This window comes from Primulina eburnea, unplaced genomic scaffold, assembly GCF_022965805.1.
Source record: "Primulina eburnea isolate SZY01 unplaced genomic scaffold, ASM2296580v1 ctg973_ERROPOS1174311, whole genome shotgun sequence".
Classification (NCBI taxonomy): Eukaryota; Viridiplantae; Streptophyta; class Magnoliopsida; order Lamiales; family Gesneriaceae; genus Primulina; species Primulina eburnea.
Genome location: NW_027331729.1, coordinates 345,143 through 417,231, shown reverse-complemented (window position 1 = coordinate 417,231; position 72,089 = coordinate 345,143). Strand labels below are relative to the sequence as shown.

The 72,089-nt window shown below is 33.7% G+C and overlaps 8 protein-coding genes across 11 annotated transcripts; 6 read left to right on the top strand and 2 right to left on the bottom strand.

Annotated features, from left to right (window-relative positions):
• Positions 1-10,334: 10,334 nt before the first annotated feature.
• Positions 10,335-12,337, top strand: LOC140822601 (karrikin insensitive 2 receptor CA-like). The gene is made up of 2 exons (XM_073183384.1): positions 10,335-10,736; positions 11,792-12,337. The coding sequence occupies exons 1-2, from the start codon at positions 10,369-10,371 to the stop codon at positions 12,234-12,236; spliced, it is 813 nt and encodes a 270-aa protein (XP_073039485.1). The 5' UTR covers positions 10,335-10,368; the 3' UTR covers positions 12,237-12,337.
• Positions 12,338-15,193: 2,856 nt separating this feature from the next.
• LOC140822603 (uncharacterized) lies at positions 15,194-24,432 on the top strand. The gene is made up of 2 exons (XM_073183387.1): positions 15,194-16,159; positions 24,081-24,432. Exons 1-2 carry the CDS (start codon positions 15,224-15,226, stop codon positions 24,180-24,182), a joined length of 1,038 nt encoding a protein of 345 aa, XP_073039488.1. The 5' UTR covers positions 15,194-15,223; the 3' UTR covers positions 24,183-24,432.
• Positions 24,433-32,374: 7,942 nt separating this feature from the next.
• LOC140822621 (protein DWD HYPERSENSITIVE TO UV-B 1-like) lies at positions 32,375-36,626 on the top strand. Of its 4 annotated transcripts, none has more exons than XM_073183416.1 (7): positions 32,375-32,461; positions 33,565-34,160; positions 34,458-34,895; positions 35,437-35,631; positions 35,800-35,856; positions 36,154-36,216; positions 36,305-36,626. In XM_073183416.1, exons 2-7 carry the CDS (start codon positions 33,609-33,611, stop codon positions 36,389-36,391), a joined length of 1,392 nt encoding a protein of 463 aa, XP_073039517.1. In that variant the 5' UTR covers positions 32,375-32,461; positions 33,565-33,608; the 3' UTR covers positions 36,392-36,626. The 4 variants fall into 4 exon arrangements, with proteins under 4 accessions (XP_073039517.1, XP_073039519.1, XP_073039520.1 ...); XM_073183418.1 differs by having other exon boundaries at positions 32,396-32,457; XM_073183419.1 differs by having other exon boundaries at positions 32,413-32,461; positions 33,570-34,160.
• A 693-nt stretch (positions 36,627-37,319) lies between these two features.
• On the bottom strand, positions 37,320-40,401 carry LOC140822615 (metal transporter Nramp3.2-like). Its single transcript, XM_073183410.1, has 4 exons — positions 39,516-40,401; positions 38,890-39,026; positions 38,160-38,812; positions 37,320-37,882 (listed from the first exon to the last, which is right to left on the bottom strand). The coding sequence occupies exons 1-4, from the start codon at positions 40,067-40,069 to the stop codon at positions 37,664-37,666; spliced, it is 1,563 nt and encodes a 520-aa protein (XP_073039511.1). The 5' UTR covers positions 40,070-40,401; the 3' UTR covers positions 37,320-37,663.
• A 4,229-nt stretch (positions 40,402-44,630) lies between these two features.
• Positions 44,631-47,191, bottom strand: LOC140822598 (probable indole-3-acetic acid-amido synthetase GH3.1). The gene is made up of 3 exons (XM_073183378.1): positions 46,804-47,191; positions 46,344-46,445; positions 44,631-46,224 (listed from the first exon to the last, which is right to left on the bottom strand). The coding sequence occupies exons 1-3, from the start codon at positions 47,124-47,126 to the stop codon at positions 44,847-44,849; spliced, it is 1,803 nt and encodes a 600-aa protein (XP_073039479.1). The 5' UTR covers positions 47,127-47,191; the 3' UTR covers positions 44,631-44,846.
• Positions 47,192-53,177: 5,986 nt separating this feature from the next.
• Positions 53,178-54,969, top strand: LOC140822602 (xyloglucan galactosyltransferase XLT2-like). Its single transcript, XM_073183385.1, has one exon. It carries the CDS (start codon positions 53,282-53,284, stop codon positions 54,731-54,733), a length of 1,452 nt encoding a protein of 483 aa, XP_073039486.1. The 5' UTR covers positions 53,178-53,281; the 3' UTR covers positions 54,734-54,969.
• A 541-nt stretch (positions 54,970-55,510) lies between these two features.
• On the top strand, positions 55,511-57,426 carry LOC140822599 (cytochrome P450 81Q32-like). The gene is made up of 2 exons (XM_073183379.1): positions 55,511-56,478; positions 56,614-57,426. The coding sequence occupies exons 1-2, from the start codon at positions 55,603-55,605 to the stop codon at positions 57,229-57,231; spliced, it is 1,494 nt and encodes a 497-aa protein (XP_073039480.1). The 5' UTR covers positions 55,511-55,602; the 3' UTR covers positions 57,232-57,426.
• Positions 57,427-62,031: 4,605 nt separating this feature from the next.
• On the top strand, positions 62,032-63,795 carry LOC140822591 (cytochrome P450 81Q32-like). Its single transcript, XM_073183372.1, has 2 exons — positions 62,032-62,932; positions 63,042-63,795. Exons 1-2 carry the CDS (start codon positions 62,060-62,062, stop codon positions 63,657-63,659), a joined length of 1,491 nt encoding a protein of 496 aa, XP_073039473.1. The 5' UTR covers positions 62,032-62,059; the 3' UTR covers positions 63,660-63,795.
• Positions 63,796-72,089: the final 8,294 nt, after the last annotated feature.

Sequence of the window (72,089 nt, the reverse complement as noted above, 5' to 3'; positions counted from 1 at the left end):
AGTGTCTTTTAGGTGTTTAAATTTTTTATAAAAACAAAAAGTAGACTTAAATTTTATCTAAAAACTCACGCACGCTTAATCGGGTTTAAAGTGATCAGTCTTAGGTTGACATTTTTTTTCCAAACCGAAGTTTTTCTTTCACGTTTTGTACTTAATCCGTGCTTTTCGGAACACGGTTAAAATGGGCGACTTGCTTAGGAACCCGACATGTCTCCGAAAGCATATTTATGTGGGTCAAATTTTGATTTAGTATGTTATTGAATATTAAATGTTATTGAATATTAAATTTCGAATAGAAATTTATGTGTATTTTTTATAATATAAATAATTTATATCTGTATATAAAGAATCTCTCTAAATATTGAAAAAATACACCTTTTTTTTTCCCAAAATTGTCTTTATATGAACATGTTGCACTTGTTTTTTCTTTTCATTTCAACATTTCAATTTGCACTTTTTCGATAATTTTAAAATTATAATATAAATTCCATATATAAATAATCAATTCAAATAACAGTATCATCTTTCGTACACACCGAATGAGAGAATACATTAGTTATTATAAAAAAAATTAATATATTAAAAACTAATATATCCAGAAAACTACCCATGGTGCAGTCGTAATCTACACTTCTATTTTAATCTTATCTCCCACACCAGTAGCTGCAGTTTGCTTTTTCTTTTTCCCAAACTCAATATTCGATTGTCCTCTATACTCTTCTCAATTCCCACGTATTATATAGTTTCTCAAATGTAAAGTAAACCCAAATTCTTTTCCTTCTCGACACCAGTTCTTGAGTGAGAAATGGAGAACAAATTTGTAAAATTAGAAAGATTAATGGCAGTTGCGAATTCAACAGAAAATGCTGTAAATTTACATCAAGAACAAGATTATGGTGAAGGTGAAGATGAAGATGATGATGAAGAAGCACTTTCGTTTTGCGATCTTCCACTTGATCATTTGTCAAGAAAACGTATAGAAGAAGAAGAAGAAAGAATTCATCTGCAAGCAGCTGAAGCTCAAGAAGACTTCCATTTCTGCTATCTATCGAAGGATTCAGAAATGTGCGATGCAAATGAAGTGTTTTTCCAGGGACAAATTCTCCCATTCCGCCGTTCCGTAAGCTCTGATAAAGGATTATTTCAGTTTCATCGGTCCATCTCAAAGTCCGAATCAATCGATGGATCTTCTTCGATCACGCTGTTTTCTAGCAGAAGCAGCAGTATCAGCAGCAGCCACCGTTCGTACAGCAGCCGAAGCTCCGCAGCGACTACCCCGCAGTGGCGGAAGCTGACGCATCCTCCGCAAAACCACTTACATTCCTACCGGAGCTCGCCACCCAGAACAAATTTCCCCATACCGGGAATTATGCGCACCAACACTGGAATCTGCTCCAAGAAAACATCATCATCGTCATCCGTGTGGAACATTATTCGACTAGGAATCTTAGTCACGTCCCCTCCAGAAATCGCGTTTCATGATCTCAAAACACGATGTCCCATTCCCAACACCAATTGCAAGAACTTCAGGAGCCGTAACTGCACCAGTAGAAATAGCAGCAATAACAAGATCATCTCCGACCCCCAGAAAAGGAAACCGAGAGGTATTCTAATTGGTGGATGCAACTGTTCGAACGATACGGTGGATACAGTTCGTTCAAGACTCGCGAGCATGAAGAAAAGCGCGAGTGAGATGGAGAAGCAAGCTAGTGTCGTGCAACCGACGGAATCGCCGAAACAGCGGGCGGCGAAAAAGCACGGGACCCATTATCGAACATTTGAATGGCTAAAGCAGCTTTCCCTTGAAGACACAGCGGAGGAAACATGATTCCAATAATATTTTTCTCACACACTTCACTTTTTTGTGGGGTTTTAAATTGTAATAATTCTGTTTTAACTGTCAAGTAATTATGTATGTATTTTTAAGGTTATTTGAATTTTGTAATATTTTTATCCCACTTTACTATCATATCAGACCAACTAGTGTTTACAACGAGTTCAAATCTTCCGTCTTTTTACAAGATTTCTACTGGTTTAAAACATCTATAATTACTACACCTTTTGAGTTTATGTTTTTTTAAAGTTTATCGACAATATCGTCGATATCAATTGAGAATGAGACTGAGCAGTACTTTGCTTAACTTTTATACCGATTGTGGTGAATATTGCGAGGCCGAATCGACCTATCGAGTTGTAATAATTTCTCGATGATTTTGCTTGTGTGTGTGGATTATTTATTTATTTTGTATGTGGTAATCTCGCAAAGAGGATTCGTATAGAAACGGAAATGACTGTGGCGATCTGATAGTATTTAGACGTATCGATAAAAAAAATACAAGGTGCCATGTTAAACAAACATTTTTGTGAGAAGATTTCACGGGTTAGTTTTATGTGACGAATATTTTATTTGAGTCATATATTACAAAATATTATTCTTTATGTCAATATTATTACTTTTTATTATAAATATAATAAATATAAGCATGATCGACACATCTCACGAATAAAAATCAGTGAGAGTGCTCACAAGAGACATACTCATCATATTATACTACTAAAAATATATAATAGATAATTTAATTTTACTAGAAAAAAAATTGCATGTCGTATATATCTCTATATATAAAAGTAAATTACTCATTAAATCAATTGTAGATAATATTTTTTAGTTTACATAATTTTATTCCCGTAGTTGATTCTAGTGTTGGTGGTGTTTCATCCTCTAACACGGTTTTTTTGTTCTTAGACCGCCGCAGAGAACAACAAGCTATGTGAAGGGAGAATTTCATGGCTTCAATCTAGATAGTTTTTTAGAACTTGGGAAGGTTTCGCGTAAGAATGTCTCACAGATTTGATTTGTGTGAGGTGACAATTCCACTCATATTTACGATAAAAAAATAATATTTTTGACATAAAATTTAATACTTTTTCATGAATGATTAAACAAAATATCTGTCTCATCAAATTGACTATGAAATCGTCTCACAAGAGTTTTTTTTTTTGTTAGAAATTTGGTTTGAGTGAAAAAATATATGACACATTTAAATTGGATTGCATACCACAAAATAAAATACCTCGAATTGCGATGAAAAATTAAAAATAATAAAATATTTTTCAAGTCATTATTGTGATGCATAATACATAAAACTATAAAAGTTAGCAACACAAAAAAATGAAAATTGAAATGAGGTGAAAACTAAAGATCACACCCACCCTATGAAATTTTCGTAGACAAGATCGTTACTAGTAGTACATATAATACTGATGACATTGACAGCCTATGATTTTTTAGAATTATAAGTCAAAATAAGAATACTATAGTGGGTTAGATAATCGATTACGATTTACGAAAGACAATAAAATGTATAATATTCGTGATTTGGGATTCACAAATTGGAAATTTTCACTTATAATCTAGAATATTCGATTTTAACTATGCAAAGAATCAAGAAATAAAATTTAATTTTTTTCTATTTCATTTTATTTATTTATACATAAAAATTTCTTTGTATATGATTCGAGAGCGGAGGGAAGTAGGCGTGAAAAGTAATATAATCTAATATAGAATGTGGTTTTTGGTTTAATAAGTCAAAAAGAGATTATAGTTAATTTCTAAAATTTAATTTTCACATGGTAAGGTCATATGCATGAAAATTTATTTGATTTAAAGGTTGAAAGCGCAGGTGAATGATTGGTAAAATGGCATGAGCAATGATAAAAGACGTACGGTGGGAGCTTATAGCGTGCGTCGAAGGGAAGTGGTGCTAGTGTCTCCATGATGATTTAAATATGAAAGCTATCAGCTATGGCATTACTATCTCCTTTTTGCTCCTATTCATCATTCACCAATCAATCATACTTTTTTTGCAAAAACTATTTGCAATATTCAAGCATAAATTTTTAGTAGGAAATATTACATTTTGTTTATTTTATCCTTAATAATATTAAATATCAACTTTAATAGTATATATTTCAATTTTTGAAAATTTTAATCATTTTTCATGGAGACTGTTGATGTAAGATAACACATTTTTCATCGAGACTGTTGTATGTATGAATTTAAACAATTCTTCTATCTTGAACTAGTTCTTGGAGTGAAGTTATGTTTAAATTCATATGCTTAACATGATATCAAATATCAAACTCACCGTTATATGTTGAACTGTCCACTGAGCCACTCGCTAATATCTTGTAAACATCACGCTACATATGTTTATTTTGGACATGAGAGAGATGCGTATACATCGATTAGATTGAAGTTATTGAGTATATATGTAATTGGATAATCTCATCTCCAATAAAACTAGTTTTTGGGGGTAAAACTAGACCCAAATTTATATTCTAAACAACTTTATATGTGGGAACAAGAAAAAAAAATATGTTTGTGATTTTAACATTATAAATTGGGACGTGAGTGGAACATATTGGACGGAACGAGGGAAAAGAATTGGGAATAATTAAAAGTGATGCATGACGATGGAATATTGGATGGGATGTGAATATGATAAAACTATTGAATACGGAAAAGAATGAAGTGAGAATATGGACAATTTATTTTTAAGGCCAGCATTATTGCTTTTGGGAAAATGTCCCAATTTGTTGTCATTTCTTCTATTAAAATCGGGGTCCAAAATCCAACCGTTGCATGCATGCCCCCAATATCTATCCGTATGCCGACATTGTGGAACTTTTATGACCTGAACTATGAAACACTTTCTTTTTTAAAAAAAGGGCTATAGAATACAGATTTAAAATTATATATTAAATATATCTCGTATATATAATATATAAAATTAAATCTTTCCATACATAATGACCATGAGCGAAAGGAGGGTTTTATAAGTCAAATTGATGTATTAGAGATAAGTTAATATATTTAGAATTCTAATTTCAAGTATAGGCTTGAAATAAAAGAAGGTTTTCCACAAATTTTAATTAGTTTAATGTATAAGTAGGGGTTCAAGTGAGACAAGTCGTTCATGAATAACTTATGAGTAGTTTGAGCAAAAGAGTCGAGTTCGAGTTTTAGTTGTTTCTATTTGAGTAGTTTTTGAGCTACTCAAGTGGCTACCGGTATATATTTTTTATTCGGATGGTATACAATTTACTTGTAGTTTAAATCCTAAATTTTTTGGCAATATGTAGGAAGACTTTCAAACTTTAATTAGAACTCGAGCTCGAGGTAGAAGAAAAAAACTAACTAATATTGTGGTAACGAATAACAATATTAATTAACAATCTTGGAGGCTATAGCCGAACATGTAAGAATATATTAATTTAAAGTGTGTAAACTGACAAAGTTAAGAGTAATTAGGATTAACAAGAATTAATTAATTAAATGAAAATTTGGGTAGGCCCATAAGGTAATAAAGAAAATGGCTAGACTTGGCTGAGGTCCAATCTAGCCGCCCTTGTTTTCGCCATGAAAATTAAGCGTATCGTTTGCTAAGTGAGCCATCAGTCAATAGGGAAAGAGAGTGAAAAAGAACTGAGAGTGATGAAACTTTCAAAGTGAACCATTAGAAATTTCAAAGGTGTGTATGAGTTGTTGGACAAATAAACATTTGTCTAATTAATATAAGTTCGATTCCTCGTACCAAAATCTTGAGGGGTGAGTGTCGAATATAGGACTTGCCTAATGTAATTTCTTGGTTGGCGTTGTTTACAGACCATTGTGTTAGTTCTGGGGTTTATCCAGTGCACACCAAAAAGCAACGAACATAGGTTCCTACGTGCAAAAAAAGTGACCACTAAAACTAAGTGTATATTCTTTATGTATACTTTTTAGCCAATTTTGATAGCCTATGGTAACTAGGATTAAATATTTAATCCTAACATTATTAATTTTGGATCTAAAAAATGTCATATAGTAAGTGAGTGAGTGAGTGCAATTTTTTTTTTATAGAGTCATTAAATTTATACATTATGAAAAACTGGTAAAAAATATTAAAAGTTAGCATTTGAAAATAAAATAAAAACTGGATTTTTTAAGGTAGACTGTTTAATAAATAAATGATAAGTCATGCTAGATATACATTTAAATTGACACACACGATGAAATTTTCTTTTTTCAAGAGTATTAGAGAATAGAAAATTAAAAGTGGTCTAATTGGATTCAAATATATTTTTGTAATATTTTATCATACAAAATGTAAGCATAAGCATATATTAGCATTTTTCATAAATGATTCTCATACTAGCTTTTCAATAAAATATCAAAAAACCCTTATTAGAGAACATATATGTCACATCCCGAGCTTGATGCATATAGACACTGACGTTGTTTAACAATCACACAATCTTAAAACAACAATTTTCATAGTACATTATAAATCAAATCATTCTATTTCATAAATAATGCAAAATAACCTTATCTTTATGAATGAAACTTCAAAATGAAAACAAATATGGATGTTAATGCAAAAGTCTTTTACTACTTATATCAATAACGAAAATAAAACGACTGATCTTGATTGAGAAGGGATTCATCGTCATCCCCAAATTTATTATTGTTCTTCTTTTTCTTCTTCTTCAACTTGTTCTTCATCCTTATCTGGGGTAAATATAAAGGGTGAGTATTATGAAATACTCAGCAAGTGAGGGCCGTTTGAAATACATAACATGTATATTTTCAAAATCTTGACATAACATATCATAAAACATATTCATTCTTTGTAATCTTGACGTCATAACAAATCATAGTAAACGCTGAAAATCATCAACTTTCCATGGTTTATTGATATAAATCTCTAATTTTTAATCTACTAAGGAAGCGAGACCATGAAAACTGTTGTATTCCACCGTATCAAAGCAATAAACTTATCGTATTTTGGAATTTCTACCTATATCTAGTTGAATCTTAACCGTGTTCGAATATAAAGTACTTTAAACACAACACAAAATGAATAATTCATACTCGAATGAAGCTTTCGAAAACAAAATTTGTTCATATACAAATTATACTTTTTAAAATAATAAGCCCATTTGACGAAAAATTCTCCAAAAACGTGGAAAAAAAACTAGCTGAAATTTATCACGCGAATTTCAGTCAATTTTTAGAAGCTTTTCCAACAAATTGAACTGTCAGATTGAGCTTCAATTTGGACACATGAAGCGAACAATAAAGATCTGGTTTCTAGATTTTTAACCAGTTTCTATATAAAGAATAATATTTATTATATTCTCTTCTAGAATCTGATAAGCTTTCTCGCAAAAACTATATATGTAATTTAATCGTTGGATTGGACTGAAATTTAGATATTTTATTTCGAACAACAATTCTGAATGGTGAAAATCGGATTTAGACAAAAATTCTCTTACCTCTTTAGAACAGAAGTTTGCTAAAAATATTTTTCCAAAGCTTTAACAATTATGGCTCTAGTGGCTCGAAAATATGATAAGGTTTCTAATGATTTTTTGTGTAGTTTCATTGTTAAGCCAAAGTGTATATTTATAAGTGGAGTGGTGTAAAACTTACCATAAACCGGTTGATCTCCTTCCATAATTTCGAGATCACAAGACTGATTTGATTACAAGGATATTTCCTCCATAATTTCCATCTAGCCATAAGACTTGGTGCTTAGTTTGTAATTATCGAAAATCAGGGCTTTGTTGGCAAAATTCTCGGCTCTGACAATATATCTACTCATTTATCAGACAAAAATATTGGAGTGTAAGAGTGTCAAAATAATTTTTATGTATTTACCAAAATATTATAATCATTTTTGAAGAATCAAAATGAACACGAGACTAAAAGTTGATATTTTAATTTAATTAAGCAGAAGTAGAAGTAAAATATGAAGTTAAAAACACCAAAAAAAGATTTTTGGAAGTGGAAGTTGAAGAATCACTTATTTTTAGTGATTGTGAACACTCCTTAAGATATACCCAACTAGAACAAAAACCTTAAGTTATCAACATGTTCTCAATATAAATTCTACCATACAACAATTGAGAAAACTAAAATGACCAGTTCATGACACACTGTCTGAAATCACTCTGAATCATCTATAAGATTGTTGGACTGAAAGAATATATGTGGAGACTAATTGGGATGGTTCGTCGAAAACATGACTATGCTATTCCGGACCATGGTCAACGCTGTCCGAACCTAGTTGGGCGAGTTGTGAGCCCACGAGTGCGAGATCATATTTACTCGCATATTTTTGGTCTATTCCATCCATTAATTCTTAATATCAATGCCTACTTAATTAATTTGTTATCCAAGAGTTGAATCTCGAGCATGTGATTTGGAGATTCGGATACATGGTCCCCTACCCGATTCGGCATCCTTTGGGCAGAATCTCATCTCAAACAATGCAACTACGCAACCTCGTAATTCATGCAAGATGATTTTAGTAAACAAAATGCGAAGCTGTCGTATCAAAAGTTATGTGTCCGATATTTGATTCACTTCCATTTAATACCAAAAACAAACCTTCTATCTGATCAGAGGATCCTGCAGATCCACCAAAACTATCAAATTCGTCGTGATTTAATTTTCTCATTTCATACTTTACAGTTGGCAAAATTAAATATTTTCATATGTGCATCAGTCATAGTTTTTTTTTCTTCCAAATTAGATAGAAATTTGTTAATTGGATCTTGAATCCAACACTTTCTCCTAAATATAGCTTAGTGAATAGAGCCTTTGTCTAAGCAACAAATTATAGGTTCAGTTCCTACTTGAGTTTTTTTCTATTTATGTTTTTAATTCATATATCAAAATTACAATGTAGTCTCTCACTATTTTTTATAATTATATTTTGATCTTAATGTAAATATAGTCCAAATTAATTACACTAGTATCAATTGAAACATGGTGTTTGAACTATTGTATGATTTAAAATATTTGAGTTGCATCGTTACTACAATCTATAACTTTGGTAAAACGGAAAACACTCGGTCTTACAAGTGGTATTAGAGCGAAGATCACATGTTCGATTTTTATTTATTCAAAGGAGAATCGATTATTGAGAGAGAGATTGTTGGGTGCAATAATTCTCTCAGCTGAGTAAATAAATCGAAAAGTGGTGTTTGAGCTACTATACGATTTAAAATATTTGGGTTGTACATTTACTACCAGATAAAACTTTTGGTAAAGTGGTAAGCATTCGTTACTACAAATTTAATATTAGTAAAACGGTAAGAACTCGATTCTCATTTATTACAACGAGAATCGATAATTTATCCGGAAAAAAATGTTTGTAAGAAAATAAAAAAACGATGCAAGAATTGTTGCACTTCGTAGAAATTTACCCTAAATTTCATAAACCTAACACTACTAATTATTATTCAAGTATTGAGTTAGATAATCGATCGAATTTGAGGCTAAAGAAAATTTACATAAGAGAGGACATTATTAGAATAATAATGAATAGTCAGGGGGACCGTTAATTAGTCAATCATATTATCGCGATTAATATATATATATATATATATATATATATATATATATATATATATATATATATATATATATATATATATATATATATATATATGTTTATCTATTTATTATAGTGAAACTTGCTATCATTATTTTTTATGTGTATTGAGTAAACCTCCAAATAAATATAGTAATCGGAAAATCACGTTATTCGATAATATTTGTTATCTTGATTAATATTAATATAAGGAAACGGCCAAGAAGGATAAGCGTCGGGATGCAGCCTTGGAATCAATTATATCTATATCACAAGAAAGATTACATAAAAATAAATTAAGTAGCTGAGAAGTATATGTCAACCTAATTAATAATGTCACATTATTAAATTGTTAGAATCTTTCCGACAAAATTAATATTATCATCAACAATATCGATCCAACCTCAAGCGGTTCTGCATCGTCAACTTTATTCGATTGAAAATATTTTCTACATTTAAAATTGATCCGTGAAACCGTCTCATATTAATTTTTGTGCTAAAAAATTACCCTGATTAAATAAATTATATATTTAATTTCACAAATAGTATTCACAAAAACCACTTGCGTTAAAAAAATTATGACTATAAATAAATATATATTATATTATAAGGACCGGGGCAATATTTAAAAGTTCCTGTTGTTTTTTTTCCCCTTCCAAAAAATAGTAATATCCTTTGTATATCAATATGGGAAGACTATATTTCTAAAAACATGTACAGAAAATGCAATAGATCAATTGACTATAATTTTCTCTGTGATAATTATAATAATAAGGAAGAATAGGGCTGTTCCAACTCAACCATAATATGCTTAATCTCATTTGATATTATAATTAAGACAAACTTGGTCTATTTAAGAACCTAATAAGTCACACTCATTTCCCATCATCAAACACATTAAACAAACATTACTACTCATCACCATACATCAAGAGACAAAAACATGGGAGTCGCCGAAGATGCTCATAATGCTAGAATATTGGGGTCCGGAGACCGGACCATAGTCCTAGCACACGGATTCGGAACCGACCAATCCGTTTGGAAACACCTCATCCCACATCTCGTCGACGAGTATCGGGTCATCGTGTACGACAACATGGGTGCCGGAACCACGAATCCCGACTACTTCGACTTCGAAAGGTACACGACCCTTGAGGGTTACGCTTACGATGTGATTGCGATCTTGGAAGAACTGGAGGTGCAGTCATGCATATACGTAGGGCATTCTGTTTCGGCCATGATCGGAGTCATCGCCTCCATCACGCGGCCCGATCTTTTCACCAAACTCATCACCATTTCTGCTTCCCCAAGGTTGGTTAGTTCTTTGTTAATGAATTAGGGTTGAACTTAAGTGAAATAATATATTGTTTACAAAAAAATAATACAATTACTACAAGGTCAGAGACAATGATGGCCGATACTCCCTCTACGCTTATTGATTTTTTTAGTAATTTTCTATCAATAATATAACAAAATTTCAAGAAGCAACGTTCTTGCCTGACAAATATATACACACCTATACATATATAGGAAAGTTGAAGTTAATTTAATTATTCATTTGATTTTAATTCAGATCTAACCCTAAATTCTATAGCGGTATTTGTATTATAATAACTAAATTCCGTATTCCTACATATCATTCTCAATATATATTATTTTTGTTTTTCCTATTCTTGATATGTTTTAAGTGCTTATACCTATTTTTCTTACTAATTCTTTTATTGTTTGAGACTTCCTAAATACCGGTTAATGCAGTTTGCACAAAATAGTTTATAATAAAGCGACCACATACCATGTTCCCAAGACTCAGATTAAAGTATGATATATATAGCTATCACGTCGAGTTAATTAAATTGACATTGTTGGACCACCAATTTCTCGACAAAAACTATGGCGTAAACTATTGAATAATTAATTTGGGTTTGAATTCGACAATTTCAAATATTGCTCACCCCGTTGTTGGACCACCAGTTTCCCAAAAAAAAATTATGCCGCAAACTGTTTTCTAACTAGACATCACTTTCAATAGTAATTAGGAAATCATTATTATTTCATTTCGCTCTTTAGCACTAGATATATCATGTAAGCGTGACATGCAAACGACGTAAAATTTTCGATTTTCAATTTTGTGTTTCTTGACACGCATGCACTGAAACTAATTGTTTAAATTGAAAAATCAACTCCACCAGTGGACTAATATAGATATATAGTGTTTACAAGAATTTATTTTAAGTGCTTTCAAGTTTCTCATCAATGAAATATTTAGATTGTATGTAGAAGCTAAGAAACACTTGAAATAATTAAGTTCTGTAAACAATCCCTAATTTGTTGATATATCCTCTCATTCAACCATTTCAATGAATCAGGTACCTTAATGACCCAGACTACTTCGGAGGATTCGAGCTAGAAGAAGTCCAAAAATTATTGGAAGCAATGAAATCAAATTACAAGGCATGGTGCTGCGGGTTCGCGCCGTTGGTAGTCGGGGGCGATATGGAATCGGCGGTGGTCCAAGAATTCAGTAGGACTTTATTCAACATGAGACCAGATATAGCATTAATTGTGGCACAAACTATATTTTACAGCGATGTTAGACCTCTTCTAAAGCTTGTAACGGTCCCCTGTCATATCATTCAGAGCATGAAGGATTTGGCCGTGCCGGTTGTGGTTTCTGAGTTCCTCCACCAGAACATCGGCAGTGAGACAATAGTCGAGGTCATGTGCACCGACGGGCACTTGCCCCAGCTGAGCTCACCGGACGTGGTGGTTCCGGTGATTCTTAGGCATATTCGCAGTAATATTGCTGTTTGATTTGGTTGACTTTGGTACTTAGCTTGTGTTCTCTTTGGAGTTCTTTGGCGTTGTTATAAATTTATTGGTCCATTTGGACATCATTTATTTTTTATTATTTTTGTCGTGTAATCTATTGTTTTAACGATGAATCCTGTTAAAGTGTTCTCAATCACTTTGATAGCATTTATTATCTCCCTAGATATAATGGCAAAGGGAAAAAATACATTAAGTCAAAATTAATAACTTGTAGATTTATAGTTGGTTAACATATATTTTTACCGTATAATGTTAGGGAAAATTATATTTTTAGTTTTATACCTTATAATTTTTTATTTTTTTATAATGTTATCGATCAATTCATGACCATAGTCCGCTAACTTACCCTTTTTCAAAACTTTGAGTCCTTCGCCAGAGTGCTGAAGAGGCATCTAATACATTAGTATCATCGGCACACCATCAATTTCTGGTGGCTTGTCATCGTTTTTGGTGACACGTTGACACTCCGATAAAAATGACTAAAATCGAAAAAAAAATATAAATTCATAGATTAAGAGTGTAAATTGATAATATGACCCAAAAAAAAAAAAATGAGTGGGTCTCTTGTGAGACCTTCTCACGGATCTTAATCTGTGAGACGGGTCAACCCTACTCATATTCATAATAAAAAGTAATCCTCTTAGTATAAAAAAATAATATTTTTTCATTGATAACCCAAATAAAAAATTCGTCTCACAAATACGATCCGTGAGACCGTCTCACACAAGTTTTTGCCAATAAAAAATATGTAAGTTACTCAACCTAAAATGTAACTTTCCATGTTAAAAAAAAACTGACACATATATAAAATTTTGTAACAAGAAAATACGTTAATGTAAGGCAATCTCCAAGGCTTACACCATTTTGGCGCAGGGTTTTTTTTAGTAATTTTTATAAGTTTTTTTATTTATATTTATTATAAATATTTATATTTAAAATTATAAATTTAATAGTATATTATTTATTTTATTATTTTAATAATTAGATATTTAATCATGAAAATTAAAAAATAATAATTGTTGATTTTTAAAATATTTATGTTAATTATTAATATTTAAAAACTAATTGGTTTTTATGATTTTAAATTAATATAATTTAATATAAATACAAAAAATTAATATAACAATACAATTCATAATTAAATTAAAAAAGATAATGAAATACAAGTGCAACCTGAAACACATAATTCAAATACAAATGCAAACACATATTTGAAATTGTATCTGTATTGTGTTTGAATTTGTATTCATATTTTTCAATTTAAATAATGTTTGTATATTAATTCATATTATATATAAATTAATTTATGTTATATGATTAAATTATAAACTTAAATATTATTATTTAAATTTATTAATAATAAAACATTAGTCATAATTAAAAATATATTAAATAAAATATAATATTTAATATATGTAAAATAAAAAAATTATTTCGAGAATATTTTTTTTGTGTGTAAAATTTGAAGTAAATGAGTTAGAGATGAATATTGTATTTGGTGTAGAAATCACACACACACACTATATATATATATATATATATATATATATATATATATATATATATATATATATATATATATATATATATATATATATATATATATATATATATATATATATATATATGCAAAACCAATAAACATCAACCGTAACATGTTTCTGGAGATTCGAGACATCAATGAATATCAATAAACTTCAATCGCAACATGTGCAAATTCTTCATCCGCTATCTTTGCAACAATGTCTGAGGTCCTGTGATTTCTGAAGCCTGTTAGCTTTTTAACAAGTCAAGAGTCAGCATCCAGTCCTTTAGATAGCTGTAAGGTTAGGCGTGCGACAGACATAAGACTTCTCAACAATTTAAATTCTCAACTATGAGTCGAGTTGGTTTACTGAACTTTGATTTGGACTATTTCAATATGATGAGTCGTAAAAGAATTTTTTTTTTTTTTTTTTGATACAGTATCGAGATACATCGTTTTATACCAAAAAAATACTTTATATTTTTAAAAAGTTAACTCAATTATTTAAAAATATTATATATTTTTTAATTTATATATATTATTTCGGTATTTCAGTATAATTTCAAATTTCATACCGTTATCGTAACCAATATTTCGGTATCGATATCATACCGTACCAAAAATTTCGGTATATTAAAAAATTTGGTAAATTCATTATTTTTCGGTATGTAACTTCAGCATATCGAAAATTCGATATTTTTCTCTATCCCTGACCCCTGTGTGTATCTAGTTGAATATTTTTTCCACTCTTCTCTCATAGGAAGGGTTCACCAGTTTGTGCCACTGAATAGAAATCACTTCAATTTATGGTATTAAAAAAACCATTTACAATTCTATTTGATCGCACTGAAAAGCCTTTATAAAAATTCTAATTCTCAAGAATAAAACTCTCTTGGTCTGATCTAATGATAGCCCGAGAGTACTGTTGCTATCATTGAAAATAAAATATGCATGTGCGATGAATAAATTATAAATATATAAGTATGCTAAGTATATCAATTTTCGTCATTTTGATTAAAATAGTGTAATTAAATTACTAATAACATTATAAAATTTTCACATTTACATTGATGTACATACGTACTTTTGACCCCATAATTATAAATATATTAAAAAGATATTAATCATTTAATTTGGAATATTAAGACGATTTAATTGTCACAACGCTAAAGAAGCGTCAGTGACGTGGCGACTCCAAACCGAAACGCATGAATTCAGGCCCAGCCCGGAGTATTTACTCGCCACATTATTTTGTCTGCTCTTGCATGGCCCGACCAAATGTCCAACTTCCATCTATTCTCCCATTGTTTATTGAATCACCATAATTATTTCAATTTAGTACGAAAGAAAATTTTTTTGTTCAGTTTATTTATATCCATTCTTCCATTCACTTTCCTGTCATTTCTTTTTCTGCATTTCTCTTATTTCCATAGAATCCAGGACCATGCAACGAAAAAGGGGATTTCTACTCGCTTTTATCTGCATCGCAGTGGCTACTGTCGGAGCTCGGTCTCCGGCGGCTGCACCTGCCAATGCGCCTAATGGAGCCAATTTTATTTCATGGCCACCTGCTGCGTCACCAATTACAGCGGCTTCTCCAGTATCGACGCCCCCGGCTCCGGTTTCAAGTCTTCCACCTGCCGATGCACCTAGTGGAACCAATTTTATTTCCAGTCCGCCTGCGGCTTCTCCAGTTTCAATGCTTCCTGCTTCTGCTCCAGTTTCAAATCCTCCATCCGCCAGTTTCATTTCCAGTCCACCTGCTATGTCACCTATTTCAGTGGCTTCTTCAGTTTCGATGCCTCCTGCTTCAGCTCCGGTTTCCAGTCTTCCACCCGCCGATGCACCTAGTGGAGCCAATTTTATCTCCAGTCCGCCTGCGGCTTCTCCAGTTTCAATGCTTCCTGCTTCTGCTCCAGTTTCAAATCCTCCATCCGCCAGTTTCATTTCCAGTCCACCTGCTATGTCACCTATTACAGTGGCTTCTCCAGTTTCGATGCCTCCTGCTTCGGCTCCAGTTTCAAGTCCTCTGGTTTCATTCCCTGTGAATCCTTCTCCGAGTCCGGCTCCAGTAAACTCGCCATCTGCTACGGTACCAGTAAGTTCTCCAACAGCTATTTCTCCAGTTCAGTCCCCACAATCTCCAGCGCCTGAAGCAGCCACTCCCTTGGGGTCTCTAGTTCCGGCTCCTGCTCCAGCTACTGCACCATCGACGACCAAACCCCCGGTGAAGGCGCGAGCTCATAGCAAAAGGAAGGGCAAGAAGGCGCCAGCTCCAGCTCCAGCTCCAGCGCCTAAGCCATTCAGCCCACCAGCGCCACCAATTGAATCTCCTGGGCCAAACTCGGACTTCATTTCTCCCGGTCCCGCCGATGATCAGGTACGCATTGGATTTTCGTGTACTCGGTATCTTTTAGTTCCCTGACAAATAAATCTTAGCTTGATTGTTGGGGAAAACCCATAAACCGCAGAATCCATCACGTTAAATCATTAAGAATTTGACTGAAAACTTAAGCGGAAGCGTACCTGAAGCCATAATTCTGAATTGTTTAGAACGTGTCTTGATCTTCCAGATCTACGCGCTCTTTCCTTGAGAGAATCCTTTAGTTTCTCTTCAGAACTATTTTCTTAATGGGGGAGAGAATAGTGAAGTGACAACGCGAGATCTGGGGACCATGACCCTTATTTATAGATAATATCTTCTGATATTTCCGTTTTAGCCCATCATAAAAACAGAAATTACACTTATGTCTCTACACATTAAAGGCCCACAGCCCATTAGATACATTAAAGCCCAATAACCCGAAACTTTATTTGATCACTTTATTTTGGGCTTAACTTAACAGACAACCCACACACATAATTATTCACATATAAGCCCATGAAAATAAAATTGATCCAACAATCTCCCACTTGGGCTATATGTGCAACTTTATAATTATGTTTGTGAAAATAACCTTATGAGCTCAAAAATTGTTGTCATTCCGAAATGTATCTATAACCAATCCGGTCCATCAATCACACCAACATAGGATCAAAGCAGTCTTCGCTACACTCAAGGTAACTAGACCCATCAATGGTCACATATGCCAACACAACTGAATGACATGGATCATGAAGTGGATGTGTAGCATGGAAATTTCATGCAATGTGACCGTAACATGCCTATTTCCAACTGGTCCTCCCTGAACCTTATTGAGATCAAACTTTAAACCATAATCAGAGTGTGACTTCACTTGAAATTTATTTCTGCAGAAAATAAATTTACATAACTGTAACTGAAAATGTCTACAACTGAAAAGCATTTAAAATAACAAACTCCCACTAAAACTGAATTTCCTCAATTGACATAACACCCATACTAGCAATGTGCTCATGAAACTGTTTGGGTGGTAGTCCTTTAGTAAGCGGATCCGCAACCATGGAGTTTGTACCGATATGCTCAATAGACAACTTTCCACTCTGAATTCTTTCTTTAACAACCAGAAACTTGATGTCAATGTGTTTAGACTTCATCGAGCTTCTGTTGTTATTGGAATACATAACTGCTGATTTATTGTCACAATGTAATCTTAGTGGCTTTTCAATGCCATCAACAATGCGCAGTCCCGTGACAAAATTTTGCAGCCATATTCCATGATTGGATGCCTCATAACACGCTACAAACTCAGCTGCCATGGTGGAAGAGGCTATAAGTGACTGTTTAGCACTCTTCCAGGAAATGGCACCTCCAGCAAGGAGATAGATGTAGCCCGACGTAGATTTCATACTATCTTGGCATCCAGCAAAATCGGAGTCAGTATACCCAATGATCTCAAGCTGATCCAACCTCCGATATATGAGCATGTAATCTTTTGTTCTCTGTAGGTATCGTAAGACCCTTTTGACTGCTTTCCAATGTTCCACTCCTGGATTACTTAAATATCGTCCCAACATTCCTGTCACGTACGCAATATCTGGACGTGTACAAACCTGAGCATACATCAGACTTCCCACTGCAGATGCATAGGGAATCTTCTGCATTTCCTTTTCCTCAAAATCATTCTTTGGGCATTGTTTGAGACTGAATTTGTCTCCCTTAGCTACAGGGGTATCCGTTGGTTTACAATCTTGCATCCCATATCGCTTGAGAACTTTCTCTATATAGCCTTTCTGAGATAATCCAAGAATACCTCGAGAACGATCCCGATGTATCTGAATACCCAGTACAAAAGATGCATCACCAAGATCTTTCATCTCAAAATTCTTAGCTAGAAATCTCTTGGTTTCATGCAACAACTCTATATCGTTGCTAGCGAGCAGAATGTCATCAACATATAAAACCAGAAAAATATGCTTACTCCCACTGAACTTATGGTACACACAATCATCGACCAAATTCATCTCAAAACCAAACGAGATGATCACTTGATGAAATTTGAAATACCATTGTCGAGATGCTTGCTTGAGCCCATAGATGGATTTCTTTAATTTGCAAACCATATTATTTGTGTCTTTGGATACAAAATTTTCTGGCTGCACCATATAAATCGTCTCATCAATGTCACCATTTAGAAACGCAGTCTTTACATCCATCTGATGAAGCTCAAGATCGAAATGCGCCACCAAAGCCATTATAATCCTTAAAGAGTCTTTCGAAGAAACCGGAGAGAAAGTCTCTTTATAATCAATGCCTTCTTTCTGTGTAAAGCCTTTAGCGACAAGACGAGCCTTATATCTTTCCACATTGCCTTTCGAATCCCTCTTGGTTTTAAATATCCATTTGCAACCAATGGGCTTCGTACCTTTAGGCAATGAGACAAGATCCCATACGTCATTGTCCTTCATGGACTTTATCTCCTCATTCATGGCATCATTCCACTTTTGAGAGTTAGAACTTTTCATGGCTTGACGGAAGTTAATAGGATCATCCTCCATCAGTCCAATGTCTGCCTCATGTTCTTGAAGAAATACAATGTAATCATCTGGCACTGCATTTCTCCGCTCTCTAGTGGATCTCCTTAATGGCATAGGTTCCGGAGGTGCTTGAGTTTGTTCATCTGGAATGGGAGGATCTCTAATATTGTCTTCCTGTATTGTGTCTTGGTCAAAGTGAGGAATATGATCCTGATCAATGTCCAAGACACCTATGGGAATATTTACATATTTCTCTTCAAAGACAATATCCCTTACTTTATCTCCCCCCGCAAACTCAACATCCTCAAAGAACCTGGCATTTCCTGACTCAAAAATCGACTTACTCGTGGGATCATAAAACTTGTACCCCCTGGATCTTTCAGAGTATCCAATAAAATAACAACTAACCGTCCTTGAGTCCAGTTTCTTTTCATTAGGCTTGTAAGGCCTTGCCTCAGCTGGACATCCCCAAACGTGCAGATGCTTAAGACTGGGCTTTTTACCCGTCCAAAGTTCATAAGGGGTTTTGGTCGCTGCCTTAGTTGGAACCCTATTAAGGATATATGCTGCGGTCTTTAGTGCTTCTCCCCAGAGTGATTCTGGTAAGGTAGAATGACTGATCATACTCCTCACCATGTCCTTAAGCGTTCTGTTTCGTCTTTCAGCAACACCATTCATAGTGGGCGAACCCGGCATAGTGTACTGTGGGACGATACCGCATTCCTCTAGGAATCTTGCAAAAGGTCCTGGACGTTGTTCACCTGAACCGTCATATCTACCATAGTATTCACCACCACGGTCAGATCTAACGCTTTTAATCTTTAAGCCAAGTTGATTTTCAACTTCAGCTTTATAGTTTTTGAACACATCCAATGACTGTGCCTTTTCATGAATGAGATAAATGAAGCCATATCTTGAAAAATCGTCTGTGAACGTTATAAAATACTGTTGACCATTCCAAGAAGCCGAAGGGAATGGTCCACAAATATCAGTATGTATAAGTTCTAAGACGCCTGAACACCTATTGGCTTCAAATCTCCTTTTGTTGGTTTGTTTTCCCTTTATACAATTAACACAATTATTAAAATCTGTGTAATCTAAAGGTTCGAGAATTTCGTCTGACACAAGTCTCCTTATTCTCTTTTCAGAGATATGACCCAATCTTTTGTGCCATAACGCAGCTGAATCCTCACTGGTTAATTTTCTTTTAGTGCCTCTACTTGTTTGCAGGGTTTCATTAAATGAAGCAATAACATCCAAAGAATAAAGATTATCGTAACCTGATAAAGAACCAGAACCAACCAATTTTGAATCGAGAAACAAACTGAATATTCCATTTCCAAACGAACAAGAATAACCAAATTTGTCCAATGCAGAAATGGAAATCAAATTCCGCCTAAAAGACGGCACAACAAATGTTTCATAAAGATCCAAATATATTCCAGTCTTTAACAACAATCTAAATTTTCCTATTGCCTCAACTTCAACTTTGTTGCCGTCACCAACATAGATGAATCTTTCAGCATCACTTGGTTTTCGGCAATCCAGGCAACCCTGCATAGACACACTGATGTGAGTTGTTGCACCAGAATCTATCCACCACGTGTGTCTAGGCACTGAAGTTAAATTAACCTCAGAACAAACCATATTCAGAAGCATACCTTTCTTAGCACGCCAAGCGTGATAATTACTGCATTGCTTCTTCATATGCCCATCACTGCCACAGAAAAAACAACCAGAACTTTGAGAATCACTAGGATTCTTCTGTTGTTTCTTCGAAGGCTGTGTATCCGCAGCAACCTTATCCTTCCTTTTCTTTCCTTTATCCTTCGAGGTAGAGGCATAATGAGCACTTTCTGTCTTGTCTTGCTTCAACCTTTCCTCTTCCTGGACACAGTGCGAGATGAGCTCATTCAGAGACCAAGTCTCTTTCTGACAGTTATAGCTCACCTTGAACTGGTTAAATTGAGTAGGAAGAGATATTAAAACCAGATGCACCAGCAAGTCCTCAGAGAGGTCAAGCTTCAGTGCTTTCAACCTTGAAGCAAGATGAGACATTTCCATAATGTACTCCCTGATGTTGCCCTTACCCCTGTACCTCATTGAAATGAGGCTTGCCAAAAGTGTACCAATTTCAGACTTTTCATTTTTAGCAAGCCTCTTTTCGAGGTCTTGAAGGAAAGCCTTAGCTGTAGCAATGTCGCTAGACATTGTGCCCCTGAATGTTTCCGGAATGGCCTTCTTCATGATCATCATACACATGCGATTTGATCTTTCCCACCTTTCAAACTCCCTCTTTTCATCAGAGGTACTCTTATCCGTAATGGCGGGAGGAGAGTCAATCCTTATCGCAAGGTCTAAATCCATGACTCCGAGAACTATCAACAAATTCTCTTGCCATGATTTAAAATTCGAGCCATTTAACATAGGAATAGAATTTATGTTGGAATGAATATTTGCAGGAGTCAAATCTGAACAGAGAACAAAAACAAAACATACATGCTCAACCAAATATCCAAATAAAATAATCAATAAATTCAAATAATGTAAACCCCCATAAACAGAATATCGAGCACTCTATTAATGTTTCATCTTTGGACAAAATATTAACTTGTAAATGATATCCTGGCGCAGTAGTCAAACACTGATAGTAACTATCATGTCAAATAACAACCTTCCTTTGGGCCGATTTATTATTCACATGAAAAACCGAACAACTATCACATGTTTACCACCACAATTGCATATGTGATTATATTAAATATTAACCTTCCTTTGAGCCGATCAAAATTCATATAAATCACATATACCCAAAAATCTTTTTGTATTTCAAAATAAAATTAATTTCCATAAAAGAGGTCACTTTGGCGACATTTTATTTCAATTAATCAATTTTAAAAATACATATAACCTTATCATTATTTGAATTAATGAAAATTTAACCTTAATGGAAAAAACCTGAACCGAAAAAAAAAAAATTTTTTTTTAAATTTTTTTTTTTTCGGAATTCCGTACGGGCCGGGCCGACTGACCCGAATCCGTACGGTTCGGGCTAGCCCGGTCCATAGGACCCGACCCGAATCCGTATGGGCCGGGTCGCCCCGGTCCGTAAGACCCGGCCCGAACCCGTATGGGTCGGGTCGACCTGTTCCGTACGACCCGACCGAACCGTATTATTTTTTTTTTTTTTTAAATTAAAAAAAATCCGAATTTTCGATTTTCCTCGTAAATATTTTGTTAAACAAGAACCGGAAAGAAAATCGAAATCTTATACCAAATCTTTAAATTTTACAACCAAATCTTTTTACCAAAACTGAAACTTTAAAAGATTTGATTTTCAACCAAAATATTTTCCAGATCTGAAGCCATAGAACAAAAATTTTCAGATCTAAACCAAAATATTTTTCAGATCTGAAACCGTATCAAAATATTTTCAGATCTGAAAACATATTAATATATTTTTCAGATCTGAAGCCATATCAAAAAATTTTAAACAAAATTTTATTTTTCAGATCTGGATCCAAAAAGTACCAAAAAACTTTAAACAAATCTCAATGATTCAAACATGAATGGCTCTGATACCACTTGTTGGGGAAAACCCATAAACCGCAGAATCCATCACGTTAAATCATTAAGAATTTGACTGAAAACTTAAGCGGAAGCGTACCTGAAGCCATAATTCTGAATTGTTTAGAACGTGTCTTGATCTTCCAGATCTACGCGCTCTTTCCTTGAGAGAATCCTTTAGTTTCTCTTCAGAACTATTTTCTTAATGGGGGAGAGAATAGTGAAGTGACAACGCGAGATCTGGGGACCATGACCCTTATTTATAGATAATATCTTCTGATATTTCCGTTTTAGCCCATCATAAAAACAGAAATTACACTTATGTCTCTACACATTAAAGGCCCACAGCCCATTAGATACATTAAAGCCCAATAACCCGAAACTTTATTTGATCACTTTATTTTGGGCTTAACTTAACAGACAACCCACACACATAATTATTCACATATAAGCCCATAAAAATAAAATTGATCCAACAGATCTATTAACTTTAAATCATACAAAACTTGATGCTTTTGAAAACCACTATGAATAATGAGTCTATGACTACTTAACATGTAAATCGTGAAATTCGAAAAAAACTCCAGCCGGATCCGGGTTCTAGTTCGGTGTTCACCAGCGACACCTTCTTATTTCACGCTTCCATTAATGGCGGATGGCGGTGATCTTTGGATGTATTTTCTTCGAGGCTTCCTTCTTACGAGAGCATTTAGGTTGTCGCGAAGTAGAATATGATGAATCTTTGACAAATATGTTAGAAGATTCTTATTTTTTGGCGCTTTTTACGCAACCACGTCAATGATCAATCTGTCCTCGTGCATGAGAAACCTAGGATAGCAGTAGCACAGTAAATCGTCTCAGTTTTTGCTGACATTGGTAGAACCATGAAGACCAATAGTAATTTCAGCTAAATAAATAAATTAAAACTGTAATTTATTCACAAAATAAATAAATTGTTTTTTAAGCCATTCACTCTATTTTTTTTTTTTTTTTTAGTTTTGTAAAGGACAATTAAATCTTAATTTACGACGCAACAAAAATAAATGCTAATTTCAGCCTCCTGAATCTGAGACGTAAGGCTAACTCAAAGGGCCTAAGAGTGGGAATTGTCCTAGGATATGATAAATTAATTCTAGCTAGATTTCTGGCGTAACACACGAGGTTACACAATGATTAGGTCAAATCATTATGTACGTGCGCTATTGATAAATCTACTTATACCGTACGTGTCTCACGTATAAATGTTACTCTTTTTTTTTTTATCTATCTCAAATATATAATTAAAATTTTATATAAATAGAGAAAATTATATTTTATATAAAATATAATTTTCTCTATTATTTTACCAATTTACCCTAATCATTAAATAAATTAACTACTTCTAATAATTTTTCTAACAATTTTTTTTATCATATTAAAGTATTCACTTATATTGTTTGAAAAGGTCAACGGTCAACATTTATTAATATTTATGTATCGCTGCTCACTATGTACCTCATCTGATCATGTATTAACATTTTTGTTTCAAAAGCACGAGAGCCATAAATGTAGAGTAAACTTCTGTCTGAAATTTTGAAAAACATCATGCCACTTTAAATATCGATTTATGCAATCCAAACATCAGGATATTATCCTAAGATTTGATATGATAGCATACAAATTACAATGAGCTACATATGATTTTTTTATATGTCCAACACATGAATATTACATGAAAAATTCGACGTGGTTTTCATCGTATGTCATTGGATGTACCCTTATGAAATTACCCTAAAGGTAGGATCAAGCAAACCTTAACTATCAAACAAATGTTACGAACCATTCATGTTGCTTTGCAGAGTGGGGTGGAGAAGCTGTTGAATCTGCAGAAGGCGCTGGGGAGTTTGGTTACTGGTGGAGGGGCCGTTTTGGTCTGGCTTATCTTCCTCCAGGGGCATTAATTTTAGTTGGTGCGATGTTTTTGTCCCCTACCACCAAAGGATAAAAAAGAGACCCACGAATGTTAACTTATATTTCACAACTTCACATATCTTGGGCTCGTGGGCTTAAATTAAATTTGGATGTGGGTGGGTTGGTATATTTCGCATTTTGTATCTTCTAATTATTATCCTTATTTTGTTAATAATTTTATATAGTTTTCTCGCTTATAGTTTTTTTTTGGGGGGGTTAAACATGAATTCCATTGAATTGGATAAATCAACCTTTGCAGACGATCCCAATACCTGGATTGGTTGAGAGGGATAAATTAATGGAATGCTACGTACCGACCTAAGATTTACAGATAAATGTGCCACTTGATTCGTTCGAAGGGATACAATCTGTTTTTTTTTTTTTTTTTCTCAAATGGCAAAATAAATAGAGTTAGTTCGGGTTTTGACCTCTACTCTATGGCGGAAACACGAAGAAATTATGGGTTTTGGACAAAATTTTATAGGCCATAGGCTTAATTGATGACATCCAAATGTTTTTTTTCCCTTCTTGTTGTGAGGAAGAGTGATTTCGTTCTAAATTTGAGATATTGACATCAGATAAACTGTAATTACTGATATATTCAAAATTTTAATTTGACATAAACGACTATATTCAAGCTGTTGTGAAAAAGTAAAAATTTATGATAAAAAGTAAAAATCTCAAACTCACAAAATTTACCAAACTACACACTTTATAATATTTTTCACTCTACTCAATTGTGATTTTCTTCACAAATGAGAGATCTATTTATAGAGTTTCTTTACACATAATCCAAAAATAAAATTCATCATCACCTACATCATCACACACTAATTTTCAATATTTACAACTCTTATTTTCAACATTCAAATATTCAATACACACATTTTAAATTATTTTTCAACACTCCCCCTTGTGATGATGATCATGATACGATGATGTCTTCATTACGTGTTTTTATACTGCCTCGTTAAAAACCTTACTAGGAAAAACCCATTGGGATAAAAACCATAGTAAGGGAAAAAGAGTGCAGTCACGTAAACTCCCCCTCATGTTGACACGAACAATTCTTCACAATTTTCGTTGATTGCGCATTCCAATATTATATATGTGCTTTCTGAATATTGACGTAGGAAGTGCCTTTGTGAAGAGATTTGATGAGTTTTCACTTGATTGAATGTGACGAACATCAATACATTTATTCTTCTCAAGCTCTTTGGTGAATGCGAAGAACTTAGGAGGAATATGTTTAGTTATGTCGCTTTTTATGTATCCTTCTTTCATTTAAGCAACACATGCAGCATTATCTTCATATAGTATCACAGGCTTCTCATCGAATGATAATCCGCATGAAATTTGGATATGTTGGGTCAATGATTTTAACCACACACATTCACGACTTGCTTCATGTAGTGCAATAATCTCGGCATGATTTGATGAAGTTGTTACGAGCGTTTGTTTCTGTGAACGCCAAGATATTGCAGTGCCTCCACGAGTAAATACATATCCAGTTTGGGAACGTGCCTTGTGTGGATCAGATAAGTATCCAGCATCAGCATAACCAATTATACTTGGATTAGCATCTTTTGAATACAAAAGTCCCAAGTCTGTCGTTCCTCGTAGATAACGGAATATATGTTTAATTCCGTTCCAGTGTCTCTTTGTTGGATATCTGCTAAATCTTGGCAACAGATTCACGGCAAAAGATATATCAGGCCTTGTACAATTTGTAAGGTACATAAGGGCACCGATGACACTTAGATATGGTACTTCTGGACCAAGAATATCTTCATCATCTTCACATGGACGGAATGGATCATTTTCTATGTTTAATGATCTAACAACCATTGGAGTACTTAAAGGATTTGATTTATCCATATTAAAACGTTTAAGGATCTTTTCTGTATAATTTGTCTGATGAACAAACATTCCGCATTCTTTTTATTCAATTTGTAAACCTAGACAATACTTGGTTTTTCCAAGATCCTTCATTTCAAATTCTTCCTTCAAGTATGACACAACTTCTTGAATTTCCTTTTTCGTTCCAATGATGTTTAAATCATCAACATATACAGCAATAATTACACATCCGGATGTTGTTTTCTTAATGAAAACACAAGGGCACATTGAATTATTTACATATCCATTTTTCATCAAGTGATCACTTAGTCGATTATACCACACTCGACCTGATTGCTTTAACCCATATAACGATCTTTGTAATTTCACAGAATAACATTCTCTGGGTTTTGAACTTTGTGCTTCAGGCATCTTAAATCCTTCAGGGATTTTCATATATATATTACTATCAAGTGATCCATATAATTAAGCTGTAACAACATCCATAAGACGCGTTTCTAAATTTTTAGATACTGCCAAGCTAATCAAATACCGAAACGTAATTGCATCCATCACGGGAGAATACGTTTCTTCATAATCAATTCCAGGTCTTTGAGAAAAACCTTGTGCAACAAGTCGAGCTTTATATCTTACTATTTCATTTTTCTCATTTCGCTTTCGAATAAAAACCCATTTGTATCCAACAGGTTTTACACCTTCAGGTGTAAGGACTATAGGTCCAAAAACATTACGTTTATTTAGCGAATCCAATCCAACCTGGATGGCTTCTTTCCATTTTATCCAATCCTGCCGATTTTTACATTCACCAAAAGATTTTGGTTCATGATCTTCATTATCATTTATGATGTCGATTGCCACATTATAAGAAAATATATCGTCGAGTTCTTCTATATCTTTTCGGTTCCATATTTTTCCAGTATTAATATAATTGATAGAGATTTCATGATTCTCGTCAGTTTGTGGTTCTGACAGAACATTTTCATCATCATGTGTTTCTTCAGGAACACCATTCTCTATTTTGTGATCATCATGTGTTTCTTCAGGAACATCATTCTCTATTTTGTGATCATCGTGTTTCTCGATGAATTTTCTTTTTCGAGGATTTTTATCCTTGGAACCGACTGGCCTTCCACGCTTCAGGCGTTTTACGACATCATGGCTTTGTTCAATTTGTTTCTTTGGAATTACAATTCGAGCAGGAGCATTTACAACATGTATATATGATTTAGTTACCCCTTTTGCATCTGTAAATGCATCTGGTATTTGATTTGCTATTCTTTGCAAGTGCACAATTTGATGTACATCTTTTTCACATTGTTGTGTTTTTGGATCCAGATGTAACAATGATGATACATACCATGTAATTTCTTTTTCGGTATGTTTCTGTTCTCAACCTAACATTGGGAAGATTTCCTCATTAAAATGACAATCAGCAAAACGTGCTGTGGACACGTCGCCTATCTGAGGTTCAAGATATCGAATGATTGATGGACTATCATAATCGATATAAATTCCAACCTTTCTTTGAGGTCCCATTTTCTTTCGTTGTGGTGGTGCAATAGGCACATACACCATACATCCAAAAATTCTCAGATGAGAAATGTCTGGTTCTTTACCAAATGCAAGCTGTAATGGGGAGTATTTATGATATGCACTTGGTTTGATGCGAATTAATGAAGCAGGATGTAAAATTGCATGTCTCCATATAGAAATAGGGAGCTTTGTTTTCATAATCATTGGTCTAGCAATAATTTGCAGACGTTTAATCAATGATTCAGCCAATCCATTCTGTGTATGTACATGAGCAACAAGATGCTCAACAATGATTCCCATAGACATACAATAATCATTGAAAGTCTGGGAAGTAAATTCACCAGCATTATCAAGTCTAATTTTCTTGATTGTATAATCGGGAAACTGATTCCTCAATTTTATTATTTGAGCAAGTAATCTTGCAAATGCAACATTTCGAGTTGACAATAAACATACATGTGACCATCTGCTGGAGGCATCAATCAATACCATAAAATATCTGAATGGTCCACATGGTGGATGGATTGGTCCACAAATATCACCCTGAATACGTTCAAGAAACATTGGTGATTCAGTTTGGATTTTGACTGGTGATGTTCTTATAATAAGTTTTCCAAGAGAACATGCTTTACATTGAAACTTATTATTCTGAAAGATCTTCTGGTCTTTCAGTGGATGACCATGTGTATTTTCTATAATTCTTCGCATCATTGTTGAACCAGGATGTCCCAATCGATCATGTCAATTGGTTAAGAATTATCAACTACCATGTTTGATTCAATGGGACTTATATGTGTATAATGCAATCCAGTAGGGAGCATTGGTAGTTTTTCAATCACATATTTCTTTCCTGATTTATATGTGATAAGACACATATATTTCTCATTCCTTTCATTCATTGTTTGAGTATCATACCCATGGGAATATATATCATTAAAACTCAACAAATTTCTTTTCGATTGTGGTGAATATAAAGCATCATTGATCAAAAATTTTGTACCATTAGGCAACAAAAATTGTGCTTTACCACATCCTTTAATCAAGTCTACAGGACCTGATATTGTATTCACCGTTATTTTTGTTGGTTTTAGTTCCAAGAAATATCTTTTATCTCGGAGGATAGTGTGTGTTGTACCACTATCGGGTATGCAAACTTTATCTTTGCTCATAGCATTTTCCATATTTGAACTTCAAAAAAATATGCAATGAAATAAATTACTGGCAATATATATTTAAATATAACACATATCATAATTATACAATAAAACATTATTCTATGAATACATGAAAAATAAATTATTGTACATTTATATTCTACCATTATATTGTTCATTTGCAGAGAAATCGTTGAGAAAATCTGCAGCATCAATATTGTTCATTTCTATCCCACCAACACATTGATCATTTCCAGAGAAATCATTCATAAAATCACCAGCATCAAAATGAGTTGAATCACTCAAACGGTCACTGCGTTCAGTGAAGTTGGTCTCCTTTTCTTTCCGCTTTAATGATTCTTTATAAAGTTTACAAAGGTGCTCAGGGGCTCGACAAACTTTGGACCAATGTCCTGGAATACCACATCTGTAACAAGAACTTTCATATCTTTTGAGTGATTCTCATTAACACTTGTATTCTCATGATGCCTTTTCAGTGGATGGTTTGGGACGCTCTTTTGAGATGAGTTATAAAAATAACTATCTCTATTATTTTCAAAACCACGGCCGCGTCCACGACCACGACCAATTCCACGTCCACGTCCACGTCCACGTCCACGTCCACGACCTCGACCTCGACCTCGACCAAAACTTTGTCTTTGAAATTGATTTTGGTTTCCAGGTTTAAATTCATTTTTACTTACAGCATTTACTTCTGGAAGTGCTGTTGATCCAGTGGGTCGGGACTGATGATTTCTCATTAATAGCTCGTTGTTTTTTTCCGCCACAAGAAGACAGGCGATGAGTTCAGAATATCTCGCGAATCCACGTACTCTATATTGTTGCTGTAGAGTAATATTTGATGCATAAAACGTGGAAAATGTTTTTTCAAGCATCTCAGATTCTGTGACCTCATGTCCACAAAATTTTAATTGCGAGATTATTCTATACATCGCCGAATTGTAATCACTGACTTTTTAAAAGTCTTGGAATCTCAATGTATTCCATTTATCCCGGGCGGTTGGAAGTATAACTTCTCTTATATGTTCGAATCTTTCTTTTAATCCCTTCCACAAAGCCATGGGATTTTTTTCAGTCAGATATTCACATTTCAATCCATCGTCGAGATGTCGACGCAAAAATATCATGGCTCTTGCCTTTTCTTGTGACGTGCATATGCCATTTTCTTTAATGGTCTCGCTTAGACCCAATGACTCAAGATGCATTTCTACATCTAGAGTCCATGGCATATAATTCTTTCCCGTGATGTCGAGCGCAACAAATTCGAGCTTTGTTAAATTTGACATGGTGGTACTAAAAAAATTACGATGCATTTTATTAGTTAATAAATATTGCAATACAAAGTAACGGATAAACAACAAGTACAAGCATTTGTAAAAATAAAGAAAACGCACGAGGAGGATATTCTCCGATAAATACAAGACTCGTGAGTATGATAACCAAAATAATTAAAAATAACTTTGAGAAAGCCATCTTCTTTTTTCTTCGAAAAATTTGATGAAGAATAATTTTTAGAGAAGAAGAGAAAGTTGTAGTGATTGAATGTGTTTGTGAGATCATATTTATAGGGCAAAAACTAGCCTTTTTTTACCATTTATGACCGTTGGTGTACAAAAAAAATAAATGTATGTATTTGTATAATTTTATGGTAATAATATGATGTATATAATATTAGACATGTTTAAATAATTATATATATCATATCATAATATTATAATGAGTGTCATAATTTATTTTGTTTAAAAACCTTATAGGCTTTTATACTTGTCGTATCCCTAACCGGGAGTGTGGGATGTCGTCTTAACATCCTCCCTGGATTTATAACAAGTTTATGAAAAATTTATTTTTATTATTTCTAATAATAACATTATATTGTATATTAAATAAATACACAATAAATAAATAACAGAAAATAAATATAATTATTTTGTTATCTTTTTCTTCTGTTTGGAGATTGGAAAAGTATGAAGGACTTTTAGAGCTTCGTGCTGATAAAGTGTTGTGAAAAAGTAAAAATTTATGGTAAAAAGTAAAAATCTCAAACTCACAAAATTTACCAAACTACACACTTTATAATATTTTTCTCTCTACTCAATTGTGATTTTCTTCACAAATGAGAGATCTATTTATAGAGCTTCTTTACACATAATCCAAAAATAAAATTCATCATCACCTACATCATCACACACTAATTTTCAATATTTACAACTCTTATTTTCAACATTCAAATATTCAATACACACATTTTAAATTATTTTTCAACACAAGCTACCTTTGTTGAGCATAAGAAACAAATAATTACATTTTTTTTTCGTTAAATTTGTATATTTTTATTATTTTTATCATATTATGGGCCAATTCACAACCTAAGTCAAGCAACTTAATTCTTTTTTCTTCACTTTGAGTCATTTTTACTAGAGAATTGACGTGATATCAAATTTCAATATATGTTGTTACATCAACAATTTTTGGTAGCACGACAGTATTTTTTCAATAATATGTCATTTTTTAAGCGCTACTTCGACCATTCGATGAAGAATTATTAAAATCGAAAAAAATGTGAATATATAACTAAAATTGAAATTTGACAAATTCGTCATTTAACTAAAATTTTGCTCCGGCGTTATAACTCTCCAATCACTTTTAAATCGATAAGGTATGTTTTCTCTCTCCATTATTACTTAGTTTATTCAATTTTCAAACATTGTACGGAGCTTATTGTTTACAGAGGAAAAACTATAAGCTACGGGCGGATTTCCTTTCCTCCTTTCTAGAAGATATTTATTAGAAAATATATTTTTTTAATATATATTGCTAGATTTGATTAATATATATTAACTCTGAGATATTTTTTCATACATGAAAAAGACATTTTTTTACAAGAGCAACGATGCTGGATTTTTCTTTCTGAAATTAAATTTGTTTTCTCTATTCCGTTTACTTTTAGAACACAAAAATTTACGAGGAGAATGTATCACGGCTCAATTTTGTGAGACGAATCTCTTATACTCGATACGACTTATAAAAAATATTATTTTAGTTATGGACTAGGTCGACTCATCTAACGGATATAAATATGTGAAAACTTCTCATAAAAACCTACTCATTTTTAAGTAGTTTAAAATTTTGATTTCAAATTTCTATCGAATTTGATTCACTTAATTTTATTAGTGTAATAAATTTGTCGATTATATTTTTATACAATCAAATTAGAATATAAAGTAAAATTGCAAGGGTGTATTTGATTTTACATTGTGTAATATTTTTATTCTAATATATGAAATTGTAAGAAATTTTTTATTCTTATTTATGTAGTTTTTTAATATTAATTTGAACATATGAAATCGTAATGTTTTTCATTGTTCAAATTTGATTATATATGATTTAATCGATCGACATTAATATTACGAAATTAAAATCAAGTGAAATAAAATTTGATATCTCAAAAGTGTAAAATGGAATGTTGTGGAGTTTTTTTGGCTTATAATATATTTTTATTGAATTTTTTAATGGAAGGATAGCACGTAAGATGCTAAAAAAGTTAGAAAGGTGGTGGTTATTTTTAAATTTATTTGTTTTTTTTTATATAATTGTTACAGTTAACGAAACCATATTCATGATTTTGTCATAGAATTTTTCTCTTCCTGTTATTTTCTCTCCTGTCCACTTCTCATTCAGAAAGTTGCAGCAGCTCCGGGCAGGTTTCTCTCTTGTTTTTATGTTCCTTTTTTGCTCTTTTTATAAAAATTTTACGGCTTAGTTGTGAAGATGAATCACGGGTAAGAAACTACTGTTTCTGGGATTCTTCTGTTATTTTTTTCCATGGTTTTAGGATAAAACAGCGCGAGATTTATGATTACTTTGCGAGCTGTGAAAGGTTGAGTAAATTTTCTTGATTTTGAAGCTTTAATGGAATCTTTATGGTCAGCTGATTTATATTTTAAATAACAATGGTAGTGAGGAGAAAACAGGGGAGACTACATATATAATGTAGATGATTTCTTTGGCCTCTTTTGGAGAAATGATTTAGACAGAATGATCTTGGATCTTTGGTATTCTTTTGGGGGAATAAAATTAACTTTTTATATATTTTGTGCAATAAAGTATTTTTGGAAATTAATAAAAACTGAATCAGATAATTTCAATTAGATTCATATTAATCTTTTTTCCTTTGCATGATTTGGTGCTAGGAAGATTTCAAATATTTTGAAAACAAGAAGTTATTCTCAAGTCTGCATGTCCTCTTATTCCACCTAAGTTTTCTAGTTGGTGTGGCGGATTTGTTCAGTCAAACTTAACATTATTCACAATCCCTTGTCAATAATTAGTATACTGGTAATTCATTTAGACCCCAACAAAATTTGGCATTTTTTCTTCTTTTGAAATTGCAAATTACTTTTTTTTTTATCAATCGGGATAAATTTTATCGTGTAGTTTCACAAGGGTGTAAAATGTAATTTATCCATCACATGATGATGTTTCAGTCAACTGTTGATGTCTGGTTGGGACACAATAATTATGGTTTACTTTTTGTTTAATGTTTAGTGGTATTTCTCGATTTGTTCTACCCCATCAAGAAAGCTTATTCGACCTATTGCTTATATGAAAAGTCTAAATGCATTATTCAACCTTGTTTTTTTTTTCTTTTTATTTTAGAAATGGTTTGCATTATTTATTTTTATTTCATGAAGATATCAGCAGTTATTTCTTGTTTTATAAGTGTTTGGTGCTAAAGATCTTGAATTTTGGTTATTAAGTAATGGACTGTCGCTATAGATTGATTGAATTTCATGTTCTCTTTTAGAATAGGATGTTGAATAGGACTCCTCCAAGTATACTTCACAGGACATGAAGATGGAGTCACAAATTACCTCGCATCCTTCTGCTTGGAGGATTGATATAGATATGACAGATAATTTATCGGAAAAGCAACCGAATGTCGAAATAACAAAAACGCTCCTCTCCAAATACTACGAGTACTTGCCATATAACCGCATTCACAAGGAGAGTGTCGTCAATGTCTTGCATTTTCGTGAAATGGGAACAAGTTGTATGACTTACAGTCAAAATCCATCGAGGACGAAACCTTCATCATCTCATAAAAGGAATCAGTGCTTCTATACAAGATCCCTTTGTGCAGCAAAGTTTGTGTCCTCTGTTCAGGCACTTCAATATCCTATTACTAATGTAGGCCAGGCAGCAGAAGAAATCGACGAAAGGCTTCGCCCGAGGCAGTTTGAGTATCACCCGTCTGACCAAAGTCTAATGGCGGTTGGAACCCTCGATGGAGAAGTCGTGATTCTGAACCATGAAACAGGAAATATTATTAAGTATATCTCACCTTACCAGCAAATCAGTGGTATTCTTGGCCTCTGCTGGCTTAAAAAACAACCCTCAAAGGTAAGTTGTCAAAAATATTTACACATTCTTTCATAAAGGTGATTATTAATCACTGTTTCACCTCCATCCTCCAACAATCCAATAAGTTTTGAGTTGTCTGACTAAGTGGTTTATGAGACAATCGTGTGATCATCATTTCAAAAACACTAATTTACAATCTTCTTTATTTTTCATCTTGTTAGCTTGAGTATTTGTTTTTGAATCTCTATTGCTTGATATTTGATCAACTTACATTTATGTATCTTTGATGAACCTGAGCTTTTGCTGATAGAATTGTATTTCATTTTGCCAATCTAGCTCCTGGTGGGCTCAGATAATGATGCTTTAAGATTATATGACATCAACAATGTTACTTCAAAACTAGAAGATGGATATTCGATTGCTGCAGTCACCTTTGATGACTTTGAGCAGTTGACATCAGTTCACGTAAACTCAACAGATGATTGGTGCCTGACAAGTGGTTACTCCAAGAAAGTTGCCATATATGATGTATGCACTGGACAGCGCCTACAATTGTTCACAGACATGCATCGTGAACCAATAAATGTGGCTAAGTTTTCAAATCATTCCCCTAATCTCCTAGCAACTTCTTCATTTGATCGTGATGTGAAGATGTGGGACCTAAGACAGGATCCCATGCGACCTTGCTATACAGCTTCAAGCTCGAGAGGAAATGTGATGGTTTGTTTCTCTCATGACGATCTTTATCTACTCGTCTCGGCTGTAGATAACGAGGTACAGATTTAACCTGAAATTCAATTTTCTTATTGATGTCGTAAATGTTGTTAGGAGCTTACATCATTTTGAGTGATTATATAATGGTTATTATATTTGGTCCATATACTAAACTAGTTGGGTCTTATTAGAAAATTTGCATGCTCAGGTTCCGAGTAAGATCCGGAGTTTTCCAAATATATCTTAGAAAATCATGATGAATTTTGTTTAATGTAGATATCATTGTTTCATTTATATTTATCATTTTGTATAATGTATTTTCTCAACTCAAAGTATTAGATTCAAATAATTTTGCCATTATTAATTTAAAAAAAAAGGCTCAGAACTGGTTGGAACTGGCCCGGAACTGGTGCATCCACTACCAGTTCGAGTAGTGGATCGGATTGGTTAACTGGAACCGGTTTTGGACCGGTTCTAACTGGTTCCGGCACTGGTGGATCCGAAACCCCGGAACCGTTAAGCATAGGGCTCATTTAAATATATATTCACGTATCCTGGCGGACAGGATCTGTTTTATGATGGGTTTACGAAAATATTTCAGGTGAAACAACTTTTAGCTGTGGATGGGAGGCTTCACACGGATTTTGGGATTGTTTCGACTGGAAGTGCTTATAACTATACTCGTTCATATTATATGAACGGAAGAGATTACATTATCAGTGGAAGTTGTGAAGAACCTGCCATTCGTGTATGTTGTGCCCAAACCGGAAGGCGGCTGAAAGATATTTCTTTGGAGGTGGATAGCAAACAAGATTTATATATATATATATATATATATATATATATATATATATATATATATATATATATATATATATATTATATCGCTCTTTTCTCAACTCTCTGTGAAGTTAACTATCGTTTCAATAAAATGCTGAAAATTTTGATGTTGTTCTTGTGACAGGATACAGGAGTGGGGAGCTCAATTTTTGTGCAGTCATTGAGAAGCGATCCTTTTAGAGTAAGTTCTTTATTTTCTATCTACATATACTGTGATCATATTTCGGCTGATTGATTTTCATATATCTACATTCAACATTATGTGTTGTTAGGACTTAACATCGGTTTTTGGAAAAGCTTTTGTCCTTACTATATACTTCTAATATCTTGAATCAATTATATTTAATTTTACAAGAAAAATAGGATTGCATGAAATTGGCCTACTTATTTTAGGCTAATTAATATTTCGAGAACTTATGATCGAGCTTGATTTTTACTTTAACATAAATTGTTTTTACATAAACCTTTTTGAATGCAGCATTTTCACATGGCTGTCCTTGCTGCCTACTCTGGGCGAAAAGCCAAGAATGAAATTATCAAGGTGGTTTCTTATCAGCACTATTTTAGTTATTGTTATTACTATTGTTAGTATTGTTGTTATAGTTTGGGTGTGTTGGTGGTATGCACAGGTCAACTTACTTTCAACAAGCCGTTGTGCCGAGGAACATAGCGCCGGCCCAAACGTGCGCTGCCCTTCCTACGGCAAGGGAGGCTGAGATCTCGTGCATCTGAATTTTTACATCGAGTGAAGAAATTATTCAGCGCTATAGTCAGTCTGTCATTTGAATTGTATATGCTACCCCATTTTTTGACATTGAACAATTTTTTTAAAGAATTTGTATGTGTAAAATATTAATTAAGTTAAGATAAAAATGAGTGGTACACAGTGATTCACCTTGTACTTATTTTGTTGAGCTATAGATCACTGTAGTAAGCTTTTTGTGTGTTCTATTCTTTCATTGCATTTCATGTGCTTGTGCATAAATACTCTAGTACAGACATTTCAAATTTAGGATATTTGTTTAATGATACACTGATGAAGAATGAAACTATCACCTCCATCAATCTAAGGTGGTTTTCGATCTCCGTTGGCCATTTCTGTCTGACATTGGGGTGTGCAAACACTCCATTTCAATGTGTAAATGTATGTTTTGTTAGTCGAGGAACACTATGGCTTGACCGTCACTACCGAACTACAAGACACCCATTCTCTCTACGATATTCATCGAACAATCGTTCAATGCTTAAAAAATTCCGTTTAATGCTTGTGGTTTGTTGCCTCTCAGCCACATTTCTTTCTAACAGCTCTTGATTTGTGCTAGTTCTTTAATTCGAGGTGTGCAAAGGCAGGAATATTTTTACTGTTGCTTGAAGTAGCGTTGCATTTGCTGCATCAAGTGTGCAACTTCGTGCATTAGGGACGTATGGGACGTTACAACAAGTCAACAATATGGTTACAGTGACTGTAATCTTCGTTCCCTGGTTGAATAGTGAGATTTGCAGTTGAAATTGATCGACAATACATCTGCAAAATAAGTGAATCTTTGTATTCTGGTTCTAATAAATATTCTTGGCAACTATCTGTAATGCAGTTCGGAGGCTTAAGAAAAGTGGCGTGGTGAACATTATCCACATGAATAAATAGGCACAATACGAAGCATTTGAATAATTTCACAATGTTCCTAATACAATTCCCCCAAGAAAGGGCAAGTACCCCGCTTGACTACCTATCAGGACATCATAATTAAGCGTTAAACTGATACAGGCGTGGGTTCAGCCCTCAAGGGGGGAGCAAATTCTAACATCCTTGAGAAGCTGATTTTCACAGCCATTTTTCGTTTGTTCTCTGGTGCGTGGTTTAAAATACCGCACAAAAATCAAGAGTCAGTCTTCTTCCTCACCGGCAAGAGACATTTGCAACCTCCATGCAAAATAATCCTTTTTGCCAAGAATGAAGTTTCTTGCATTAATGTGCAAACGATTTTCCATCAGGTTTCTGATTTTTTCATCCTATTGGCTTTTACAAACAAACAGGAAAAGTTGAGTTCCCTTGCAACAAGATATATTATGAAACAAATGTACGCAGCTGCACATGTGGAAACCACAGAAATGAAGAAAGCACCACTCTTCCCTTTGCCGGAGAAAAAATCAACCAAAAGATAGCCATTGATAGCCATCAGCAGGGAAGCCACAAGCCATGAAACTATCTACAAACCAAAAGGACACGAACGTTTTAGTTTGTCTCTTTTCTTGTTTCTGAACAAGAAAAACTGGGCGAATTCAATATCTTCAGATATGTGCATAAACAACTAGTGTATTTCTAACGGAATAAACAAGAGCCTCCAAAACATATGAAGTGCAGAGTTTGTTCATTACGTAGAATGACCAACCAATCCAAACAGAAAATCTCTCCCGTTTTACACATAACAAAGGAACAATTGATGCATATATATGGAATCTGAACATTTATGAACACGAAAATACCTGCAGAGCAGTGCCAATTTTGAAAATGCCCATTACTCTCTCTTTTGATACCAGGCAAAGCAGGGGAATGAGAGCAAATGGTATCTGAACAGACTGAAGCACGTTAAGCCATTCATTTAGGACATCCAACGAGTCCTCCGATGTATCAAAAACAAGAGCAACAATAAGTGTCGGGATAATAGCGAAGCTTCTTGTTATAAGTGCCCTTATCCACTTTCTCAACCGTAAATTTAGAAATCCACCCATAATAAATTGGCCAGCATAAGTGCCAGTTATAGTACTACTCTGGCCAGCTGCTAGCAAACCAATAGCCCAAATATAATTTATTGGAAATATTCCTCCTCCATACTTTTCATGAAGATACTGCCCTGCATTTCCGAGGCCAATATTGTTGGCTTGTTCTGTACCATAAAATGCCTTGGCAAAAACAGCCATGACAAACAGATTTATCATGAAAGAGATTGATAAAGCCAGGCCAGACTCGATCGAGTAGTACTTGAGGGCTTCTCGAACTCGGCCTATCTTGTTTTTGTCGATATCTCTAGATTGTACTAGGGCGGAATGTAAATATACATTGTGAGGCATTATAATACACCCGACAACTCCTACTGCCTGCTGTATAGTTTTGGAGCTGAGTTTTGGAACCAAAATGCCTATATTCACAGATCAAATTAAAGAAATGTTATCCAGAAGTTCACTTCTATCGATTCAGTTGGAGAAAAAATCTCACCGAGTAAAAGTTCACGGCCACTAGGCTTTGTCTCACCAAACATCCATGCAAATGAGGCGGCCATTGTTGCTATAAGGACGGCAAAAAGTGCTTCCAATTTTCTCACACCATAGTTCTCCAAAAACAAGAAGATGAAACTGCATCAAGAAGGTGTCAAAACTGAACAGTTCAGATGTCAAATATAAATGTTGAACCAGTGTCCGAGTCGTTACTGGACATTACGTTATTTGAAAAAGAAACAAATGAAAAACATCCTCAAATTTTAGGAATTTAATATCATGAAATCTCAACCACGGCAGACATCAGAAAACACACCGTATACAAAAGTGAAACTTCATTTACGCTGATTACTTATTTCAAATACTTATGAGGAATAATAAAACAAACCCAAAAGCAATAAATACTTCAAACTCGCTTGTCCAAATCCAAGTAAAGAATTTGATCGAACCTATCACCATTCACCAATTCAACCTCAATCAATGGTATTTGTCACCCACCAATTTACACACATTAAAAACAGAAAATGACTAAATAAATTTAGCAACCATTCAAGGTAGTGTTATTTTCAACAAGTAGCCAAACTCATCAAGTGATAAAACCAAAGATATTCACGTGCAATTATGTACCAGTCAAGAGCAGTGATAATGACTCCAACCCAGAGAGGAATGAAACCAGCGCTCAAAATCCTGATAGCAATAGCACTGCCAATCACTTCCTGAATGTCAGACCCAATCAGGGCCAGCTCTGTCATGATCCAAAGCAACAGTCTAGCCCAGTTAGGATACTCCTCTCTGCAAAATTCCGCCAAGTGACGCCCCGTTGCCACGCCGAGACGAGCCGCCAGCAGCTGAACCAACAGGCCCATGGCGGTGGCCCACAAAAGCAGCCACAGAAGAGAATAACCCGCAATCGCCCCCGCCTGGAGATCCCCTTCAAGGTTACCCGGATCCAGGAAGGCTATACTCATCAAGAATCCCGGACCCGTAAATAGCCATAGCTTCCGCCACGAAAAAGGCGGCGTCTTGGTGGAATACTCGTCGGTGTCAGCCCCTTCGTCCACTCCAATGACGTGGATTTTCTCCGATGCGACATAGGCTCGTTCTTCTTCGTCTTCATCGGATAAATCGGTTGGCCGATTCGTTAGCAACGGTTGCTGCTGGTCTTCTTCGAGTGAAGGCATGTTTCTTGAACAAAAATCACCGAAGAACGACCAAAATTCACGCTAATGCTGGTTAACAGGAAATAGTTCTGGGAAAGTGACTTGGAGAGGACAGTTTGAGGGTGCATTTATGTAATGATCGCAAAGCTAGGGTCATCGGCTTCCTCGCTAATTTTAATATTAATTAATCTCGAACTTTTTTGCAGAGTGCCTGTAGGCATAAAAGATGAAACAAAGCTTGTGGGGGAGTCATAAAGTCATAAAACAGATTCCACGCCAATTGCTATTATTGTAAAGATTCAATTTTTATTCTAAATTTGGAAGAAAAAAAAGGTGTAAGTAGGTTATATGTTTCGTATAGGGTCATTTAGATACGGGTCACAAAATTTTAAACATTTCAAGTTTCATAAAACATGCAAAAATACCAAATTATCGAGATCTTACAGGAAATTTTTTTAAATCAGAATTTGTGGCAATTGGTGGATTATTTCCACCATTTATGTATGATGTTTCCCAAGAAGATGAAGCACGAGTTTTATGGTGGGGTTGATTTCACTTGATCATAAGGAAACAAAAAAAAGTGTGTCAATTTTGGAAAGCACCTCACTTGTTTATATTTTTCTTGATATTGTCTTAATTTAGGTTTTAGAACGAAGGATGACCCACAATTCGGACAAAAAAATCGAAAACACTATTGGACAAGATCACAAGACATAAAAAAAACAGACATTTAAACTCTTTTTATTCGATCTGTGATATAAATATTATTTATTAATGATTAAAAATATCAACAATATTATAAACATAATCATTTGAAACCCATTAACCTTGAGAATGGATCAGGCTTTAAGTTTAAACGTGTAGTGTTTCATTGAATAGATTTTGACGATTATGTTTGAACTATTTAGAGCATAAACCAACTATTTGGGATGAGTTCAGAAACAAAAACTTTTGGATCTAAAGAACGTATTATCAGAGGAAACTTTTTAATTTTATTTTTTTATATTAAGATAAAAATTGAAGAATAAGTTTTTATAAACCTTATATTTAAGATGCTTAACTATGATGAAATGTAAGGTCTTAGACTGAGGATATAAGGGGAGCAACTAAAGGTGCTGCTGGATAATAATATATAGAATATCTCAATTATACATCTGAACCTGATATTTATAAGAAAATACATTGATACGTGTTGAACCTGTCTTTTATTTAGAATAAACATGAGCCAGGAGTAACAGATTCATTGTAAGATATCACGGTTAAATATCGTTTACATCAAAAGATTCTTATTTAGTATGTTACAAATAAAAGTAAAACAAAAAATAAAGTGAAGAATATCTTATTTATTTAAAATCTCACGTGAACCCCAATTGTTATTTATTATTTGAGTAGGTCTCATGTGAGACCGTCTCACGGATATCAATCTGTGAGACGGGTCAACCCTACCCATATGCACCACAAAAAGTAGTACTCTTAGCATAAAAAGCAATACTATTTCATGGATTACCCAAATAAAGATCCGTCTCACAAAATTTGACCCGTGAGACCGTCTCACACAAGTTTTTGCCTTATTATTTTATAAGATTTTACTTTTTACCTCAAACATTCTCGTGGGACCACAAGAATGGCACACGTCTCTCTCAAATGTCAGCCAAAGCAAGCAGCCATGAAGCTTCGTATGTTCGCATATGGCATTTAATATTGGTTCGTGACTCGACGGGCTTTCGTGTGTCACTACCATGTGCTTCCCACCTCTCGTTGGGTTTCACGACAAAGCTCTTTTGGAAGAGAATCTCTTCCACTCCCCGGTTTCAGATAAAGTCAGGAGATGTCAGCAAATTCAATTAACAACCTCGGAATATTATTGCAGCCATGCCTGTGTATTTTAATTTTATATCACCACTCCTAACATACTGCGTGGATTAGGTTTTAACACAGGCAGATTTTAGATATAAATTTGGTTTGCGTTGGTTAATGTATTTAGAATAATCTTCTCCAATCGGTGTTATTGTCTGTTTTCTGTTGCTTATCAAATATGAGTAACGTCACCGGTAGATCCGATGAATCAAAATGAACACATGCTATATGGTATGAGATGATCGTCATCATATGTTCTAGATAATCATTAATTCATGTGAGTCTCTCGAATGATTAATGAATCAATCAAATCGAAATCAATATATATCATAAAAATGTACAAATAATTAATGGACCAATTAAACTAGAATTTTAAATAATTTCAATTTGCTTTATTTGTAGGCTAATCCCCAAATGTGGAGAGGTGAATGGCCGGTTCTTAATTAAAGATAGGGTATATATTTATAATATAATTTCATAACCACCAATCTACATAATGATATAATTATAAATATTCTCTAACCTATTTAAACATTATAAATATGACATTTAAACCCAAAAGAATATATATGTATACAGCATATATGGATCGAGACTTAGACCGAACTAAAGCCCAGTCCAACACACCATATAAGTTGTACGTCACTGGTGCATTACATATCATTTTAAATATAATCCAACACTTTATCTTACTTTTTTTGAGAATCCCAAAAGAAAACAAAAGTAAATTGTGCTAAAACGATAAAGACTCACTGGTCAATTTTATGAAATTGACCTCCAACCTGACCTGATTCTTAAAAAAATAGTACTTTTTATATTAAAGATATTATTTTTTAGTTTCGCTTTAAATATAGATCATATTGACTCATCTCACAGAAATATATAAATAGATACATAGATCGTCTTACAAAAAACATATTCATATATTTACACAAATAAATATTCCCCAAAAGCTTGTCTGGAAAAAAAATACAACTATATCCTCAATTTAAAAAAAGGGATGGTTATGGTATATTGGAAAATATGAAGCATATATAGTTAGATGCATAGCTATATGTAAATTTTATAAAAAAAAAGAAGAAAATTATATAGTTAATGGTCATTTAACTTGCACATTTTTCATTTTTGATAATGTTATTAGTCAATTGAAAGTTATAGCATACTAACTTGTATTTTTGAAATTTATTTTTCGTCATTTTTACCAGAATGTTAACTTCTGAAAAACACCGACATAACACTAAAACTCACATGAAATCAGAAAATATAGATTGAACACGAAATTATAAAAAGAGTAAATCGATGAACATTTTTTTCATCAAATTGGACTTGTTACTTGAAAAATTCTACTTACAAATATTTCCTTCTGAAATAAAATAAGGACAAAATTTTTAATCATGGAGTAACTGAAACAAGTAAAAGAAAAATAAAAAAAAAAATTCTTAAAAATTTGCTAGTAAATTAAATATATAAGAATTTGGTAGCATTTATTTGAAATTTATGAAAATTTTTAAATTTCATTGGATAGACTTGTTCATATTATATTTTAATATAGAAAATTAAAGTTGAGTGAAGTTAACATTATTTAGAAAGAATATTTAATTATGGGGTAATGCCCTCTAGAAGCTAGTTTAAATTTATGAAAAAGAGTATTGTAAGGCATAATTTGGTACACATGATAGGATAAACACGTGATATATAATATAAAGATATGTTAATGATATATAAGATGTAGGATATTATATCTAATGTTTGGTATGATTTTAATAAAAGTGATTAAATTTATATAGTAGATTGTAATGACAAAATTAACCTTATCATAATAAATTTTATAATTTCAAAGTTGTTGCTTAAGTTCATATTTTTTATCTGTTCATGCACCGATAGTGCTTGCACCTAATTTTATATATTATATAATATGATAATTGAGCTTTTGATTTTGTGAGTTAAGTCAAATATCAATTTTTAAGCTTAATCGAGTGATACTAAAAATTTTATAGAGCTTTATAAAAATTATTTATATAATTATCTTGAATTCATTTATATCATTATCATATTATATAATATATAAAAATAAATAAAAATATTTATTTGCTTTTAATTTCTACCTAATAGCATAGATTTATAAAAATCTATAAATTGAGGGTAATTAATTCATTTGTAATGTATTTTGTCATTAAATAAAAATTATCACGCCTAATAGAAGGGACATTTTATCCTTCTAAAAAATTATTTATCAAGGGCCCATGATAATATCACGAGCTTTTTAAAAATGTACCAAACATGAGATAAAGATGATTATTTATCAATCCATCTTTTATTCTATGTACCAAACTATGCCTGACAAGAGTGAGTCTCATGTGAGACCGTCTCACGGGTCATAATCCGTGAGACGGGTCAACCCTATCCATATTCACAATAAAAAGTAATACTCTCAGCATAAAAAGTGATACTTTTTCATGGGTGACCCAAATAAGAGATCCGTCTCACAAAAACAACCCGTGAGACCGTCTCACACAAGTTTTTGCCGCCTGACAATATACAGGCAAAGGAAACAATGGTGCCCTAAAGGCGAATTCGAGGACTTAAATATGTGAGAAGATCATGCACAATTGGATTTCCGAAATAATCGATAATTAACCAACGATGAATAATTAATTACTTGCAATGCGAAACAAAGATATGTTCAACCCTACAACATCACACTTTACAACTATAGACAGCTAGCTTTCCCCCAACTTTCAGACATTACATGACAATCACGAAGTGCACGTTATTTGAATCTTACACACAAAAGCATACAATCAAATTCAAAAACAAAACTTGAAACCCAACAAACTTCTAAAGCTTTAAACATAGTCCACATTCAAAGAAGAATTCTTTTGGTCGACAGTCTCCAGATCATGTTTGTTTTGGGTAGCATTGCTCGAAAATCTTCCTGCGATCAAACGCGCCGCTCTGGCGTCCATTGGGGAGCTGCAGGGCTGAAATGGACGGATAGAACTCGAGCATTCAGTAGTTCAACGATAGGAGTGAAGCTCACGCATCTCGGGGCTTTGTACTGATTAATCGACGCGCCTCTTGATATCGCATAATCCATCAGCTCTTCGAATGTCCCCATTTTCACAACCCGGATTTCTAGAGGCCCGACCGAATTATCTGCGACTCGGCATTGTCTGTAAACTGTGTTCATAGCTTCTTCCATAACTAGGCAGCAGTTGGCTAAGACATCGTCGCTAGGGGGATTTGTTGGATCTTTGATGAGCAGTTCCCAGTAGATCACATAATGTCCTGGAATTGAACTTGTATCAGCATAGCTAGTGTACTCCACCACGGTAGTATCGTGCTGGCGTAGCAAAACCGAAGCGTTCTCGACTGCCTTTTGTAGCTCAGATTCGTCTGTCTTATCAGAATCAATGCTCAACAAAACATTCTTCCTCCTTATGAACTTGAACTGCGGCGCGGAGTTGTGAAAACCAGTTACTCGGAGGATGTCGCCTACTCGGTATCGGCATAGACCTGAATAGGTGGAGACCACAAGTTCGTACTCCTTTCCCACCTCCAAATCCGCCAAATCCACAAGCCGTGGGGGTGAATCCCGGGAGAGAGTTATCGGATTATTCGGGTCGTGAGGAATAAACTCGAAGTATCCCATGTTAGGCATGATGGTGTAGGAAACCTCTGAAGGTTTCGTCATCGGCTTCAAATTAAGCCCGAAATAGCACTCGGAGGAAGCGTACATGGTGCAAGCTTGCGGCAGACCTCCGCTGTAGAAATCAAGAAGCGGTATATATTGTGCCATGGCGCCAGTAACAATAACGTCAAGATATTTTGTATTCGGCCATATTCTTGGGATTATACTATCCCAGTTTTCGCCTTCACATTCATTGACAATAAAATCAGCAAGATCTGTGTTTGGTTTAAGAATCTTAGCCACACATTCTCGAATAGAACTGTCTGTAATTCTAGGGTTTAAGGAACCCGTGGAGATATCATGCACAAGTTGTCTCCAGTTGAGTTGGAGAAACCGGATGGCTCGCAGAAGACCGGAGGCAAAAACGGCCCCAACTCGGAGAACCTCTTCACGCATGAGAAGGCCACAAAGCATCTGAGTGTACATGCTTTGGAATGAATCACAGCAGAGAATCGCTTCGTCCGGGCTCGTGTACACGTTATACGGGTCATAGGGTCGGGTCTTGAATTGATCACTCTTGTAGTAGCTGGTGAGCACCGGGCGTGCAACCAACCCGCCCGGAGTTTTCGCTTCGGCCTTCACAAAAAGAAAGTATAACCCTTTTCCCTTGTCAAGACCTGGAACGTATCTGGTGATCACAATTAACAGAAGAATATTCGTTACAATCTAGCAAATCATGTTTTATGTGGGAATTATTCATAATAATATTGCATTTATGAGTCAATAATAATGTTAGAATATTCTTACAGGCTCATTACAGGGTTAAGAAGAGAATACAACAATTGTCGGCGGTCCATTTCTTCCTTTATTGTCGGCATAAGCTTTCTTTCACCAGCCGATGTTCCAGAACTGCATATTCAGTCAATAAAGTGGTAAGAAAACCCTAAAGAAAACAGTAGTCATTTATTTTATAAAATTGAATTTTCTGAATCTTTTGGCAAATATTTCTTTACTAGTTACCAGGTTTTCATTCTAAAACTAATTATATTTATAACTTAATTGTGTAATAAAACATATATTTTCTTGTTTTCAAACTAATTTAATTTCATTTTGTTCATTAATATGCATAAAATTGGATCTCAGAAAATATTTTTTCCCTTTCTGGGACATGCAAAACACCTTTTCTCGAGACTACGCAGAATCAGAATTAGCTACAACAAGAAAGAAATATATACAAATTTATCGCTTTCCTTTCCAATATATTTACCTGGTAAGAAACTCAGAGATGGGGTGAGAGCAAATAATTGGAGAGAAATCCCCGCCAGCGATACGCTGAATCTCTGGCTGAAGATCCTCGTACGTCACCACCGGGATCCTAGACTTGAACAAATCCCGATCAGTAGCACCACCGAGATCGAACCTCTGGAGGTACTCAGTTTCAGCATTTTGGCTCAGAATCTCAGCCAACACCCTTGCTTGTACAGAATCCGTGTTTTTTGTCATCTCTTCGATAAACTGAAGTGCCTTGGCGAACTTCTCGTTCGGCGGGTGGCTCACAGCCGCCGGAGAGAGCGAAGAATCAACCGCCATGATCGGAGAAAGTAAGTAAGAAAGAAAGCTGAGGAGTAGTAGACTTTGATGAGAATTGAGTTTCAAGATTGTGTTTGTGGTGCAAATTTTGAGGAACAACCGATGGTTTTTATATAGGAAGCAAGATTTGTCCTTTTCACCTATTTTATGGGAAGTTATGTATTACAAATTGAGTGGATCTCATTTGAGACCGTCTCACGGATCTTAATATGTGAGACGGGTCAATCCTACCGATATTAACAAAAAAAGTAAAACTCTTAGCATAAAAAGTAATACTTTTTTATGAATGACCCAAATAAGAGATCCGTCTTACAAATAAAACCCGTGAGACCGTCTCACATAAGTTTTTGCCTTACAAATTATGTCATCTTATATTCTATATTCCTCGTTTGTTTTAAGTATTGTATTTACTATAGCATAAAGTTGAAATTTAATTATAATCCTTTTTTAGTCTTTTGGTCACATAATTTATTTGTAAATCTTATTATATAATATATTCTTTAATAAATTTTCAAATAAATACTTTATGAATCTCTTAAATTGATAAATTGACCATTTCAAGATGACATTAAATTAGAATTGAATGAAACCTTCGTTTCAAATATCTCTATAATCGAAAATAAATAAATATTTTTATATTATAGGACTTTCATATATAGAATAAAACATATGAAAATTAACTATAAATATTGGAGGTTATACACCATATATAATCTTATTAATTAATTAATTTTCTCACTAGTATAATTGGATAATACTAGGATTATTTTAAACATCGGGCAGCCGGACTGGATATCCCTCTTCACTTTCTTTTTTGTAAGAAACATATCTGCCCCAAGGTAATGTACCACGAGGAGGTGACACCCGGGGACCACGTGACGTCACCTTGTCTACCTTGAACCAAACATATTTAGATAATTTAATCAGGGTTAATTATTGTTAATTAAAATATTAATTATGCAGTTATGGCGTGGACATCCTTAGTTTGGTAATTTACGTTGGTGTTAGGATTTTTGTTTTTGTAATGACACTAAACGTCCAATTCATGCTTATATTCCCATGTCGGGTAGATTGCTATCCGGCAATTGCCTCATGATTTCCTGATTTGCTTAGTTTTCATCGCCAATTAAATTAATCCCTTGATTTTATCACTAATAATATAGATATACTAGTTTTTATTATGAAAAAAAATTAGTTTAGTGTTAGAGAGTATGTATATCGTTTTATTAAAAATTATAATTAATAATAATTATAAATTTTAAATCATAAAACAGTTTAAGTATCACAATTCGATTGCACTATCAGCCGGAAAAATTATTGCATCCATTGAAATTTGATGAGATTTAGAGATTCTAAAAAAATGAAAAAATATTAATAAGATCGTAAAAAAGAGGGAGAGTTATGAGCTGAGTATGTGCCCCAAGGTAATGTAAGACATTAGTTTTAGATATGCAACAAATTAGCAAGAATAAGTGTCATTTAAAATATATAGTTATGCGCATCATTATTTTGTTAAAGTTCTAGTGCTGCGATTGATTTTATTTTCGAAAATTACGGATTTTTTTATTTTGAAAAAAAAATTAGTAAAAAATCTCTCATCCTTTCTAGTTTCTAAGCTATGCAAACAAGTTTTCATTGATCCGGTGCATAATAATAAGAGATGAAGTTTCGAGTTCAAGAACCGATCAAGTTTTCATTTAAAATCTGGGGACAATATTTCGATCAAAGACAAATCCCACCTACTCTCATTGTTCGACATTTTAGGCGACAAAACTAGGTCAAATAGCAAATTAGCGTAACGATGGACAAATAAGGTCCAACAAAATTGTAAAATTTAATGTGCACATAGACAAAAGTCGACAAAAATCCCAATTAACGACATAAAATCCAAAAACAAAGAAGCCAAAAAGAAATGATTGCAGTTCTTTTTCCTTTTCGAAAAGTAAAATTTTCGAAATCACCTACGAACACACTCGAGACGAAAAGCTGCCTTCTCCAACTTAAGCCGGCTAGGATGCCGCGTCTTCTATTTCCAAAAAATAAAATAAAATATATTAGTAATAATACAATATCTAAGAAAAATTTAATCGAAATATTTTTCCCCTACCATTTCATTTTTTGTCCAGTATATATACATCTTTACGATTTGGTATTTTATGTTACGATATTTCAGTTTTAATACTGTATCTTTGGCAATTTTAGCCCATTCTCATCGAAAATGACGATGTTGAACTACATCAGTATGACATTAAAATCGAAAAAAATAACAAATGAAATTTAAATTTAATAATATTGAACACCGAAATTACAAAAAAGACAAGGTAATTGTTCATGTCGTTTATTATAAATTTCCTTTAAAAATCGAAAAGCAAATAAAAAATTTACGCCGCCTCGCAATTTGTATAACAGCTAAACGCTAGCTGGTTGGTGGGATGCCTGTTAACGCATCATTTTATTTTATTCTTCATTAACCGACTTATAAAGACTAAATCACATGCTTAATTAATTAATTAATTACCCTGTATATTAAATTAAATCTGATTAATTCTACAGGCTACCTAGTTAATGAGAATCAGCTTAATATTCTTTATTCTTTTTCTTTCTCGTTTCCTTTAGATCGATTCCACACCGTACAATTGCACCGTGGAGAAAATTTCTTTTTGTGTATTTTGAGTTACAAATCACGTCTCAAACTCAATAATGTGTTATTCTTTACGTTTACATCGAAGAAATTATGTACTGCCTGTTGCTCGAGCACATGTGTGTGGGAGACACTTCTTGTCTACAAGACAAAAAGTTCATTTTTGAATATGTATAAACCATCTTTAGATTTCAAAAGCGAGCCACTTCTTGAACCTACTAGAAAAAATATACATCGATTTAAATTACAGAATGTTGACACAATATCACTTTATTATGAAATACCAGATTGGTCTATCTTGGTCGGTGCATTAAGATATAAAGGTTTATGATCTTATTTCATAAAGATCCAGATAAGTACGAAGATTAAATCTTCTATAAATATAGATATACCTAATATATTGAAACTCATTGCCTGTGAATAAAGAAAAAACATTTAAACAAATCTATCTTTGTGTGATTCTAATTGAAGCATGCCGAATATTACTGACATAGAGTCGGTAAATCATTGCTAGAAATATGCCAAGTTTTGTTAGTGTGTTTGCATAAAGTAAATTAAAAGAATAAAATGTTATTATACTGAAACTAAAATTTATTATAGGATAAAAATCAAAATTAGATCAAATTAGGGATCAATTTTACTGTTTTCCCTCCAAGTTTATTGTCAGGATATTCCATAGTTCGTGGGGGGAGTTCAAACGTTAAAAGTCGTCGGCCAACCATTAATTTTTAAATCCCAGTTGTTCAGAAGTAATCAATTCAATGAAACTTCTATGACATTAATAGTGTTATACTATTATACATATAAAATTCAACATCGATCAAATACCCTTTCTTAAAATAGATTTTTTCAAAAAAAAACTTGAAAATCCATCCGTACAGAATTTATACTTGTACAATTACAATGATTTTTTGGTACGAATTCGTAAACAATCTGTTGTACTTGGCTGATCTAATATGGTTGTCTAATAACAGATAAAATTTTATGTTAATAGAGTTGTAATAAGAAAAATATTGTAAACTTCCAGTTTTTTTTTTTTTTTAGAGGAATCAGAATTTCATTGAGAAATATTAAACCCGAGTTACATCACAATATATAATATCTTTGAAGAAGATAGGAATCACGTCATTATACACTATATCGTTCCTAAAACATAAAGCCTTTGTAGCCATGAGATGTGCCATCTGATTTGAATTCCTTCTACCATGGTAAAGTGCAGCTCCTGGAATATCATACATAGACGGCGTTCCTCCGCTAACGGTGCATACATGGAGAAAGGGATAGACTTACGAATGGCCTGGATGGCGGCGAGTGCATCCGATTCTACAATCCAAGTAGTCCAGCTTGAGTTTAAAGATTTCAAAACTCCTTTAATTGCCATAAGTTCTACTAAATGAGGAGAGGAACGCCCATACAAGCAATTTCCTTCTGCAAACAAAATGTGGTCGTTTGTGTCTCCACCCACCAAACCCATTCCAACCTATTTTTTGAATTAATAATGGAAGCATCAACGTTTAACTTGAGAATCCCATCTGCGGGCGGTTGCCAAGTTATAATTTAATTATGTTGTATACCATTGAGAGCAATACCAATGAGCATCACTTGATGGCTATTCCTTACTTTATTGGCACTTGCAAGGATATCATCACATGATAGTTCGTGTCCCTGAAAACCCCGACGGTTCCTCGCTGAAACGAAAATTAATCTTGGTTTCCAAGATATAATTTAATCTTTGAAATAATATTTTCCTTAAATTTAATTTTCTTATTGATAAGATTGTGTGAAATATTGAATTAAAGATTTTGTCTTTCTGGATATAATATTTATGATAAGATTACATGAAAAAGTTTATTTTTAATAAAACTCTTAATTTCCATATTTTGTAAATTTCCTTCTCAAGATAAACCCTAGGAGATGAGGAACCTATAAACTCTCTTACAATATGAATATTAATTAATAGAGTAGATATCTTGTGAGACGGTTTAACGAATCTTTATCTGTGAGACGGGTCAACCCTATCGATATTCACAATAAAAAATAATATTCTTAGCATAAAAAGTAATACTTTTCAAGGATGACCCAAATAAGAGATCCGTCTCACAAAATACGACCCGTGAGACCGTTTCACACAAATTGATGATATATAAACATAATTATAGGCTCATAAAGGTAAATATTAAATCTTCTTGATCAAATTTAGGCAAAAAATATAATGCTTTTATAAATAATGAATTTGAATTTCATTATTTCAAATTACTTAATCTCAATGCACATGTACAAATTCATTGGTCTGTTTCGATAAATCTATTTGACAATAAATTTTAAATTCTCAACTAACTATTTTTTTTTTATGTCTTATAGTGTATTCAAATTCATCTCAATATTAAGTAATTTCAAATTTTCACTCACAAATGTTTCTTCAAATCCAAATCTTCCTATCTAAATACAAAATAAGATCATGGGGAAAATTTAATCTCAAGATGGCAAGACGCCTGATGATTGTAGGCTCATAGGAAAATTTAATCTTCAAAAACCGTGAATTGCACGACGCCTGATGATTATAAATGGATCTCAAAAAGTCCAACCAAAACAACTCATGAGATAATGATTTTTTGTTTTCCTCAAGCCAAACACAAAAGCGAGTACTCAATTACTTGGAGTAAATTGCCACAGTTTCGTGCATTTAAATTGGTTATTATTTTTCTGCAAAAAAAAAAAATTTGTTTATTATTACAACTTATGTATTGCTTATAATATTTAAAATATAAATTTTACAACCGACAATATTTATTTTAAGATTTTTGAACGGTGGAGTAATTCTCACGACAAAGTTTTCAAAAATTTATATTATATTGATTGTAGAGAACATTTGTTGACATATAGCTATCACATATTATATATATTTCTACATTCCCTTAAAATTTAAGTATCATGACAATTAGTTGAGTTGTCGCTTACAAAAAGTAGCTGGTAATAATTTATATTACCTCTTTGTCCATGTCAAACTTTTAAAAAATCAAACTGAAACTGGCTTCAATAAATAAAATCGATGGGAAAGTTTAGGTAGTGTATATTTGTTTTTATATTTTGATCCCTTTTTCCAACTCTATTCATTTTTTGATGTGGTGTTGACGTTGTAACATATATAAATTTGACGTGGTATTTTTGTGTGCAGTGTCACATCAATTCTCCAAATGAAAAATTGCAAAAATCAGAAAATATCAAATTAGTACTGAAATTTGATAATATAGAATATATATAAAAAAAATACAAACCAAAAAAAAAAATTCTCTTAAAATCAATTATTTATGTACGTTGATTTTTCTTTTATTGTTTAAAGCCATGTAATATTCTTTCTCCAGATTTACAAGCAAACTGCTGGAGCTTTCATCTCTAAATTAGCTTGATTATTTATTTATCAGCCGCCTAGTTATACAACAGTCAACACATCCATCTCCTTCGAATTAATCTCATATTCCAAAAAAATTCATTACATGCTTCGATTCATAATCCCATGTCGGATCCATCATCCTCTGAATCCCAATTCCGTAAAAAGGATAAGAAATTATTTTATCCGAGACACATGCAATCCAAGTGTTCATTAGCGGTTCATTTCTTGTTTAAAATTTTCCTGCTATTCGCAATCCTTGTCATCCAGGTTTTAATCCTGAACTTTATTTTTCGTGCTCCATCAATATCCATATCCGTTCAGCAAATTACAGAAGAAAAGATTACGCCATCGCCGCCCCCAGTGAAGGAATGCGACTATGGTTACGTTTATGTATATGAACTCCCCGCCATGTTTAACAAAGAGTTGCTAGAAAACTGTCAAGAGTTAAACAGATGGCAATCCCGCTGCCGTTCGATTTCCAATGCCGGGCTTGGCCCGAGAGCTTTTGGCCTCTCGCGTGTCGTGCCGGAAAATCTTGCTCCGGCTTGGTATTGGACGGACATGTTTGCAGCCGAGGTCATTTACCATGATAGAATACTGAAGCACAAGTGCAGGACAAGGGAGCCGGAATCTGCTACGGCATTCTACATCCCTTTTTACGCTGGACTCGCGGTGGCAAAGTATTTTTTCAAGAATTACTCGGCGAAAGAGCGCGATCGGCAATGCGAGCAGCTACTCGGGTGGGTCAAAAATCAAGCCCATTTCAAGAAATACAATGGTTCGGATCACTTCATCATGCTCGGTAGGCCGACTTGGGATTTTCGACGTTCCACTGATGAAGATTGGGGTTCTGGTTTTGTATACATGTCGTTGATGAAACGCATCCTACGTCTGTCTCTGGAAAGAGATCCGTGGGACAAGCTAGAGATCGGCGTACCCTACCCCACCGGATTTCATCCAAGGTCAAGGTCAGAATTGGATGAATGGCTTAATTTTGTACGAACTCGTAATAGGACAAGTTTGTTCACATTTGCTGGTGCAAAACGAAATTTAAAGGGTGATTTTAGGACAGTGTTGATGGATCATTGTTACAACGAGTCAGGGTCTTGTCGTGTGGTCGACTGCTCGGGGACTCGGTGTTCTGACGGGACATCGGAAATTCTTGAAGGGTTCTTGGACTCGGACTTCTGTTTGCAGCCTAGGGGTGACACATACACAAGAAAGTCGATGTTTGATTGCATGTTGGCCGGTTCAATTCCCGTTTTCTTCTGGAAAAGAAGTATATACGATCAATACGAGGTGTTCTTGGGCAATGAACCGGAGAAATTCACGATTTTTATAGATTGGAGAGATGTAAGAAATGGGACATCGATAAGGGAGGTGTTGGAAGGGTACAGTAGAGATGAGGTAAAAAAGATGAGAGAAATGGTTATTAATCTTGTACCAAATTTCTTGTATAGTTCGATGCGTAATGATCAAGAAATAGGGTATGCTAAAGACGCCTTTGATATTGTTATTGACGAAGTACTGAAGAGGTTTAAGGTGCAAAAAGGGGTGGAGCATGCTCAAAGCTAGATTAATTAATAGGTGTGAACAAGATGATTTATCTCGTTAAGATTGTTCAAAATCGTGTGTCTGGCATATCATAAGTAACGTTCAAATTGTAAAAAAAAAGTGAAAAATCTCTATGTTAAAGTGTATCATGATTCATGTGTGACTGAATGAGCAGCTAGAAATCGAAAGATTTATTGTGCTCGAAATCTTTGAAATTTGCAGACTTGAGAATAATTGCAGCTGGTTGAGATATATTTCATATTTTTAAAATATGTATTTTATAGTTGAAAGATTTCATTTACTTTACAACGATGATTATCTTTACTGTTTTGTGATAGAATGGATATGTCATTTCATATAATTAAATACTCGTTAATGTTCTTTGTTCCATAAAGTTAAGACATCATGTCCGAATTAGATAGTTTTCTGTCATTCGGAGTTGGTAGAATATTGTGCAATCTTTCCAACTGAGACAACTACTGGAACAGATTGACTCTAGTATCTTTTTAGATTTAATTCTTTTCTGACCGATGACAATGTGACTTTATTTCAAACAATTTGAATAATTTAGACTGTTGGCCAATCTTGACATATATTAACTTTACAACTCGAGTTCAGATACTTCTACGCCTATGACTTGAATGGCTTGATCTTCTTAAGCATTGTCTGAATGGTTTGATCTAGTCCTGCGGCCCCAAATCTGTAGTATATTTAAAACGATTAGACATAAAACAGTTTGATATGTTATTTTTCAATAATCAAAACTTATGTGAGTGGATATATATATTATATCAGCAGAGTATGATAGGCCACATAAATTAGAGACTGGATAAACATGAATATTATGGACGTATTCATACGGATACTTTCAAGAGAGAAACGAATCAGCCATGGATACAACCTTGTTCTACACTCTCCTTCCACTCTTCCTTCTTATTTTGGCACTAATCCTCCCATCAAACATAAGGAACCGAAAACTCCCACCGAGTCCCGTGCCTGCACTTCCTGTAATAGGCCATCTCCACCTCCTCAGGCCTCCTATGCATCGAATTTACCATAAATTCCCAGAAAAATTAGGCCCCATCTTCTCCCTTCGCTTTGGAAACCGCCTCGTGGTGGTGGTCTCGTCCCCAACCGCCGCAGAGGAATGCTTCACCAAGAACGACATCGTGTTAGCCAACAGGCCTCGGCTAATCATTGGCAAATACATTGGCTACAACTACACAGGCCTAACAAGTTGCCCATACGGCGAGCACTGGCGCAATCTCCGGCGCCTCACTACAATCGAGATATTCTCCTCGGCCCGCTTGAACGTTTTTCAGTCCATACGACAAGACGAAATAAAGATTCTTCTGCGGAAGCTCTACCTAAAGTCGCATCATGATTTTGGCAGAGTGGAACTCAAGTCCCTGTTGTCTGAGTTGTCCTTCAATATCATCATGAGAATGGTTGCGGGAAAGAGGTATTTCGGAGAAACCGAGGAGAATGAACAGGCGAAGGAGTTCCGAGAGCTGATCAAAGAGGCTTTCACGTATGGTGGTGTATCGAATCCCGCCGATTTTTTTCCGGCGTTGAAATGGATAGACTACAATGGTAAAGAGAAAGGTATGCAAAGACTGAGTAAGGTAATGGATGCTTTCTTGCAAGGATTGATTGATGAGCACCGCCGTGATAAAATCAAGACCACCATGATTGGCCATTTTCTTGGTTTGCAAGAGGCGCAGCCGGAGTACTACACAGATTCAATAATCAAAGGCATTATAATGGTGAGTGAGCATAATTCTTTCTTCCCAGCTTTTACGTACTGGGGAATGGAATTGAGTATAACATGAACAAGACCGATAAAATTCACTAGCTAAAGTCCTTTTGAAAAAGAATTCAGGAGCTATTCCAATTTTCAGGTGATGATACTTGCTGGAACCGACACATCATCGGTGACCATAGAATGGGCAATGTCTGCTCTGCTCAACCATCCAGAAATGCTAGAAAAAGCTAAAACTGAATTGGACAGCATCGTGGGAAGCAATCGCCTCATCGTTGAATCAGAAGTACCCAAGCTAGCATATCTTCAAAACATAATCTCCGAGACATTTCGGTTGTTCCCCGCAGCACCATTATTAGTACCACATGAATCATCCGACTATTGCAAGATCGGGGCATACGACATACCTAAAGGAACAATCCTGCTCGTAAATGTGTGGGCTATCCATAGAGACCCCATGACTTGGGATGATCCCGCAAGCTTCAAGCCCGAGAGATTTGAAGGTAAAGAAATTGGACCGCCGAAACTGCTGCCATTTGGGATGGGCCGGAGATCGTGTCCAGGAAGTGGTCTGGCGCAAAGGGTCGTGGGCTTGGCCTTAGGGTCGCTGATTCAGTGTTTTGAGTGGCGAAGAATAAGCGAGGAAATGGTGGATCTGGGTGAGGGGGCAGGGATATCCATGCCCAAAGCTATACCGCTTGAGGCGGAATGCAAAGCACGCGAAGTGCTGCACAATGTTTTCTCGTCAGCTGCCTGAAATATTGGAATGGTTTTATGTGACGTCCAAAATGGTTCTTACTAGCCTTGAAAAGTTGCTCCATTATCTTTATGGATGCCCTCTTCTTTGTATCGATAATAAACTTTGTGAAACATGTATTATAATAAAAAGGTGCGTGGTTTGTTTTTTTACCAAAAATATTTCAACTTTAATTATATTTTGTTAAATACATAATTTTACTTGTTGAAAAACAGATTCCTACTCAAATTAATTTTATCTTCTAATTATAAATATAAAAAAATATAATAGTATGGTTTATTTGAATAAAATGGTGAAAAGCAAACAAACAGATGATCTCCGTTTTCAATGTCACAACTTTTTTTTATATTGCATTAAAAAAAAAATTGATTATATATAATACACTTTCCTTTTTAATTTTTGTTGTTTAAAACATCGGTGATTTGTGTTTTCTCATGATTCGCTTGGTAGTTTTGAGTATGTGGACACTAGTAACTGAATCGCGTTGTGAATATTAAATATACTTATAATAATTAATAATTGTGTGTTAAGAGTTTTAATGTAAATCTTAGTTTTACAATTTCTCTGGTATATTCACAATAAAAAATAATATTTTTTCATTAATTATCCAAATAAAATATTTGTCTCACAAAATACGACCCGTGAGACCATATCAGACAATTTTTTGTCTTTCTAACGTTATTGAAACATATTTTTATTAAGTTTACATTTAAATCTTTATTTTGAATCTAACATATTCTTGCTATGTTATATATCTCAACTTAAAATGTAATGTTCTTCTCATCAAATTTTAGATTATTTATGTGACATATTAATACACTACACGGGAGAAATATCAAATGTGCAACATAAGTTTAGGCATAACGTTAGACGAAAAAGCATCTTATATTAATATCATGTCAACTGGATGGATAAGCTTGAAAACATGCCACTCATTGGTTATTAAACACTATTTATTATATACAAATATTTAAAAACAAAAAACAAATAAATGGCAGACACGATGAATCTGGCGACAAAAAGATATCAAAAAATTGAAAGCGGGAGAATATATTACGTAAATTTGCACTAAATTTTAAACTTAAATTTAAGTTTGTATTAAGTTATTATTAGAAAAAATATGTGTTTCTAGTTTTTAATCACAAAAAATGTTTATACACTTTTTGGGCTCATTTGTCTTTTATTGAAAATATATAACAGATATGATATTTTAGATACCAACTATTTCAGATTTGATATCAATATATTATTTTTTAGTACTCAAATGTGTACTGCTAAGTGTTGATATTAAATAGATTTGTTTCTTTTTGGATGAAAATGAGTAAAAAAAATTGAAAATATGATATGATAGTAACAATCATATGTAGTAACGTGACAGTAATACGTCATATCTGGTCTACAGGCGAAGTTCGATTTTCGGATTTAGGGCTGCGGAGGACCATCTAGGTTTTGCAAAAGAGGTCATTTCTTCGAAGGTTCCGTGCTTAGCTCACTGCATTCGTCACCAAGTGTGTCTTTACCTTAACGTGTAGGCCTCATTTTCCTTCCTAATGAGGCAACAATAGTCGTGATTATTCCAAATGACCTGAGTTCATCCTCTACCAAATCCAAAGTACTCATAGGACATATATATCAGGCCAGCTGAGCTCTTTTTTTTTTTTTTTTTTACGATGAAAACTTTGATAATTTATTGAAAAAGAGAAATATTTTCGATTACAAGATCGATCAATCAATCAAAAAAAAAATTGTCCATACCTCAAAACAAAAGAGAATGAGACGAACAAGTAAAAGAGGTAATTTGACTCCAACAAATTTCGAAAGAGCTCATTTTACTTGATCATGAAATCTCATAGTACATATTATATAAGGTCTGGGTACTCGAACTCATGTTACTTTGTCAAGAGTAATCATAATTCAACTCAAGTCACCTGAGTTCTTCTCATCATGTCAAAAATCTACACAAAGAAAGTACTGATGTGCTATTGTTAATCCTCCAAATTTAAACTTATATTCTCCAAACAAAATGATTATAATAATGAGTATGGTTGAATCCACAAAGAACAGAAGATTATTTCTTTCGAGAAAAAATAAATAACATGGTTTTTTATTGGATAAGAAAAATAAAATAATAAAATTAAAATTAGAAAGTAATACAAAATAATAATAACTCAAAACAAGAATTAAATAACAGCAAAGAAATGATTAACGAAGTAAAAAATTCAATCTTACTGAGTTCTGATTCAATAGAGTTCAACTATTCAATTGTAACACTGATTATTGGCTAACAAATTATTTATGTAATTCCAAGCAATTAACCTTGGAAATATATGGATACCCATTAAATCCTTGTGTTTTCTTAATTTAATTGATTAAACCTAGAATCGAGTCAAAACTTATCAGTAACTAAATGAACACAATACCATTGAACATTGATTAAAATTTGCATTTTCGCTTTGTGAAAACAATTAATCCTGAAATCAACAATCGAGATAATTGCAATTGATAAATCTAATTTCATCGATTTATTTAGACTAAATATGTTATGAGAGAACAACATGCTTAATCTATCGTTACTTGTGTTTTTATGGAATAAAACTATATCAAATCTTTCTTTATCTCACTAATAAAGCTTTTTCTCCAAAACTCTTAAATAAATTAAATATCACAATTAGGACTCTTAAAATATGATATTTTTATCATAATTTTCGAGCTCTATATGCAGTCATAAAGAGCAGCATAGCAGTCACAAGCCGTGGTCACGCCTTATTTCAGAAACATATGTTGGATGGATGATTAGAATTCAAAAAAAAATTATTTAATTCAACAAAAGAAAATGACAATAGTATTGTAAATTTTGACAATTCAAGTTGATTACTTATACCAACTAATTTAGATAAAAAAAAATAAAAAAAAATTGTTCAATTTTTAAAAAATATCTGGAACACTCAATTTTTTGTAAGATCTATTTTTATCGTATCATTTTCTTTTATTATTTGTATATATTATCTCTACAATGCATACATTTTATTATAGTCCTCAATTATTACATTTTTTGAACCATCAATTCTCTGTAATTTTTTTATTTACAACGGTGTTAGTTGTTATTCTATTTTATGTAAAGTGATAATCATTGCTACTGAATTTTTCTAATATATTCGTCATCTTTAATTTATTAAACACTTATATTTGATAAAATAAAAAGTTCATACTATTATAACAATCTATCAGCATATAAAATTATTGACGTATTGATTCAAAAAATATTGACTGAAACTTTATATTCAATTTAATGAATTAATTAGTAATTAATTCATTGATACATGTCTATATAATATATAACTTATAGGAAGAAATTGTTGTATAACTTCATTCCATTAATCGACTGTAAAAAATTAGCCTTTATTATTTTGTCATATAACTATATTTATAAATTATTAATCATTTTTTTACTTGAAATTTTTTTATGTAATATAAGATATTATTTTGCGCGAGTCTATTTTATTTATATTTAATATATGCAAAAAAAAATCATGGTTTAAAGACAAATTATTATTTAATAGAAAGTTATATGATAAAACAAATTATTAGGAATTTGTAACATGTAACATAAAATATTATTTTGTCAGCCTTGTTTTTTTGGTTTTAACAGAACGGTTGAGTAGCTGTACGAATACACGAAAAATGACGTATTTTTCTAATACAATGAATTATTATTTGTTATAAGCAAAGTTAAATGATCAAACAGGCTACAAGTAGAATAAAGAGAGCAGAAAATTATAAACGCTAAAAAAGCATATCACAATGATTTTTATCATGTTTTATTCAAATAATATATAAATGTAAAAGTCCTAAGTTAAATAAAGATATTAGTATCAACATTTTAAAAAGACATATCACAATTATTATTTGTTACCATGTTTTATTCAAGTAATTTATAAGTGTAAACCAAAAAAAAAATGTTGGTTACAAATAAATTTCATTTAAACTCATAAATCGAGCCTTATCTTACAAACAAGCAATGAAAATAAAGATAAAGCGTAAAGAAAAACCAAATAAACGATGCATTATCTAATTAACGAGGACACGAAAAAATAATTAATATGACATCAAAGAAAATTCATAATTCAAAAATGAATTATTTTTAAACTTTAACTAATTTATTTTACATAATGAAAAGATAAATCAAAAAAATTAAATCATTAGATAAAAAATAACATATTGTAATATTGATAGGCATAAAAAAGAACAAATATATACTAATAATCACACATAGTTTAAGCCCAAATAATTAGATATTTAAAACAAACAATTAATAAAGGACAAATGAAAATTCAAGTCTCACACACACACATATATATTATATTAATTATATATAGTCTATCAAATTAGAGGAAGTTGGTAAAAAATTCTCGATCAAAACATTTCTTTGGCTTCACTCTCTACCCACAAAATTGTGGTATTATGTCATACAAAATGTGGTACATTTCATGTGGAAATGTGGTCCATTTCATGTGGAAATGTGGTACTAGAAAAGTACCCAGAGACTGAACACACAAAAAAAAATCGACGGCTGAGGAATGAAGGCCAATTTTCCGATCAAACTAATACCATAATTATAAAAAAATCAAGATTAGATAATTGCGTGTTTTGTTTTTAAAATTAATCTGTCAAAAAATACAAAAGACGAGGCCTTTAAGAAAGACACGTGTCCTTGATAAAATGGCCCGTGAATGACAATAATGGGAGCTCCTTATCTTTATAATTAAAGAAAAAAAGATAACACTTACATATTGTGGAGGTATTCATATAGGAGAGAAACTAATCAGCCATGGATGCAACCTGGTTCTACGCCCTCCTTCCGCTCTTCCTTCTTTTGGCTCTGATCTTCCCATCAAAATCAAGAAACCGAAAACTCCCACCGAGTCCGGTGCCTGCTTTTCCTGTTATAGGCCACCTCCACCTCCTCAGGCCGCCTATGCATCGAATCTACCATAAATTCTCAGAAAGTTTAGGCCCCATCTTCTCCCTTCGCTTTGGAAACCGCCTCGTGGTGGTGGTCTCGTCCTCAACAGCCGCAGAGGAATGCTTCACCAAGAACGACATCGTGTTAGCCAACAGGCCTCGGCTAATCATTGGCAAATACATCGGCTACAACTACACAGGCCTAACAAGTTGCCCATACGGCGAGCACTGGCGCAATCTCCGGCGCCTCACTACAATCGAGATATTCTCCTCGGCCCGCTTGAACGTTTTTCAGTCCATACGACAAGATGAAATCAAGATTCTTCTGCGGAAGCTCTATCAAAAGTCGCATCATGATTTTGGCAGAGTGGAACTCAAGTCCCTGTTGTCTGAGTTGTCCTTCAATATGATCATGAGAATGGTGGCGGGCAAGAGGTATTTCGGTGTATCCGAGGATGATGAACAGGCGAAGGAGTACCGAGAGCTTATTAAAAAGGCTTTTATGTACGGTGGTATATCGAATACTGCCGATTTTTTTCCGGTGTTGAAATGGATAGACTATAACGGTAAAGTAAAAGGTATGCAAAGGATGGGTAAGGAAATGGATGCCTTCTTACAAGGATTGATTGATGGGCACCGCCGTGATAAAATAAAGACCACCATGATTGGCCATTTTCTTGATCTGCAAGAGTCACAGCCCGAGTACTACACGGATTCAATAATCAAAGGCATTATATTGGTGAGCTAGCATTCAATTTCCCTAAAACGGAACCACATGAAGATTAAATAATTTAAATCTAGTAAATCTACCCTTGTTAAGGAATATTCATGATTTTTTCCGTTTTCAGGTGATGCTACTTGGTGGAACCGACACAACATCAATAACCATAGAATGGGCTATGTCTGCTCTGCTCAACCATCCAGAAAAGCTAGAGAAAGCTAAAGCTGAATTGGACAGCTTCGTGGGAAGCAATCGCCTCATCGATGAATCAGAAGTACCCAAGCTACCATATCTTCAAAACATAATCTCCGAGACATTTCGGTTGTTCCCCGCAGCACCATTATTAGTACCACATGAATCATCCGACGATTGCAAGATCGGGGGATACGACATACCTAAAGGAACAATCTTGCTTGTAAATGCGTGGGCCATCCATAGAGACCCCATGACTTGGGATGATCCTGCAAGCTTCAAGCCCGAGAGGTTTGAAGGCAAAGAGATTGGACCCGCGAAACTGCTGCCTTTTGGGATGGGCCGGAGGTCGTGTCCAGGAAGTGGTCTGGCGCAACGGGTTGTGGGATTGACCTTAGGGTCACTTGTTCAATGTCTTGAGTGGCGAAGAATAAGCGAGGAAATGGTGGATTTGAGTGAGGGGATAGGGATATCCATGCCCAAAGCTATACCGCTTGAGGCGGAATGCAAAGCACGCGAAGTGCTGCACAATGTTTTCTCGTCAGCTGCTTGAAATGAGTGGTTGAGGTGTCCAAAAGGGTTCTTACAGGTCATGAAGTTACTCCATTTGCATGCCCTGTTGAACTTAGGATCGTCTGTTTTTGTAAAATAAAATAATAAATTTGAAATAATTCTCAGGAGGTTTATATCATGTTGGATCTTATTTTTTGTACATGGAATTGAAACATGATCCCCCAAACGTATCCATTTCCTGATTCCTGCCATGTGATCATATTTTTACACCTCAGCCCAATGCATCTATGAGAAGTTGGTTACCTGCAGGCCGGCTGGATGACTTGAGGCAAGTACCAAAAATGGTCGCGAGCTCTTTAAATTGAGCCAACTCTCCTCTGAGACATATGGCTGATGATCACGACCTAGCTAGGGTTCGCCCTTTGCCCGGTTGCCATTTATTCGTCATTCGGGTCTTCATAGCCCGAAGTTGATCTCACGATCTATAAAAAAAAATCTTCCAACAAAAGCCAATTTTACGATGACATCAACACATCAGATTCAGCTTCATAGTCAAATATATCATCCTCTTCGCCTACTGTTCAGTTTTTTCTGCCGCAAAAAAAGGAATGTACAAAAAATTTGTCCATAGGTGTTAGGTGCATGAATGGAGAAATTTTATCCAAATTTCTGTCACTCTCTGCATTTGAAATTTTTCTACCAATATGTTGACCAGGAATTAAATTGGTGAAAATCAGTTTAGCCAAATAATCGAATAATATTAGTTAAGAATTATGATAAACTCACCACGAAAATGAATTAGAAGAATTTTCTAAAGTTTATCTAGAATTCTGAAAAGAGAAAAATAATATCGGTATGTGTGGCTAGAATTTGGACTTGGTTGGTCGCAAGTCATGTCGACTCACAGGTGCAAAATTAGATTTGATTTGTAATTCTTCGGAATAAAATGACTAGAGAGAGGCGTAAATCAAAATTATATCGCTCGTCCTTGCGATTTTGGCTCAAAATCGTATTGCTTGACATAAAAATTTTAGACACTTTTAGTCCGATGATAACTTATCACTAAAAACTAAAGAAAACATAAATAAGAGAGATCAAAACTGCTTTGGTTTCAATAAACCTGGATGGAAAATGAAATTTATCTCAATTGAGACGTATTCAATTTTTTATTTTTTATTTTTTAGGGTAGGGTTATTAACTGGTTATGATAAGATAACATCGGGGGCAAAAGCATCGAAAATTCATATGTTGATAGATGTTTCAGCACATTATAAAGAATTGAATTTGTTTTAAAAAATATAGGGTACTCTAAATTTCTAAAACAGTTCTGTTTTATTCATTTTGGACAATTATTAAATTAGTCATTAACTTGTTTTCAAGTGTATGTACTGTAAAAATTTAAAGAAATGAGGAGTTAATATTCGTGGGAGTTTTTCAACAATCTCGATATAATTAGACATCAGTTTTTTCCGATCGTTTTGGTTTTGACATGTGTAATACGAACCAAATCATACAAACTTGGTTTTTAACATTTAAATCCAAAATAATTAAAAAATCTGTTTTTTGTTCGGTTTCTTTTTTTTTAGAATTTATGATTTTTTCACTTCAAAATAAATTTTCACATCCCTACAAAATATGCATTAAATATTTAACAAAAACTTGTGTGAGACGGTCTCACGGGTCGTATGTTATGAGACAGATATCTTATTTAGATCATCTATGAAAAAATATTACTTTTTATGCTAAGAATATTACTTTTTATTGTGAATATCGACAGGGTTGACCAGCTCTCGGATAAAAATTTGTGAGACCATCTCACAAAATGTCTACTCTAAATATTTTTCTCATAAAAAATTCCATATATGACTTTTAAATTTTAAGACACGCCTTCTGAGGGGTGGCGTAGCCACGAGGTGAAATTGACAACTTGGGCCAACGTGCAGTCTATCAGCTCAAATTCATAAAGTCGAGTTGAATTCAACAAATTTCATTGCGCATGCATTCACTTGTCAAAACAAAAAACTACTCAAAGTTTATATATACATCGATGTAATTTGCTAGGAAAAAGTAAAAACCCCGAAAAATTTTATTTCATAAATATTAAATGTAAATTTCTAGAGTTCAATATTTTTTTTTTGTCAAAGTCTATGGGAGGGAGGGTTAAGTTCTATAGTTGAATACTTTGTCAATGGGTACACCGACGAGAATGGAAACATGAACAAATAATTTTGTTTTGTATACGAAGACTTTGTGCCTCTTATTACCGTGTTTTGAACGATAATTCTCGCTTCTTTCAAATCTATCTCCAATCCTTTCGACTCGTCGGTTCGAGTTGGACTTTACTTTTACTTTATATAGGGTTTCTCGATTTCGTCGGCATCTTGGATCATTATTCAAATGTTGGGATTTCATGTAAATAATTCTATGTCATAGACTATCAGATAATGTTAAATATGATTACAATTTATATGGTAAGGTGTTACGCTTTTTGAGACATTATGGTTTACATATGTCAGTTTGTTCCAACGTAGTCTTGCAGTATACGAGTCAGATTCGATCCTTCTCCATGTACATGTTTAGTTAACTCTATCTCCACCCACCTATAAATCAAACTAATAACAACAAAATATTAAACGTGAAAGAAAAACTGTTGAGGTATAATCATTATCTTTGTTGAGAGAGCGATAAAATTGTGGTGTTAATGTTATTGTACGGTTTAAAAGATTTGAATTACATTGTTACCACTAACTATAACTTTTGGTAAAGTGACAAACGTTTGATCCGACAAAAACCCTTGACTACGTACTGTCGTTCAATATACTATTTAAAAATATGCGCATAGAATTGGTCGAATGCTACCCAACTCAGACCTGCAATTTTTGACAAATATTCCTTTTGCATTTCAAAAATTGAGAAGTTCCAATGCAAGTTCGTTCGACCCGTTTTCTATGTTCTAACTCTGTTGGTTTGAACTTTGAATTATGGCGCAATTAGCCTCCATTTCAACTCCATAGCTAGTCAAGAATCCACACATTATAAATTCCTCACCAATCAACTCAAATTCAACAACTAACTAAACTTTCTCCCTCTAAATCAAATCCAAATCCCTTAATCTCTCTTCACCTTCTTACAGCTATTGCTAGCTCTCAAATGGCAATTATAGGAACAAAAGCCCTACATCTTTTCGTTGTCCTCTCATACTCGGGTCGATTTCCTTCGGAATTGAGGCTCGTCGTCTCCACGACTCAAACATTCATGCACCAGTACTTGGTCGATTTTCGCTTGATGCCATAAAGGAGGGCCCAAGTCCTGGCGATGGACACAAATTGACCAATGCATACGCTATCGGAGGGATCAAGGAATCCGGTCCAAGCCCCGGCGATGGACATGAATTTACGGATTCTCAAACGCTTGGAGGAATTAAAAACTCAGGTCCTAGCCCTGGAGATGGACACTAGTTAAGATTGCATGCATTGAATGAAACGATCCTATTTATTATATTGTTATTTTATTGTTTTAACCATTTCAATTCTTTGATTTTATTTTATTTCATTGTAATTTATTTTAAATTTTTCATTTGTCATTCAAATAAATTTGTTCGAGTTTCACACTTTGAATGTACATGGTACGTAGAGAATTCCGGAATACGTGACACACAGGTCTTATATATTTGTGTAATTTTTTTGTAAAACGATGAATGTAATTTAATTTTTAATTTTCAACGTTCAAAATTCTTGTTTCACAATACACATTTGACTTTCTGAAATGGAGAATTTTCTCTCTAACCAACACGTATCAATTATAGATATATATTTGAGATATATAATGAAAATAGTTGAGACGTTGATAGGGAGTGGATTCTAAATTCACCTGAATAAAACGTAACCCGATCGAGGAGTCAAATAATTAAATTTGAAATATGTCCATCCAAATTGCATATCGAGGATGTGTTTGAACTGAGTTAAGATTTCAAAAGCAATTTAGTCATTTAGATTTAGAAAATTTTAATTGAATTGATTGAAAATTCCTCACGGGTCATTTTATATTTAATAAAATGATTCCACAATATACACTAACATTGATATCATTTGAAGTACATAGTTTTGGAGTATATAGGTCTCTTGTGAGACGGTCTCACGAATCTTTATCTGTGATATGGGTCAACTCTACTGATATTAACAATAAAAAGTAATAATCTTAGCATAAAAAATAATATTTTTTCATTGATGACCCAAATAAAAGACCCGTCTCACAAAATACGACCCATGAAACCGTCTCACACAAGTTTTTGTCATAGTTGATATCACTTTGAACCAGATGTTTTAATCCAAATTGTCATGCCCCGATACCGGGGTTAGTAGACACCGACGTTGTTTATCAATCACACAATTAAAAACAACCAGCCTCGTAGCACAGTATAAACCGAAAACCAGTTTATTTCATAATTTCTCAAAAACTTATGTCTTTACAACTGAAATAACTAATGCGGAAGCGTCTTACATAAAATTAAAAGTACTAAAATTCAAAAAGAAATAACAGGACTAAACTAAAATCACAAAATTCACCATCCCCAAAATTGTTCAGATTCTTCTTCTTCAACATGTTCTTCAGATTTATCTGGGGAAGATTGTAAGGGGTGAGTATTTTGGGAAATACTCAGCAAGTGGGGGAATTTGAATACCACATAACATTTTATAACAATTTCGAATCATAACATAGCATGCTTTTCATAATCGTAACATCATATTCATAACATAATAACACTGCGATTTTTCCACCTTCTATGGTTTACTGATATCAGTCCCTAAATTTTGATCCTCTAAGGGGGCGAGGCCGTAAAACAGTTCTATCCCACTGTTAGGGGCCATATGTTGGAATTCCACCCATTTTCAGGGAATTCTCACAGTGTCAATCAAAAACGTACCAACTTTCGTAAAAACATATAGACAAAACGACGGTACTCATCCGCATTTTTAAACCAAAAAATCGAAAATTTAATATGCATAAAACCGAAATTTAAAACAGCCCACTTACCTTAAATTCTTGAAAAACTAGGGATCTTCGAAATTCCTTAATAAATCCTTAGATTGATAACCCAAAAATATATTATATTCTGACTGATTTAAATATTAATATCCAAGATTACACCATCAAATTATTAATCTAATATTATTCTGATGAGATCACGATACTTCAAAATCCCGGGTTTTACATCCCTCCCTCCTTATGGGAAGTTTCGTCCTCGAAACTTAGGTTGACTTGGTCTATGAGGAGGTATGGGTATTGGTTTCTCATCCTTTCTTCTAGCTCCCACGTGGCTTCTAGATGGACATATGAATTTGAAGAGTATGTCGAGAGGATTTCAGATCAGTTGACGGAACCGAATTCGTAGTTTCCTACGAAAAAATCGAAGGACACAAGCTGGCGGTTTGACTCGTTGACTCGACCGAGTTGACTCGCCGGGTTGACTCGCCGGATTATGGTCGGAGCAAAGGCCTGTGTCGGCGAAGGGGTCAGGATCATGGAACCGGTGGTGGCACGGCTAGAATCGGTCGGAAAGCTACTTAATTTGGCCGGAACTCACTAAAACTCGGTTAGCTCACTTGAATTTGGGCATTTCCGATTGGTTGATCTGATTCAAAAATCGATCGTTGTTAAAAGTTACCCATGGATCGTAGATTGTTTGTATAACTTTAATTGAAAATCGGAGTAGGATTGGTAGGGTAATTGGACAAAAAAATTTTCGGTTTAGGGTTCATACGCCAAATCCGTAGGTCTAAAATTCCTGTTGCATCCTAACGCGAAATCTAAAATTGTTTGAGGGCTTTTGTTCGTTTCATCGAGACAATTCTGGAACTAGTCTCCGATCGAAGGAAGGGTACCGGAAGCGGCCGGAATCGGCGGAGAAGCGGCGAGCGTGCTAAGGGCCTGTTTGGCCTAAATTTTCCGAATTTTTTTTTTTAAATCGATTTTTCCCACTCGGATTATGAACCTGGCGGCTCTGATACCACTAAAATGTCACGCCCCAAGACCGGGGTTAGTAGACACCGGCGTTGTTTATCAATCACACAATTAAAAACAATCAGCCTCATAGCACAGTATAAAACGAAAACCAGTTTATTTCATAATTTCTCAAAAACTTATGTCTTTACAACTGAAATAACTAATGCGGAAGCGTCTTACATAAAATTAAAAGTACTAAAATTCAAAAAGAAATAACACGACTAAACTAAAATCACAAAATTCACCATCCCCAAAATTGTTCAGATTCTTCTTCTTCAACCTGTTCTTCAGATTTATCTGGGGAGGATTGTAAGAGGTGAGTATTTTGGGAAATACTCAGCAACTGGGGGAATTTGAATACCACATAACATTTTATAACAATTTCGAATCATAACATAGCATGCTTTTCATAATCGTAACATCATATTCATAACATAATAACATTGCGATTTTTCCACCTTCTATGGATTACTGATATCAGTCCCTAAGTTTTGATCCTCTAAGAGGGCGAGGCCGTAAAACAGTTCTATCCCACTGTTAGGGGCCATATGTTGGAATTCCACCCATTTTCAGGGAATTCTCACAGTGTCAATAAAAAACGTACCAACTTTCTAAAAAACGTATAGACAAAACGACGGTACTCGACCGCATTTTTAAACTAAAAACCGAAAATTTAATATGCATAAAACCGAAATTTAAAACAACCCACTTACCTTAAATTCTTGAAAAACTAGGGTTCTTCGAAATTCTTACTTCCCTGGCTGGACGGCGGCAGCGCTTCGCTGTGCTCGAAAACTCCTAAGGGGACTAGGGGGAGATTCTCGAAATTTAGGTGTGATTTTTGAGTCAGGTGGCTCTCTTATTTATAAGAGTTGGCTGCTATCGTGATCGAGTGATATCGCGTTGAAATCTGACTCAAATCTTTTATCTCGAATTGTGATATATCTATCCGTGATTTGTTCGAAATTTAAATCTTTTATCCCATACAAATTTCGAATGCATGCATATATATATACACTGATTAATTTCAAATTCTAGGGATTTTATCATCTTTTGCTTGATCTTTTATCCCGGTACCTCCATATCAACTCAAATCTTAGACATTATCTGCGAAATCTTCGAAATTCCTTAATAAATCTTTAGATTGATAACCCAAAAATATATTATATTCTGACTGATTTAAATATTAATATCCAAAATTACACCATCAAATTATTAATCTAATATTATTCTGATGAGATCACGATACTTCAAAATCCTGGGTTTTACACAAATGACTAGATTGCTTTTGAAATTTAGTGCCGCCCCATGCACATTTTCAAGAAAATAAGTAAACATTTCTCCCTCTTGTTTGGATGCAAAATAAATCGTTATTTAGGGAATTGATTTCCATTTCTGACATCTAAAACATCTTGAAAACGATCGTGGCTGATTTTATGTTACACCTGGTGATCTTTACTACTCGGATGCAGCCACCGTCCTAGGATTGGGTGGCTGCATGTTTCTGCTTAATCATCACATATTTTCTCCTATCTCCCAAAAACACCCGTGAAAGGCACGCCACATTTTACGACATATGAACACAAAAACTCTTTCAAATTTTATCCATTTCAATAACCTTATCAGTCACTTGCGCTTAGATCGATGGACTTGTTTCAGAGCGGGTGATTTGATTAATAAATTTTAGTTCTTTAAAATTAATCCTAATTATTATTGAAAAATACATTGCCTAATATTTAAAATTCACTTCAATTTTTTATGTCCATGCAAATCAAAAAATATGAAATTTATTATCTAAAATCCATCAAGCCAGCATAATCTATGATTTCCTTTGAACTGAAATATTTAGATATTAAGAAATATTTGAAGAAAGAATTTGAAATGAATCTTTTTGAATTTCAAATCTCAATTAAATTATTTTTGTCATTAATGTGACTTAGATTTCAAATTCATCGAATCATTTTAAAACATCCATTTCAATAGCCCTAAAACCAAAATCCTTGAATCCACACACAAAAGCTACAAAAAAAATTATTCTGTCATTATTAGGGGTGAGCAAAAATTCGGTTAAACCGATTTAACCAACCGAACCGAATTAATTCGGAAATTCTGTTCGGTTAAATCGGTTAATTCGGTTTCGAAATTTTCAAATATCGGTTAATTCGGTTAATTTGGTTCGGTTTCGGTTTTTGTAAAAAAATATCGGTTTAACCGAATTAACCGAATTATTAAATAAATAATTTTAATTTTATTTTATTATGTTTTAAATATAATTTATAATATTTTTATATTTAATATTGTATATTATAATTAATTTTTTTATGAATAAAGTGTTTTCTTATGATTAAAATAGAATATTAATTATTAATTTTATATATAATTTTAAAAATTTTAATTTTTTAGAATATTAATTATTAATTATATATATAATTTTTAAAATTTTTATTTTTTTAAAAAAAAATCAGTT

Coding starts and splice junctions, on each gene's coding strand:
- LOC140822621 (XM_073183416.1), top strand. CDS start 33,609: ATGAAGATGGAGTCACAAATTACCTCGCATCCTTCTGCTTGGAGGATT. Junction 34,896..35,436: donor TCTCGGCTGTAGATAACGAG/GTACAGATTTAA, acceptor AAAATATTTCAG/GTGAAACAACTTTTAGCTGT. Junction 36,217..36,304: donor CCAAGAATGAAATTATCAAG/GTGGTTTCTTAT, acceptor TGGTATGCACAG/GTCAACTTACTTTCAACAAG.
- LOC140822601 (XM_073183384.1), top strand. CDS start 10,369: ATGGGAGTCGCCGAAGATGCTCATAATGCTAGAATATTGGGGTCCGGA. Junction 10,737..11,791: donor ACCATTTCTGCTTCCCCAAG/GTTGGTTAGTTC, acceptor TCAATGAATCAG/GTACCTTAATGACCCAGACT.
- LOC140822602 (XM_073183385.1), top strand. CDS start 53,282: ATGTCGGATCCATCATCCTCTGAATCCCAATTCCGTAAAAAGGATAAG.
- LOC140822599 (XM_073183379.1), top strand. CDS start 55,603: ATGGATACAACCTTGTTCTACACTCTCCTTCCACTCTTCCTTCTTATT. Junction 56,479..56,613: donor TAATCAAAGGCATTATAATG/GTGAGTGAGCAT, acceptor TCCAATTTTCAG/GTGATGATACTTGCTGGAAC.
- LOC140822615 (XM_073183410.1), bottom strand. CDS start 40,069: ATGCCTTCACTCGAAGAAGACCAGCAGCAACCGTTGCTAACGAATCGG. Junction 39,027..39,515: donor ATTATCACTGCTCTTGACTG/GTACATAATTGC, acceptor TTCTTGATGCAG/TTTCATCTTCTTGTTTTTGG. Junction 38,813..38,889: donor TGGCCGTGAACTTTTACTCG/GTGAGATTTTTT, acceptor CTGTGAATATAG/GCATTTTGGTTCCAAAACTC.
- LOC140822591 (XM_073183372.1), top strand. CDS start 62,060: ATGGATGCAACCTGGTTCTACGCCCTCCTTCCGCTCTTCCTTCTTTTG. Junction 62,933..63,041: donor TAATCAAAGGCATTATATTG/GTGAGCTAGCAT, acceptor TTCCGTTTTCAG/GTGATGCTACTTGGTGGAAC.
- LOC140822603 (XM_073183387.1), top strand. CDS start 15,224: ATGCAACGAAAAAGGGGATTTCTACTCGCTTTTATCTGCATCGCAGTG. Junction 16,160..24,080: donor CCGGTCCCGCCGATGATCAG/GTACGCATTGGA, acceptor GTTGCTTTGCAG/AGTGGGGTGGAGAAGCTGTT.
- LOC140822598 (XM_073183378.1), bottom strand. CDS start 47,126: ATGGCGGTTGATTCTTCGCTCTCTCCGGCGGCTGTGAGCCACCCGCCG. Junction 46,446..46,803: donor ATCTCTGAGTTTCTTACCAG/GTAAATATATTG, acceptor CTGAATATGCAG/TTCTGGAACATCGGCTGGTG. Junction 46,225..46,343: donor CTTAACCCTGTAATGAGCCT/GTAAGAATATTC, acceptor TGTGATCACCAG/ATACGTTCCAGGTCTTGACA.